The sequence below is a fragment of the Camponotus vicinus genome, unplaced genomic scaffold (genome assembly GCF_025532165.1).
Source record: "Camponotus vicinus isolate PSW18456_S1 unplaced genomic scaffold, iyCamVici1.0 SCAF_11, whole genome shotgun sequence".
Taxonomy (NCBI): Eukaryota; Metazoa; Arthropoda; class Insecta; order Hymenoptera; family Formicidae; genus Camponotus; species Camponotus vicinus.
The window spans coordinates 4,459,854-4,516,559 of NW_028141947.1; the positions used below are offsets into that span (position 1 = coordinate 4,459,854).

General features: G+C 30.2%; 3 protein-coding genes and 1 pseudogene across 3 annotated transcripts; 1 reads left to right on the forward strand and 3 right to left on the reverse strand.

Annotated features, from left to right (window-relative positions):
* Positions 1–5,116: 5,116 nt before the first annotated feature.
* Positions 5,117–10,430, reverse strand: LOC145961413 (uncharacterized). The gene is made up of 5 exons (XM_083081567.1): positions 10,185–10,430; positions 9,328–9,907; positions 8,993–9,207; positions 6,298–8,914; positions 5,117–5,922 (listed from the first exon to the last, which is right to left on the reverse strand). Exon 4 carries the CDS (start codon positions 8,391–8,393, stop codon positions 6,486–6,488), a length of 1,908 nt encoding a protein of 635 aa, XP_082937693.1. The 5' UTR covers positions 8,394–8,914; positions 8,993–9,207; positions 9,328–9,907; positions 10,185–10,430; the 3' UTR covers positions 5,117–5,922; positions 6,298–6,485.
* A 7,628-nt stretch (positions 10,431–18,058) lies between these two features.
* Positions 18,059–36,422, reverse strand: LOC145961817 (uncharacterized; annotated as a pseudogene).
* Positions 36,181–40,284, reverse strand: LOC145961818 (uncharacterized). The gene is made up of 7 exons (XM_083082277.1): positions 40,278–40,284; positions 40,060–40,183; positions 39,851–39,886; positions 39,684–39,764; positions 39,463–39,549; positions 38,842–39,062; positions 36,181–36,602 (listed from the first exon to the last, which is right to left on the reverse strand). Exons 1-7 carry the CDS (start codon positions 40,282–40,284, stop codon positions 36,571–36,573), a joined length of 588 nt encoding a protein of 195 aa, XP_082938403.1. The 3' UTR covers positions 36,181–36,570.
* A 9,409-nt stretch (positions 40,285–49,693) lies between these two features.
* Positions 49,694–52,225, forward strand: LOC145961819 (uncharacterized). The gene is made up of 2 exons (XM_083082278.1): positions 49,694–50,734; positions 50,909–52,225. Exons 1-2 carry the CDS (start codon positions 49,694–49,696, stop codon positions 52,223–52,225), a joined length of 2,358 nt encoding a protein of 785 aa, XP_082938404.1.
* The last annotated feature ends 4,481 nt before the right edge of the window (positions 52,226–56,706 follow it).

Consider the following 56,706-nt stretch of genomic DNA (forward strand, 5'->3'; position numbering starts at 1 on the left):
TATAACGATAGAAATTATCAGATTTAATTCACTTGATCTCATATAAAAGTCACAGCTTTCTATTAGAATGATATACGATATGATATTCGTGAACCGCTAATAATGTATGTGGCTATATACTATCCGATTTCAATCTGAGTTCAAGTTATAAATTATATTTATAAATTGTTAATTACAAATTTATTTAATAAATTTCTCTTTTCTGAAGCATTATAAAATATAAATAATTCACGACATTTAAAATATTTGTCAGCAAGGAATATTGTTTGTTTAATTCTCTTCGGTTTAAATTTAGTTCTACGTCATATATCGTATAGTAGTGTCATTTATATGGCAGTATTGAACCTATATCAAAATTAAAGAAAATTAATGAAAAGTGATGACATGACGACTTAAGTTAAGACAGATTGTTAGCACGTACTGTTGTAAAAAGTTCTGGGAGATCATGTAGAGTAATACGTGTAAACAATTATGCAATTTAAAATATTAAGTATCTATTTAGGAGACAAAGAAATTGATTGTGCGTAATAACTTTGCGATCAAGTATTTTAGATTTTATGTTTTATGAAAGATAGATAAGAATAAAATGTTGATTTTGCATGTATGACCATATCTTTTATTCGTTTGAACAACATTACATTATAATACAGTCAAGTAATTATCGTTGTCACATTTTCATCAAAGTAGAACCGCAAAAATCTATATAATCATAGATAAAATATATGTTCGAGCTATGATTTATATTCTCTCTATATTGTAACGTTATAACTATCGCTGCAAAAAATTGGATTTTCTGTTTTGATGATTGCATTATATCGTGAAATATATATGTAGAGATATTCTAGTTAATATATTTTCACGTAAATCTGCTATTTAAATAACTTTTGTAAAGTAATCATTTTTACAATGAAATTTAAATGAAGAGAATGCAAATTGTAAAATTATAATTGGAATTTCATTCATATTGGACAATTTTGAAAGACATTATTCACGAGTATTTTTTATTATTATAATTTTTTATTATTCTTATTATATTTTATAATATTTATATTATATTTTCTCATTATTTTTATTATGCACATATCTTGTGTACGAATTTCCAAGAAACCCGAATAGAGTAGTGTCAAATGGAATCAGACATGATCAATACATATACATAAGGAACAAAACTCATCGATATGTTAAAATTTATCTCGTGCCCATCTCCGCGCTAGCAGAAACCTTCGGTCCACCTGCTAGACTTCCAAGGACGAATCCATGATCTTGGGAAAACTGGTATGATTCTAGAAGAAATTATTTTCGACCCTTATCTTCCGCGGTACCGGCGACACTCAATGAATGTCAATGAAAAAAAAGATTGTCCGCACGGCAGAGATCAATTAGGAGAATATTGGAACGTTACGTACTTGAATAATTAATGGCGGAATCAATATATATTTTTTTTGCCTCGTCATGATATTTGTAAATTTCAGTTTCCTCATTTCGCGGCGAAAAGAAAAAGAATTCATTTGTCTGCTAAAGATAACGATGGAATAAAGATGTTCTAAACGCGCGTGGTAAAAAAATGTAAAATAGAGAACGGAGGAAAGCACTCTTCTGTAAGAACACTCCATATTATCAAATTCGAAAGATAAGCTCTGAAGAATTTGATGATCATATATAAAACATATTTAATAATTTTTTCAAGAGATTTTATATTGATGAATGAAAGATATTTTCTAAGCAAAATTATCTTATTAATTTCTTCCTATGTATTTTCGAATTCTCTCTGTTCGAATATTGGAGTGGAGAGAAAAAAATGCAGAGCAAATTAGTAATGTAATTGGTTCTAATAAGTGTCATTATTTAAGCACGAGCAATTGTGCTTAAAATACTTTTGATATTTTATATATATAAATCAGCAAAAAAGCATTTCTTCATATAAAGAGCTGTACCCTGTGGGTATACACGCGTCGCAAATGTTTGCTCGCGGAAATGCATGTGCGATCTATAGGCTGCGGAGACATGAAAGTGAAAATCCAGTATTACTCTATGTTCCAATAAGCTTGATCCACTCTTCGTCCCATGATCTGGCATATATAACGTTGCGTACCTTTGCAACCACCTTCTCCTTCATTGAAGTCCACCTACGTAGCCGATTATCATATGATATATGAGTTACCTGCACTTAGCATAGGTAACGTGACATATTCCTGCAGCTAGATAACTAGGTCAAGTTCGTTCCGGAGATAATATAGTAGACACACGGAAGTCTTATTTTATCACGATCTTGCTTACTAAGTCTTACTTTATCACAATCGTGCTGGAAAGTTATGTAACATTTCCGCTAAATTTATCAGGAGTTAATAATATTTATTGCTTCTAATTAGAATTTTTTGTATAACTTTATTAATAATTCTGGTAAATATTCACTTTTCTAAATATTCACTAAATATTCACTTCACCCTATGATGATTTTGATCTTGACATATGTTTCAAGATCATGTTCTTGAGTAATATACGAAAAGTTTTTGCTCATTGTTAATTAAAAAGTTATTAATAAAAGAACTTAAGTGAAAGGACCCCGCATACATTTTATATGAAAAAAGCAGCTTCGGTCAAATTGGCTGAAATTGAAATATGTTGTAGTTTAGATGGTGTTGATCAAAAGTTTCGTTGGGCAAAAAGTCCAGAAATCAAAAGTATAAAAGATACGATGATTTGAAGTGGATGCTATTGAAATTAAGAAAACGCCTGTTTTTGAATACATAAATTAAATTAACATATAAATATTTGAAAAAAAGCATTTATATACAGGGTGATTCAAAACAACCTGATGTCTTTGAAATATGATATTCTTGAACGAATTCTAAAACTATTTTTCCTCTTGAAAAATTTTGTCCAAAGCTTAATTTTTTCCCCAGACAGTCAATTTTATTGCACAATATTTGATCCTTTGAAGTGTATTAAATTATTATTGCAGTTTCTACACAATATTTAACAATATTATTACCGTCTATAGGAAGGTTATAACGTAACGCTTAAGAATAAAATATCAAAAAATATAAAAAAAAATTAAAAAATTAAAAAAATTAAAAAATTAAAAAATTAAAAAAAAAATTTTTTCAAGAGGAAAAATAGTCTTAGAATTCGTTCAAGAATATCATATTTCAAAGACATCAGGTTGTTTTGAATCACCCTGTATAATGTATGCCACTTCTACAGTATTTAATAATTCCAAACTATTTATGTTATATGTGTGTGCATGCGTGCATGAGTCCATGTATATGTGTGCGCGCGCGTGAGCTGTACCTGATCTCTGCGTAAAACACATTTGCTTGACAAACTTGGATACGATAAAGTTTCTAGCGAAGACGATTTTAAAAAGAGTTTAAGAATGGAGACTGCAAAATGGGCATGTTTTCTTAATTGTCGCATATGCATAGAAAGAGCCTTTGATAATTTAAATCGACATCTCGCAGATTCTGAAAAAAACACGTTCTTCTTGTATATTCTCGGTTATTTTAATTTAATTGTTTTGTAAATACATGTGCAATGTTTATTACATTATTTGCTCAAAATTTAAATTTATTAGATTATGTTATGAAATTATAATTTGTTAAATTATTTGATCAACATGTAAGATTAATATGTGCAAAACTTTTCTAACAGAATTTGTTTTTTGTTGAATCTCGTAGGCTTTTGCCATGGTGGAAAGAATGGACATACTGTCAAGGTTTAAAAGTACTGTACTAATCTCCTATCAATGAAAATTCTCCTTGGTGCGGAGTATATCATCTGGGAAAAGAAAAATTTAAACCTAAACTTTTAAAATTTTTGTCTTGCCTTGAGGATTCACAATTTATTAAAGACTATTTAAATATAATAAAAAATGATTGTACAACATCGATTATGTTTTCGAAAAATTTTTCCGATCAAGATTATATTAATTATTTCCTTTTTACTATCAGCATGCAAGGAATCCTGTAGTACTAACTTTCATATTACACAATCTTGAGAATATAAAACCTAAGTAATACAGTTTTCACCGTAGATATATGTATATCTATCATTCAACAATTTATGTGTGTATCAATAAATTTATTATTTTACTGTTATAGATAAGTCAGCTTGCATGCATTTATTGTTATTATTAATCATGTTTATTCTACATTTATTGTTATTATTGATCATGTTTATTCTACGGAACAACTCGAAAAGGTAAAATTTGCATGTGCTTATATGTATGTAAAATAAATAACCATAATGCGACATAAATTTATTATTTAATATTGTTGTTGAATATGAAAATAATCTATTTTAGATAGATGATGTCCTAACAGATAAACTTCATACTATAACGAAAGATAAATTAAATGAAGATAGAAGATATGATTTTCATACATTAAAGAGAGAAGTGCAAAAGTAAAGGTAAATTTTATGAACATCATTATATGTTTACTTATTAAGCAATGTTTTTTTTTGTTTTCATATAGAATATATTAATGTAGTCACAGTATTTCAAAGCGACAGGTAAAAATTAATATCATCTAATTTCTTTTACAAAATAAGCATATTTTTATTTCTAATTTCCGAAAATATACTATTTTCAAAATATATTTATAATTTTTAGTGAATGAGAGAGTGGGAACCCACTATACAAAGTAATGTATTTAATACGTTTCGATAATGTTCTTTGTAACGTGAATTGTTTTAGAGATGTATACAGAAACATTTTAGAGAGGTAACATAAACGGTTAATGTCCGCATTCAGATACTTACATAAGAAACATTATAAAAACATTTCTTGATATTGTATCATAAACATTTTGTGGAAATAGTATTTAAATGTTACTATGGTATATTACTATAATATATTTACAGCTACATACACAATAATATATTTATAGTCAATAGTAAAACTTTTAACTACATAATGTACCGATTTAAACTATTTTAACTATTTTAACTATTTTTTAAGTATAATATATATTGTTATGTTAATATGTTATACGTAAAAATAGATTAAAGTCAACAAAGTTATGTTGTTAAAAGTTCTTACTATTAACAATTATATTATATATAATCACCGACTATATATAAGCAAATTGGAATTGAAATGGACGTAATAACAACATTTCATGAAATAATACATTTATTTATTTAATTGCATAAGTATAACTCGCAATTTATTAAAATAATTATTATTTTAATTTAATATTTATACATAACATAAATTAATATAAATTGAAGATCGTAAACTCTCTATGAAAAATATTATATTTGAAACAAAACATAGATAAAGCAAAAAAAACTTCTTTCTTATTATCATAGCATAATATTAAAGTATTACGTAATATATAAATATTTATATCGTTAATACTAAAATAAAAAATAATTATTTTATATCTGTATATACAATTATATACATGTATAGTATTTTATAATAAAATATTTTAAAAACTTTATAACTTTTAACTAAACTTTCGTAAATTGCAACTGAAATTAAATAAATGTAAGAATTTAATCACTTAAATGCGTTTAAAAAAGAATAAGTATTTAAAATAATATAAATATTATATAAAATAATTATTGCCATTATATAAATATATTATTTTAATTTAAATTAATTATATAATTATTACAAAAATTAATAAATATAAGACTCGAAATATAAAATTAACAAAACAGTTATAATGGCAATACGAGTCTAGTGTCGATGTTATAACACATTTATTTATATTACAATCAAATAAATATTGATATTAAAGCATACAAAGAGAGGATAGCGAACGTTTCGACCCTATTTTTGGGTCATCTTCAGCGCGAAAGTATATAATAAAAGATAATATAATAACAATGTGTTTTATATCGGAGTCTGTTACAAAGGTTGCTGTTTAAAGCGATAATAAATGTCTCGGTATCTCATTATCTTGACGATGCCTACGTAAAAACAAAGGACAAAAGTAAAATAAGTTAAATAAATAATGTAATTAATATGAACAAAGAAAGAAAAAGTACTAAATTAAACATGAAATTATGAGATTGGAATGTTAATTTATTAAAAATGATCTAAATATAAACTGAACATAAAGTCAAAGAAATAAATAAATAAGTTATAAATAAGTTAAATAAATAATATGACTAATATGAACATAGAAAGAAAAAAGTACTAAGAATTACATGAAAATTACGAGATTGAAATTATTTTAATGTCAATTTATTAAAAATGATCTAAATAAACTGAACATATAGTCAAGAAATAAAAATTAAAAGGTTAAACAGATAAGAAGTTAAAACTACGGAAATAAGACTTACTTCCAGGCATCGAAGATAATGACGCGCCGAGGAGATGAATAAAGACAACTTAACATCTCCGAAGACAAAGATCGACTCGTCTTTAACGGATAAATGTGACTTATATATAAACGGTAAAGAGAGTCAAATAATGTATAAATGTACACATACGCAAAGTCGCAGACCTATTTGTTATGATAGAAACTGTGTTAAATTTTTGGCAAGTTGTTGACAATATTTAAATAAATTTCTGGTAAACGTTCAGTATCCGTTTGCAAATTGAGACCATTTTTTTGCCTCTTGATATATAGCATTTCGGAGATCAATCTTTTACTCAAATATGGTTCTCGATCCAAAACCTGAACGCCATCCCAATCAAAAGTATGATCAAAACCAACCCTGTGATTCGTGATGACTGATTGAGAATTAGTGTTATGTCTAATGTGGCTGCGATGTTCGTTGATTCTGGTATGCAGCTGTCTGCAAGTTTGTCCAACGTAGGACGCATCGCAATCCATGCAGTTCAATTTGTATATGACGTTCAAAGAATTGGAAGTAGGAAGAGGATCCTTATGAGCCCTGATGAAGTTTTTCATTTTATTGATACTGTAATATGAGAGTCGAACATCCAAATCCTTAACGATATGTTTAAAACGCCCGGAGATTGAAGGAACGTATGGTATCGTGAAATAAGTAATGTGATCATTTGTGTTTATGACCTGGGTATTATTCACTAAGGAATTTGGTTTGAAAAGGTGTTTCTTAAGGCGGTCAACACATGTGTGGAAAATAAAATTTAAAGGGTATCCATTGCTTAAAAGGATGTTGATAGCCAATTTAATATTCTTATAATGGAAAACAGGGTGAGACAAGCGGAAAACCTTGTCTATTAAACCAATTACTGTGCCTCTTTTTTGGCAAAGAGGATGTTGAGATAAGAAGTGTAGGTATCTACCGGAAAAGGTATCTTTACGGTACCAGTCAAAAATTATAAAATTATTGTCGGAAATTAAAGTCACATCTAAAAAGTTAATTTTATTGTCTACAGCAATTTCCATTGTGAATTGTAGACGAGGATGGAAAGAATTGAAAGTGTCCAGAGTATCTTTAAAAAAAGAAGGAGGAATGGCTAACAGAACATCATCAACATACCTTAAATAAAAGGGGGGAGTAAATTTTAAGGAAAGAAGTGCTTTGTTTTCCAAATCCTGCAACACTATGTCAGCTACAATAGGAGACAAGGGGGAGCCCATGGGCGTGCCAAAGGATTGCTTGTAAGTGATGTCGTTAAAGGTGAAAAAGGATGAATCCAACACAAACTTAACTGCTAAAAGGAATTCATTGCATGGTATGTCACAGTTTGGCGAGATATTACTCCATCTGGAAGAAACGCTGTCAATAATCAGATCTGTTGGCACGTTAGTAAAAAGAGAAATTACATCCAGCGAAACTAATCTGAATTTGTTGTCGAGGTATGTATTAGACAGTTTTTTAACCACATCACAACTGTTGGAGACATGGCTGTGAGAAGCCGGAAAACTCTTAATCATGATCTTATGCAAATATGTGGCTAAAAAGTACAAAGGACTGTTTATGGATGAAACAATTATTCTAAATGGACAGTTCGGTTTGTGGATTTTGGGCAAACCGTAAGCTCTCGGTAAATTACCATCACTGTAATAAAGTGACTTGTAAGTGGAAGCTGAGATGAAATTCGACTTCCTCCATCTCGTTAAAATTTCACGTAAACTATTTGTTAACTTCTTGACAGGGCTTCTTCCAACCACCATGTACGTGTCAGTGTCCATCAAAAGATTTTCGACTTCTCTAACATATTTGTCTTTGTCTAAAGCAACTGTGACATTACCTTTGTCTGCACGAGTCAAAATTAGGTTTTTGTTGCTGTTAAGAAACTTTTTTGTAGCTAATGTAAGTCTATTCAGAGTCTCATCAAGTTCGTCTCTTTTAACTGAGTAAGAAGGTAAATTGTTGATAGTGTTCAACGATCGACTCCGAATAGCTGATTGACTGACCGCAGGAAGTTTTCTTATGTTATTTTCAAAACTCTTGATGAACTCCATTGTTAGCATGTCATTGTTCTTGCATTGTTCTTTCATATATAATTATTAATTTCATATATTAAATGCTATAGAAAATAAACTCGTGGAATAAAAAATCAAATTTTTTGTTTAAAAATAAAAATGAAAACATTATATGTTTACGTCGTCTGTCGCAGTATCGTTTCTTGCAGTTTCATTCCTTGCATTTTCATTTCTTGCATTTTCACGATTTAATCGCAGAGTTGATTGTCTAAACCATGCTTTAAAAATCTCCTCAAATTGTGCTTCTGTTATAGTAGGACAGATATTTTTAATGGCATCTGAAGAAATGAATATTTATAAGATACAAAAATAAAATAAATATAAAATAAAATATGTGTAAGATATGGGGAAACAATATTTTGTATACAACTTATATTCTTCATGCACATAATTAGTTTCAAATCTTTTAATTTAAAATTATTTTTAGCTCCTGTCCAAGAACACTTTGAAGCCAAATTATTTGTGAATAATTTTTGCAATATCCTCTTCATTGCATTTTTCTCATTTGTTCCACCAATCATAGTTAACATATTAACCTAAAATATTATTATTTATTGATCATATTCCTAACGCATTAAATATCAATTTAAAAACAAAGATAAAATTGTACATACCAGCTGTGATTGTGCTTCCTCAGATACTAATATAATTTCAAAATTATTAATATTTTCAAGACAATCCATTGGTAATGGTGGAAGCAAGTTAATATTACGGTGAATATTTACATTATTGCCATTATTTTCTAAAATATGTAAACGCTCGTCTATTCGTCTACACATTAATTTTATTTCGAGTATATTTCCTAATATAGTATTTAGAGTTCTAGTAGCTGTAAAAAATAAATATGATTTGTATCTATGTTTTTATTTCTATTTCTATAATTATAGTGTGTATTTGTGTGTGTGTGTGTGCATATGTGTGTGTGTAAATGCTGAAAGCTAAAACTTACTACAATTGTCTACAGGAATATCATCTTTTGTAGGAATAACATTGTCCTCTGCTTCTAAATGTATTTTTCATCTTTTCAATTATGCCTTTTTCAATACCTAAATGTATATATGCACCAGGTGGCATATTTACAATATTACATAATGAAGGAGTTTTTAGCAATGTTCTACAATTTTTTGGAACAAGCAAGTTTTCTGATTTCATTATTGATAATAATTCATTTGCAGAATTATGCGAGATGTTATTTTTAATAATCCAATGAGCAATTTTATCTGCTAAGGCAATTTTATTCTGCGACTTAAATTTATATCTTTATCAACATTAAAATGTGTTGGTTTAATTTCAGAAGAATTGCTAACTAAGTTAATATTTTTATATCCATCGGTATTACTATTGTTTGTATTTAAAATATTTTCATTATAATTTTTTTCATTAAATTTTTCATTATTAGAAGAGTGCTGTATTTTATTATTAATAACATGCAGTAGTTGTTCTCTGGTCTTAGCATGTTCATTATGAACAATCCTACGGAAATGTCTATTTGTAACCTTTGATATTTCTTTTTTCTTCCATTGTGGTATCTAGAATAAAAATAGAATATAAATAAATATTGCACAATAAAAGTAATCTCTATTTCGTATATGCATTCTAACACATATATTGTAAACAAAAAAAGGTTATAAATTGAGATGTAATCGATTTTTAGGGTTAGGATCACTGATACAATTTTTGTAATTTCTTATTTACGGTATAAATAAGTGTTAGAAGATACATAACATATAAGAAATTTATTACATATAATACTTCTATAATAATTAAGTAATTTCTATATATATAATGTACAGATAAAATACATACTAAACTTGATGATTGACTCGAACTCTCACGTGTACTCATTTTGCACTATATATCACAAATTTTAGACGCGTACACAGAGAAAAGAACATATAAGAAGAAAATGTCAAAGATATAATAATAGTTTTTTATCACACGTAAATTACAAATGCACACCGCGAAACCACACTGCGAACTGCGAACGATACGCTGCCTCGAACACTCCGTACGTTGGGTCTGTTCTTTTCAGCTGCACTGTTGCACTAGTGCAATTAGTTAGAGTGAAAGAAAGACCCATTGTGCGAGCACATACATATTGAAATATACGCATGTGTGCATGTTCAAAATAATAGGCGCGTTTTCCGAAAAATGCTTTGACAGTATTATTAATAAGAATTTTAACATGAGGAGTAACTAAATATAATTTATTATAAACGTGTTGTATATGTAATTGAAAATATACATATATATGCAATAACCATTATACGTATTTTAAATAAAATTTTTACGAAATGTTAGTGTTTTTAAGTGTTACAATTGAAACATTTCATAATTATTTATATTGAGAACATTTCAAATATATTACAAATTATATGTATTTTAAATATTTCAAAATTATGTTTCGTAAATATTTATAAAATAATATAAAATAAATGTATCGAAATTAACAAATCATAAAACGCAACTTTGAATTGTTTAAAAGATGTATTAACTGTAACATTGCTTTAGAAACATTTATAATATAAGCAATTGTGAAATATTTCAATAGTAATGTTTATGAAATATGTCTAAAACATACAAATAGAATGTATCACTTGGAATCTATATGAAACAATTTGAAACATTACATGTACGTTTCATGTCTAGTGGGAAAGAGCAAGCGAAAGCAAAAGAGAAAGAGAATTTCTTTACTTGGAAATTTTAGTAAAAATTTTAATAAAAATCGATTTATAGATTTTAAAAAGAGAATTTATAAGCTTTAGATTTAAATCTTAGTTAGTCTAGATATTTAGCTCGTAGTTAAATAAATTTAATTTTTTTTCAATATGATTGAGAGAGTATTACGTAATGTGATTCACATACTTTAATATTATACGAATCATTTGTTTATCAAAAATTTAATAACGATGGATAGGTTAATGCAATGAATTAATGCAATAGTGTGCTAGATATACCAATTTTTATAATGATATTTTCTCTGTAATAGCCGTAACTCGTATAGATTTCTAATTTTATTTTTAAAATCACTAAAATCACTAAACTTTTAAATTCAATAGATTTTTATTTGTCATCACTTACAAAATTATTTGTAAACATTCCTTGAAGACAAAAGAATTGTTAAGTAAAATATAGTGCAACACTATGCACATAATATGATAGAACACATAGTACAATAAAAGTGATTTTATTTTTGTTTTAGCAATTTTGTCTCGATATTTTTTCGCTTTTTCACAGGGATCAGGAAATTATTGATTTATTTTAATAAAAATCTTGAATTGAGATTTACTTAGTTATTTAGTGTCGCGGAAAATAATATATTCCATGTACGATTCATTTTGAAAGAAAAATTAATTATTTCTGAAACTGAGGCACTATCATCCGTATTTGGCTCTCTCTTATTAATCCGAAAAATTTAAATTTATATTTCACATTTAGAACTTTACTAAAAAATTTTAAAATTTGTGTTACTTTATTCGATTACTGACAAATTTTTTATGAAGATGCGAAACTTATTTAAAAATCTACATTAATTGATTTTAAATGTTTATAAAATTTTAAACCGGTTTCTTACGGGATACTTAAAATTTTGACTCTGAGAAAAGAAAGTTGTAATTTTTATAATTTATAATTATTATTTATTCCTATTAAAATTTCCTATTTAAAATTATTTTATGTATTATATATATGTATTATATACAGGGTGAGCCATTTTAATTAACGCACGCAATTATTTCGGAAACAAAGCATTTTAGAGAAAAATGTTTCAGACAAAAGTTTTATGGTTTCGAGGGGGCCATAAGATGGTATCATTGGTTTGACCTTGAAGAGTTATTTAAAGGTCACATGAAGGTCACCTTCAATTTCTTAAATGGAACCTACTATTTGTCATTGCATATTCTTGTAGCTTATCTCGAGAGCTTTCCAAAACACTATAATTAAGTACATTTTCGTTAAGTACTTTTTGAGTTATGAGGCTTGAAATAATTTCTTAATTTTACATAAACCGTAAAATATCTTGTACAATATTCATTTTTCGATTATCTTACCTTAATACTTTTACGTACAAAATAATGAGAGGAATCAATTGGTGTAAAGAAAACACATAGTTATTTTTAAGAAAAAATGTGGAATTGTTAATTGCAAATTACATATTTTTTCTTCAAAACAACTATGTGTTTTCTTTAGACCAATTGATTCCTCTCATTATTTTGTACGTAAAAGTATTAAGGTAAGATAATCGAAAAATGAATATTTTACAAGATATTTTACGGTTTATGTAAAATTAAGAAATTATTTCAAGCCTCATAACTCAAAAAGTACTTAACGAAAAGGTACTTAATTATAGTGTTTTGGAAAGCTCTCGAGATAAGCTACAAGAATATGCAATGACAAATAGTAGGTTCCATTTAAGAAATTGAAGGTGACCTTCATGTGACCTTCAAATAACTCTTCAAGGTCAAACCAATGATACCATCTTATGGCCCCCTCGAAACCATAAAACTTTTGTCTGAAACATTTTTCTCTAAAATGCTTTGTTTCCGAAATAATCGCGTGCGTTAATTAGAATGACTCACCCTGTATATATATATATATATATATATATATATATATATATGTATATATAATTATTATGAAAACTATATTAATTTCTATTTACAAATATATGAATAAGATCACTAAGAATCAGTATTTCATTGATCTCTAGTAGAAACGCTTCTTTTTTGTTACTTTATCTTATATCTCATTAATTATAGTCAGTGGAGGTAAAGTTTCACCGCAAAATCAGTAATCGCTAGTTCGTTTGTTTACCGCTACGGTGCGCTATTTTTCTCGTACTTAAGTTTTAGTCATGAGGATTATATAAAGCTTGCAAAAGACGACAGATAAAATTAAAAGTATCACCTCGATTTAATTTCTGATACAATCTCAATACAGGAATTTCTGATATTAAATCGATTTTGTAAGTCGGACATGTCCGGCGAATAAACGAAAATGATCTGTTCATTATATATTAAAGATATAAAATAAATCATCATCTATTTAACATTCATGTTCTAATATGCATGTAAATATAAATAAAATTTTTAATTTTATACGAAGTAGATAAATTAATATTACTAATTAAAACAGTCAATATTAATTCTTTTAGTAAAATATTATTGATTTATAGTGCTATAATAACTTATAACTGCATATCAACTGTATATCAGTAACTCTGTTTACTGTTTTCAGTGATAATATACTGATTCATTTTTAGAGAGTGTGTATGAATGCATTCTTTATTAATTCCATAAAAACCAAACGTTTAACGAATAAAAGAAAAAAATGTATTTTAAACGTATTTTAAACATTTTTTAAACGTTTTTTTTATTAGAAAAGAAACGTATCTCTTAACGTTCTTCAAGTGGATATTTTAACCAATCCGAAACGTTTTCAAGAGTCGATTATAAAACGTTTCGAAGAAACATTTGTGAAACGTTTTTGAAACGAATATGTGCTACCTGGGTAATAATTAATTTATGTTCACATTTATTAAAATGTAAAGTTTAGTTGTTTGATTGTAAGTATTAAATAAATAATTATTATTCATAAGAATCGATAATTGAAGAACCATAATAAAAGTTGTTTCTATTCCTTTTGGTTCAATCTTTACTTGTAATAATAAATGATTGCTCTTCCATAAAGATTTATCGTCGTACAATTTTATGTCGTTTAACAAAAATTAATTAATTATTAATTAAAAGTCATCGCTAATTATGTTTAGATATTAGTTGCGATCACGTTTAGAAAAAGAATTTAATAATTATACAAAATGTTTCGCATTACTATTTCGTTGAGTGTCGCTATACGTATGATAGCAAGGGTTTGTACTACATAAACAATAGCTCGTTACTGTTTATACTGCCAAAATCGAATACCGTGTTAATGATAATTCGTTGCCAAAATATTTTATATACTATGATATGTATGTATTTGCGAAATATTAAATTATTTTAATTTAAAAGATTAATTAATGATTTTACTTATTAAACGATTAATGTTTAAATTAGGAGCCTTTCGTAATGTTAATTATTTGGATTTACAATTCGATTGTTTTATTGCGCGTCTTCAATTTAAATTATATTTAAATCTTAAAGAAAAAAAGCGATAAAGCGCATTATGGCAAAATATATTTGATTCTAAATATCATTAAAGAAATAATTATTGTCCGTAAAGATCGCAACGAAACAACGATTTATTATTTTAAACCCCTCCCCCCCTATCATTACGATTCTTGATTAAATGAATAAATTACACGGGGCGTATGTTTCGTTCATCGTTGAATTATTATCGAAATCATTGTTTTCAGAAAAACCAGGTTACCAGGAAAACCTGGGATTAGTTCCAATCTTACAATAAAAATCCCGAATTTTTAACAGAACACCGAACTAGACACCGCGAATTAATCTTATAAGAACCGATAAGAAATAATTTTTCATAATGAAAATCGTTTTTACTCTTCACCAGTACTTTGCTGTTCCTCGTGGTACTTTCATTCATTTGAATTCACTCGCGAAAATATTCGCGATCGCGTTAAAAAAGAAATTCAATAATATACAGCATTTTGCATCACTATTTTACTCAAGTGTCATCGTGTGAATAATAGCAAAACCGTAAGATATAAATATTAGCGCGTTACTGTTTATACAGTCAACGTAAAATATGATGTTATTTAGATAATTTGATGCTGAAACGTTTTACGTACTTTAACGTATACTCTTATACACGCAAAATATTAAATTAGAAAAAGTAGAAGTTTTTAAATTTATAGATTAATGAAATAATTATTTATTAAACAATTAATTAATATACGAAACGTTTCGTGTCATTACTTATTGCTTGAATATCACCGAACAAATGATAGCAAAACTGTATGTATAAACAACGCGCTACTGTTTACGTTGCCAATGTCATGATTTTATTGATAATTCGTTGCCGAAATATTTTATGTGCTATAAAATACACACGCGCAGAATATTAAATTATAGAAGTATTTTAATTTATTGATTAAAATTGATTATTTATTAAACAATTCATTCATTATGGAACCCTTTATGTACAAAATATTTTAATAATATATTATTGTGAAGCAGTTTATGAAATATTACTATCTATATAAAAGTATTAATTAATACGAGAGTATTTTATTATAAATATTTTAAGTATATTAAAATAAGATAATCCAGAATATTTTATATATATGTTATACTAATATAATTTAAAAGCTTAAATAATTTAGATAATTTACAATGAGAGAGAGAGAGAGAGAGAGAGAGAGAGAGAGAGAGAGAGAATCGTTATCGAGAAAATGGCAAGCAATATATAATATGATCTGAATATAAATGATATATATAAATCTAATATACAGAGTGTCCCATTTAACTTGAGACATCGAAGTAACTCGAAACCATAGCGGTTTCGGTGAGAATGTTTTAAACAAAAGTTGTATGGTTTTAAGGGGGCCATAAGATGGTGTCATTGGTTTTACCTTAAAAAGTTGTTTAAAGGTCACGTGAAGGTCACCTCCAACTTTTTAAATGGGACGTCATATATACTTTTGCATATTCTTATAGCTTGCCTCGAGAGCTTTCCAAAACACTATAATAAAGTATTTCTTCATTGAGTACTTTTCGAGTTATGAGGCTTGAAATAATTTCTTAATTTTACATAAACCATAAAATATCTAGTGAAATATTCATTTTTCGATTACCTTACTTTAACACTTTTATGTACAAAATGAGAGGAATTAATTGGTGTAAAAAAAACACATAGTTGTTTTGAAGAAAAAATATGTAATTTGCAATTAACAATTCCATATTTTTTCTTAAAAACAACTGTATGTTTTCTTTACTCCAATTGAGTCCTTTCATTATTTTGAACATAAAAGTATTAAGATAAGGTAATCGAAAAATGAATATTTTACTAGATATTTTATGGTTTATATAAAATTAAGAAATTATTTCAAGCCTCATAACTCGAAAAGTACTCAATGAAGAAATACTTTATTATAGTGTTTTGGAAAGCTCTCGAGGGAAGCTATAAGAATATGCAAGAGTATATAGGGTGTCCCATTTAAAAAGTTGGAGGACCTTCACGTGACCTTCAAATAACTTTTCAAGGTAAAACCAATGACACCATCTTATGGCCCCCTTAAAACCATATAACTTTTGTTTAAAACATTCTCACCGACATGGTTTCGAGTTGCTTCGATGTCTCAAGTTAAGTGGGACACCCTGTATAAATGATATACAGGGTGTTCTGAAAAGGTATGTCAAAAATTTAAGGAGATATTCCTCACACCTGAAGGATGAAAAAATGCTGTATGGACATAGGTGCGGAAATGCTTATTTCAGGAGTTATGTTGAAAATACTGTTAGCTGTATTACTTACACAAGGAAAAATTTAGGATTAATTATTGTAGACGACAATCGTTTAATTAAGCTTATTTACATTTGGTTTTAATGTGACCTTGAGTATGTTACAATAAATGTTGAAATTGTTCATCATTTTCCTAAATACAAGCAGTGACACGTCGACGCATCGATTCACGGACACGTTCAAAAATGCCTGACGTACAGCGGATTGTCTCGCAACCTGCAGTGATAGGGTCACGAAGATCTTGAATATCACGCACTGGTGGCATTTTTTAACGTATCCGTGAATCGATGCGTCGACGTGTCACTGCTTGTATTCAGGAAAATGGTGAACATTTTCAACATTTATTGTAACATACTCAAGGTCACATTAAAACCAAATGTAAATAAGCCTAATTAAACGATTGTCGTCTACAATAATTAATCCTAAATTTTTCCTTGTATAAGTAATACAGCTAATAGTATTTTCAACATAACTCCTGAAATAAGCATTTCCGCACCTATGTCCATATAACTTTTTTTATCCTTCAGGTGTGAGGAATATCTCCTTAAATTTTTGACATACCTTTTTAGAACACCCCGTATATGAATATATATATATATATCAGAGTTGGGAAAGTTACTTTATAAAAGTATTTAGTTACAATTACAGTTTTTTTACTAAAAAATGTAACTAGTTACAGTTACAAGTTACTAATTCTGAAAAGTAACGCGTTACAGTTACAGTTACTCAAAAAGTAACGAGTCGTTACTTTGCAGTTACTTTTTTCCAATGAAAATAAAAATATCCAATGAATATAAAAATAATCTGCACGCAGTAATAAAAATTTAATGACAATCTTATAAGGTATTAATTTAATTCTTGTAAATTATAGAGAATTTTAGAATGACATTCACTTTAAAGGAAGAAAAGTACATTTTATTTTAATTCAAAAATAGCTAAATATAAACAAAAACTTTTATTTAACGTAAAAAAAATTTATAAAAAAATATAATTTTATTGCATCTCGCTCTTATAATATTATTATTTTAAGGTAAACACAATATGTGTAGATATATATAATAAATCTTTACTTTTTTACTATATTTTTACTATATTTTTTATTATATATATATATGTATATATACATCGAATAATATTTATTACTATATTTTTTCTTAATATTTATAAGATACATGAAATAATAAGAAACATATCATGATGATTAATACATGAAATACTAAGTATTAGTATGTTAAATGATTTAATGTTTAAAATTTTGATTAATAAAAATTTTTATTTATTTTCAAAAGGATTTGGTATTCAATTATGACATCGTGAAGATGTCCTCTTTGTGGTGTTATTACGGAACCACCAACACTAAATATTCGTTCAATGGATGCACTACTCGGAAGTGCCGTATTATATTTAATAAAAAGGTTTTTAATTGCAGTGTAATCATTTAACATATATATATATACAGGGTGAGCCATTTTAATTAACGCACGCAATTATTTCGGAAACAAAGCATTTTAGAGAAAAATGTTTCAGACAAAGTACTATAAAAGTTTTATGGTTTCGAGGGGGCCATAAGATGGTATCATTGGTTTGACCTTGAAGAGTTATTTGAAGGTCACATGAAGGTCACCTTCAATTTCTTAAATGGAACCTACTATTTGTCATTGCATATTCTTGTAGCTTATCTCGAGAGCTTTCCAAAACACTATAATTAAGTACCTTTTCTTTAAGTACTTTTTGAGTTATGAGGCTTGAAATAATTTCTTAATTTTACATAAACCGTAAAATATCTTGTAAAATATTCATTTTTCGATTATCTTATCTTAATATTTTTATGTACAAAATAATGAGAAGAATCAATTGGTGTAAAGAAAACACATAGTTGTTTTTAAGAAAAAATATGGAATTGTTAATTGCAAATTATATATTTTTTCTTCAAAACAACTATGTGTTTTCTTTACACCAGTTGATTCCTCTCATTATTTTGTACGTAAAAGTATTAAGGTAAGATAATCGAAAAATGAATATTTTACAAGATATTTTACGGTTTACGTAAAATTAAGAAATTATTTCAAGCCTCATAACTCAAAAAGTACTTAACGAAAAGGTACTTAATTATAGTGTTTTGGAAAGCTCTCGAGATAAGCTACAAGAATATGCAATGACAAATAGTAGGTTCCATTTAAGAAATTGAAGGTGACCTTCATGTGACCTTCAAATAACTCTTCAAGGTCAAACCAATGATACCATCTTATGGCCCCCTCGAAACCATAAAACTTTTGTCTGAAACATTTTTCTCTGAAATGCTTTGTTTCCGAAATAATTGCGTGCGTTAATTAAAATGGCTCACCCTGTATATATATATATATATATATATATATATATATATATATATATATATATATTTATATATATATTAATATTGCAGTTATCCGATTTTAAAAATCGATACAATTCTTCTTGTGTGGATTCAACTTTTTTTACTTGCTGATCAAAAGCAAAGAAGTCATCGCGATCGTCGAGTTTCTCACTAAGATTAGGGGAACTCTCAGTAGAACGGATTCCTAATAAATCTTCTAAATAATTTTTAGCGAGTTTCCTTTCTTCTCCATTTATCCAATTTAATTTGAATTTAGGATGCAAACAACTTGCAATAATAAGCTCTTCTTTTTCAAATAATGCGGAAAATCTAGAATTATATATGTTCAGAATCAATGAATAAATATTCTTTATTTAAAAAATAACAAATTAATTTTAGCAAATTACCTTTTATTTAAACCTTGTTGTATAGCTGCGATTAGTGATTGGCAATATGTAAATCCATTTTTATTGAATTTTTCTAATTTTTCTTTTAAAGTTTTCAAGACCGGTAATAAGTATCCCATGTACATTCCTGTCTCGCTTTGCAATATATCTAAGGCTTGCGCTAAAGGTTTCATTACCTAAATCAAACAAAATAAGGAAAAGATACATTTTATTAAACATATACATATTACGACCTCTACATATATATATATATATATATATATATTACAATTACATATTAATACATATTGTAATTTATTTAGAGGTATGCCTGACAGTATTCTTCTAGGAATTTAATTTCATTTTCTGTCAGTCTTTGCAAATTACAATAATCAAACAAAATAAGGAAACGATACATTTTATTAAACATATACATATTACGACCTCTACATATATATATATTACAATTACATATTAATACATATTGTAATTTATTTAGAGGTATGCCTGACAGTATTCTTCTAGGAATTTAATTTCATTTTCTGTCAGTCTTTGCAAATTACAATAATCGAGGCATTGATTAATTTTTTTCGGAATCATTTTTTAAAAGAGTTACTAATTGCAATACAGAATGATAAGTAGAGTTCCATCTATCAAAATAGAAAAAGATGAAAAAAATATAGAAAATTATTACTTAATAAAATTATTTAATAACTATTTAATAAATTATTTATAAAAAAAATACTTATTATATATATACTTATATACAGAGTTGAATGAAAATATAATGAGAAATGAAAGTGAATATTTTGATTAACGTGATTAATATTGAAAAATAATAAATATGCAACTTATTTGATTATAGGATTGCTGACAGTTGTCAATGCTTTTTATTATTATGTCGAGAGAATAATATCTGAGATATTTATATATAAGTCACCAAGTGACTTGTATATAAATATTACAAATATACTTTCTAGATACTAAAATCGTTATGCTATCATTATGAAATCTAAGATCAAATAAATTTCATATTTACTACCTAATACAAGAAATCTTTTACCTGGTAATAACGGGAGTTTTCAAATAGACGCCACAAGTTTTCTTTATTTTGTCAGATATTTGTGTAGATTGATTATGCTTATTCCATAATTTGGTTAATTTGGCAAATGTCAATCTATATAGTTTTTTGTACAAAATATCACTATCTATAGCTTTCTCGGAATCTTTTACCGCGACTAGGTTTAAAGTGTGACTCGCACATCTATGATGTGGCGGAAGGGTAAGCGAATTTTCTGCATCCGTGTCTTCTATATCGTTTGTAATTAAGAGATTATTTATATCGTGAAATTCTACAGCATTAGATGTTTCATTTTCATCTTTTTCAAAATTCCTAAAAAATATTATTTATATTATATATATATATGACTCATTCCACATAAACCGGAACAGTCCTGTAGCCAAAATTTGCTTTGCTCGAAAAGAGTGTGTGAGGTCTCAAAAAATTCGTATTGATGTATACTTTCAAAAGCAACGTGGCCTTTTGAAAAATCCAACATGGCTGATTCAATATGGCGCCTGGAAGTTGTGGATGAGATGGAATACTGAATAAAATCATCAACAATAATTTCAAAAGCCCTTTAATTCATCTCTAAAATGTTTATAGTACTGTTTTGGGGGTCGCTGATTACGAATCTGACGTTAGAATTTCAAAATTCAAAATGGCGGACACAATATAGCGGTCATCCACCAGGCCAAACACGTCTTATAGCCGAAAAACGGTTGCAATTGATTTTAGAGTATCAGTAAGGGGGTTTTCGTGGTCGCTGACTACGAATCTGACGTTAGAAATTCAAAATTCAAAATGGCGGGCACAATATGGCGGTCATCCACCAGACCAAACGTCTTATAGCCGGAAAACAGTTGCAATTGATTTCAGAGTATCGATAAGGGGGTTTTCTTGGTCGCTGAATACAAATCTGATATCAAGATTTCAGAATCTAAAATGGCTAATCCAGTATGGTGTCCATATAACAGATGTGCATGATTAATCTCATGATAGCAAAACATTTATAATTTTTGTAAATTTCTGCTTTGAACTTTTTTTTGAAGTCTCTTAGGATTAACTGAACTATTAAAATATGAATTTCATTTCGGGAGCTATATTCATTATGTATAATCATGTAGTGTATGCAATAGCTTAATTATAAAGTGCTCAATGAGTATTATTAGCAATTAAGACCATCTAATCATAGTTCTTTGAATTTAAAAGAAGCTCTCTGCGTTAAACAGGGTTGAGACTGTCTTCATGTACAATTTTTTCTATTGTTTTCTATTTTTTCTATTTTTTTATTTGTTCTTATTCAAATTAAAAACTTTTCTTTCAATATTAGAATACATATCTTACATTTTATAGACTTAAATATTTTTTAATTAGTATTGCATAGTACTTAAAACTGTTTTAGCTCCTGAGTATCTCATAACTTTCAAAGTTTTATTACCTCCACAATGAAGGCGTGTCCATTTTGAATATTTTTAACAGGAGAAGCATTCGAAAATCTTTTATTAAGATGCCTTTTAGTTTTTTCATGAAGTACTGCGCTGTAATACATTATTTTCATGGTGTTAAATTTTTTTTAGCCCACATGAAAAGATCTTGCGATGATAACAGTGCTTCAGTGGCTTTTGCTTGCAGACTCGCGCCTGTAGCTTCACGTTTAAAAGTCGCACCTAGACCATCACAAGCCCCTTTGCCGTGAGCTGTTGCATGCATATGCTATTCTGCACTAATACCGAAATCTTCTTTGTGATGTATCAAATTGCATATTTGAAAGCGATTCTTATAATGCTGCTTGGCACCGTCAGTCACATAAATAATTTTCTTTACTTTTGGAACTATATTTTTTATTTCAGGTATCAATAACTGTTGTAGAACGTAAACAGCAGCAGTATCATGTGCAGTAGAATCTGATAGTACTATAAAACTTTGGTGTTTAAGTCACAGTGAACTAACACTTCATCTTTTTTTAAGTTATCTTTTCGCTCTGAAATGTAAGTTGCCTGATTATTAGCAATATAATGATGAGGTAACAATTTTTCCAAATGTTCACAAAGCTTATCTACGAAATTTTCAACGTCAAGACATTCTTTTTTCAATGTACATCGATCAGTTGATTGCCATGTACTATAAATTATTTCTTCAATATTATTATTCTCAAAAATATCGGTAACAAAAGATGAAAAGCGTTTGAAATCCGGACAATTTTTGCACTGACGGAAGTAGCACTCAGCACGTGAGTCTTCACATATTACAAATTGAAAGCAATCTTTGTAACTTTTTATTGGATATTCTGAATTATCAGTGAGTCTTTGCAAATTACAAGCATCTAGCATTGCCTTGAAATTTTCATGAATTGTGCATACACACACGCTATGTGTCCCCTTTGCTCCAGCAAGCACACACTATTTTGGTCTAAGTTCTGCAAACTTACTCAAACTTATTGAACATTCCGGATTAATTTTCTTAAATTGTGAATGTAAATAGCTTATATCACTAAGTAGTAAGCGTTTTTGCACTTTCTTCTTCTCTTCATCCACTACAATATTAACAACATCTTTTGTACTTGGCATTATTCGGCTGTTTATATCATTTTCGTAAAACTTTATTACCTTGTCGACTGTACAAGATGGTAATTTTTTTCCTAATTTAGAAACAGGCGATGTTAAAATACCTTTGGCTTTTTTTAAGTCTCTCGCTTTTTTAGCCATTCGTATGGAAGTGCCAAATTCATTGGCAATCTCGCGAAGAGACCAACAATCAGGAGCTATTATAAGAATACTCACACGGAGAGGATCATTAACAGCTAAGCTATTATATTTATTTTTTAGTCCGCGTAATAATTCTTCTAATTGGCATTCCCTAGAAAGATGTGATTTTTTCGGTGGAGAAACATCTAAATCTTCATCCGACATAACATTTTCTTCAGAAATGGTCTCGATTGTCCTATCTTGACTAGCATTCATAGATGACTTATTACATTTATAAAATTTAATACGACATTGCTTACATATTTTTGAATGCGTGTTCAAGTTCGGAAACTTTTCTAGCATTGATTTTGACGGATTTCGCAAATCTCGTCCCTTATGTCCATCAATGCCAAATGGATTGACGCATCTATCTATACGTAGCTTACTGTTTGAACTTTCTGACTGCATTAGTATTCTCCAAATATCACGTAATGTGCTTATGCAATGATTACCTACCCAATGCATATGCACTTTCACTATCTCGGAAATGACAGAAAAAGGAATAATTCACCCAATCAATGTAAATGTTCGTCAACTATCCCACAGAGGACCGTTAAAAAAGCAATTACAGCACCCAATGTGAACGACCTCCAACTATCCCGAAAAACGCAGCTGGAAAAACAAAAACTCATCTAATGTAAATGCTCCCAAATAAACCGAAAAAAATGAATAGAGAAAAAGTACAAACTCTATTTAAATGTACTTAAAGTAGTCTAAAAATAACTGCAGAAGAAACAATTCACAGCATCCGATGTTAATGTCTTCTAACTATTCCGAACACACTGTTAGAAAAGTAAATATTTACGCTATGTAAATTTTAGACATAGGTCAGACCAGATAGATGGCCGCCATATTCGGTCCGTAATTTTATATTCCGAAATTCTGATGTCAGATTTGCAATAAGCAACTACAAATACCCTCTTACCGATACTCTAAAATCAATTGCAACCGTTTTCCGGCTATAAGACGTGTTTGGCCTGGTGGATGACCGCTATATTGTGTCCGCCATTTTGAATTTTGAAATTCTAACGTCAGATTCGTAATCAACGACCCCCAAAACAGTACTATAAATATTTTAGAGATGAATTAAAGGGCTTTTGAAATTATTGTTGATGATTTTATTCAGTATTCCATCTCATCCACAACTTCCAGGCGCCATATTGAATTAGCCATGTTGGATTTTTCAAAAGGCCACGTTGTTTTTGAAAGTATACATCAATACGAATTTTTTGAGACTTCACACACTCTTGTCGAGCAAAGCAAATTTTGGCTACAGGACTGTTCCGGTTGACGTGGAATGAGTCATATATATATATATATATATATATATATATATATATATATATATAATACAAATTATTATATCCATATTTATATTGTATATCATTTGCACAGATAATTATTATTATATAATTATTTGTATTACATGATGAAAAGAAATGTATGTGAGCGAAAAAATACTGTATTCGTTTGCACATGTAAAAAAATTTAAATAATATACTAAATATATTTTTCTTAAAACAAACTCTTACCGAAAAGCTTTAACAAAATTGGTTCCATTGTCGGTAATTGCACACATTGTCGGTTAAAACACACTTTATTTTGGATATGATATTCGGGGAAGACTGAATTAATTGCTCGAGCTAAAACATCGTATGTATGTTTGCCTTTTATCCTATGGCAAGCCAATGCAGCCGACTCTCTTTCGAAAGTTACAGGATTCACCCAATGAATAGTAATTCCTAAATAACTCCTGCACAAATTTAGATTTTAATTTATAAAATATAAAAATACAATTCAACGAAAATATAAAAATATAAAATACTAGCTGTACCCTGCGCGCGCTGCTACGCCTACAAAAATCGAATTTAAAGAGAACTCGTTATAACAATTCTGTGCTCATTTTTTTTTATTGAAGTGCTCTTGGATATACAATCCCGAAAGTATGCAATCTCATTCAAAAAATGATAAAAACGCATCGTAACGGAACACTGCTTCACGTATCATTACGGAATGTTGACTAAAACCTTCCCAGGAGTTCATAGATCATTTCATCCGAAGCAACCTATATGATTAGAGCTAAACTGTGGCTTCCTATAAGACACAAACATTCATTTTTATATATAGAGATAAAATATAAAAATATAAAATAATATTACTAACCTTTTTGCTTTGCTCCACAAATCTGCTGTTGTCGCAATTAGTTCAATTTCTGTCAATTTTTTTTCCAGAGTAGCTTTCATTTTATGGTATGTTTCACAAACTTTGTCTCTTAATGTTTTTCTACACATATGTAAAGGATCTTATGTAAAGAATCTTATACGAATATGTAAAGGAAGTCCAATTCTAAGCAAATTAATGAATGCTGGACTGTCTACAATGGAAAGAGGTTGAATATCTTCAATAATAAAGCGTAGTATCGCTTTATCTAATGTTTTTTGAGTAACTGCTGTGCTCCCCGAGTCCCATCTCTCCAATATTTGACATTTGTTTGTAATATTATTCTGAGGATCTTCACTTGGACGTTTATTTGATAATTTCAGTTTTGCCTTATCTATGTTTTCCAATAGATGTGAACGTTTTGCCTATTAATTTTATTTTATCTATTAATTTTATATATATACACAACAAAAGGAAAAAGAAAGAGAAAAGGAGAGAAAGATAGAAATAACATATCAATATAATAGTCTTGATATTTGAAACATGTATATAAAATAATTTCATAATAAGTACAGAAATAATAACATAATAGAAATTTCTTTGAAAAGTAAAAAGCATTTACGAAAAATCTCATAAGAAAAGTTAAAATTTGTAAAGCTAATATTGTGTTAACATTTGTTTCCATTAAAAAAGAGAATTTTGCATATTTTTCTCAGTCTATAAATTTAAAAAAATAAAACAAATTATAATTTAGACAATTTCTAAATTGAAAAAACCGTAAATGTAATCAAGCTGTCATACTTTTGATACCTACTTTTTTGTACATTTTTTTTCAAGGTTGAATGTCATATAATTATGTATTGTTTCTTAAAAGTTTAAAATTAAAATTTGAAAAAATAAAAAGTTCAAAATTAAAAATTAAAAATATAATTTTATAATTATTTAATTTTATTATAATTTATAATAATATTGTAACGATTCGCCTGTCCCGAACGCCACGGACTGGCTCGCCGGTTCCCAGGATCCGGGAGTAGGAGGGAGAGCCAAACTTGCGAAACCTGTATTGTGGTTTAATCAGCGTTTATTCAAAACTTGTTAACAAATGAGTAGAACTTATAACTAAGACTTAGCTTAACAGAATATCTTACAAACTAACTAAGATGATGCACGCGGATCTACTAGCTAAGGCTTAATGCTATCGCATGCCGGTGATGCCCTGGCAGCGGAGAGGTTGTGCCCGTCTCCGTCGGTCGAACGCCGGTGATAACCTGGCTGCGGAGAGGTTGCGCCCGTCTCCGTCGGCAAGAACGGTCGGGAGCGTCGAACGCCGGTGATAACCTGGTTGCGGAGAGGTTGCGCCCGTCTCCGTCGACAGGAACGGTCAAGATTGCTCACTGGGAAGCGATTCAGGAGGTCCTCGGTTGTACCTGGAGGCTAGGAGTCAGTCAGACGCCGGCTGGGAAAAGGTAGCGAAGCATCGCTCCGGCCGACTTATATACCGCTCGCCGGGATCCCCACTCGCGCTCCGTGGCAGCGAAGTGGGGCGGAGTGGGATCGCCCACTGGCGGAAACGCTTGGGGAGCGCCCAAAGGCGCCGAAAGTGCCCGGACGGTTGGTCGGCCCGGCCGTTTAATTAGTACGGCACTGTGGTGTCGTTACAATATTATATTTTATTTAATATTTATTTATTTAACTATTTATTTAATATTAATTTTTATGTAAAAATTTTTTATGAAATAAATTATTCTTTTAATTTTATTTTAACATAAGAAATTTATGGACTATATCCATATTTATATTGTATATAATTTGTACAGTTTCGATTCATTAATTTAAATAAAAGAAAGATTTGAGTATACAAGTCTTTACGAAATCAACATTAAACAGATTATTATTTGCTTATTATTTATTATTTATTATTATTCATTATAATTTTCAATTCATATTTACTTTTTGAGACTACTTTTTTAAGAATAACAATTATATAAACAACTGAATTTGATAAGAATATAATAACCCATAAGTACCAAAAATAATTATTAAAAAAATAAAATTTTATTAAAAATATTTTTTAATAAAAATGTATTAATGTATTAATGTTTTCTTAAATTTGAAGTTGAAGTTTTACTTGCATGAATAATTTTCTTGCAAATTTTGCACAAAAATGCCCAGTTTTTTTCGTTTTTCAAAAGTTTTTGCTGTAATTCAAATACTTCTGCATATGCATGGCATTTTATAATTCTTCTTTGAAGATTGAGATGTCTCCGTTGCTTTCTAATTCTTCTTCATAGTCCTTTTGTTCGTGTCCGAACATAGTGATCTCTCTCTTTCATATACCTGTGTTGCGCACCAGATTATCACACGTATATGGGACCTACAGTTTAATGCCGATTCCGAACGGCTGAAAAATAGAGAGATTCTCTTGGCAAAATTTCTCGGTGGTTTGCCAGTGCCTTCCGAGAGAGGAGCGAGCGTATACAATTTTTCGGTTCTATCGGGAATCGAACCCGGGACCTTTGGCTTTGTAGACTAGTGCGCTATCTACTATGCCACGCTTCATTTATGACAGAGTTTTAAGAACAAATTCCTTGGTTTATTCTATGAAAGGGATTTTTTTTGCGAACTCCTTGGGTAGTCTTCAAGAGAAAGTTTTCTAGGAATACGTATTAACTGATTCTCTGAATGCATCGCTTGCAAGGTCGTGTCCTACATACATTACAGTAGTTATAATAAATTACAATAAATGACTTTTCCAAAGATTTACAATAATTGATTATTTAAAATATTGGTTATTTATCATGATTTTTACATAAATAGATTCTCTTTAATCTTTTTAGACACATTTTACATTATTTTTATATTATAGTTTGTATAATAAAAAAACGTATGTTTAAAAGGACTTCCTTATATCGATCCTTGTTTTTCTCAAGTGTTACGTATAAGTCTATCTCGCTCGTATAGATGATTCATATATGTCTCTCTTTCTCAGATTCGCATCTTATTATAGGTATAAGTGTATTATTATAGGTATAAGTGTGTCTCTCTTAGTTTCATGTTGGTCTGTGCTTGTAGCCTATTGGATGAAAGATAGTGAGAAAAGAAAAATTTCTGCTAGATCTAGGGGTCGCTGGACGTGACAATACATATAATGTTTCAAAAATATTTTATTATAAATATATTATAGAAATATATTATTATAATTTTAAATACTTAAGTAATAAAACATAAATATTTGTTTAATGTGTGCGTTACATCATACAATTATTTAGAATGAATCCTACAGAAAAAATATAAAAAAGACAAGCAATATGTAAAAATAATACATCTCATACACATATATACACAAATGATAAGTAATTTATAAATTGCTTATGTATTACTCTACATGATTTTTCAGATCTTTTTAGTACAACAGTACATGCTAACAATCTATCACTTAAGCCGACATGCTACCTCTTTTTCTCTTTAATTTTGATCTAGGATGATTTGAATTAGGATCTATAATGTCAATAGCATATAAATGACACTCCTATACGATATATGATATAGAACTAAACTTAAATCGAAGAGAACTAAAGACACGCAATATTCCTTAATGAAAAATAAATTAAAATGTTGTGAATTATTTGTATGATGCTTCAGAAAAGAGAAAAAATGTATAATTAACGCCGTTTTTTAAACGAACATCCGTAAATTGAACTCGGATTGAAATCGGATAGCATATAGCCACACACACTACTAGCGATTCACGAATATACATATATTAATCTAATATATCAATCTAATACAAAAGCAGTGATTTTTATATGACATCAAGTAAATTAACCCTTAACGGTCGTAAGTCACCTCTGACGTGACAACAATACGCTGCGGTAGCTAGCGTCCGATAAGGGTTAAATTTGAAAATTTCTATATTGTTATAAATTACAGAAAAAAATAATTCATGATTATAATTTACTTTTTATTAAAAAAAACGCTATTTACTCAGTAGTAGGCGCAAAATAATTTGTGTGCACTAGTGCGTGCATGCGCGCGTGCGTGTGTAAATATTCGCACGAATGCGCGCGAGTGTATATATGTTATATTTCTCTAAATATATGTAAGAAGAAGTATAGAAAAATAAATATGTAGATAAGAAAATTGTGCCACGTGATTTATTATAAAAATCAAAGATTATATGAAATTTACAAAGATCATGAGTTTCAAACAATTAATAATATATATTTAAAATATTAATAATACATATTAAATGTATAATAACAATTTATTATATATATATATATATATATATATATATATATATATAATTATTTTACATATATTATATATATATATATATATATATATATATAATATATGTATATATATACATATATCTATACATATATATTATATATATATGTATATATAAAGTTGTTATTATATATATAAATATTATAGAATTGTAATATGTTCTATAAATTTTTAATTTTAGATGTTACTTAAATATTAATAATATGCAATAATGTACCTATGTTATACCTATAATATAAATTTGATTCAAGATAATAAAATTACTTAATAAATATTAATAAATAAAGTTACAAATATATATAGAACAAATCAAATACAATTTAAAAAATAAATCAGAATGCAATTTAAATTACATAATACATTTTTAGTACATTAATAATATAACGTCAAATATTGCAGATACTTTCTCATTTAATATAATTACAATTATTCATACAATATAACATAATTTAATTATAATTATTTATATATATTATAATTATAAATATAATTTACACTTAATGTAATTATAATATAACATAATTTAATTATAATTATTTATATATTATAATTATGAATATAATTTACACTTTGCATTACTTCATGTTAATAAGAAAGTAAAAACATTAGTGATTTGCAAGGTAAAATGAATCCGTGTAAATGCATTTAATTATATATTATTAATGCACATAAGCATAAATAATAAATTGATAACTGTAAACATTATAAATAGCTATTTTAAAGAAAGATATATAGATATATTCGCATCATAATTATTACTTTCATTAAACGGACATTATTGATATTTTACAAAATTCTGAAAGTAATCCTTTTGACTTTCGATTTCGAAAACACGTGTTTGTATCTTGCTTCGAATATTTAAAATATCTTGTTTCATACGTCTGAACTCTTCGTTAATTCTATTCAATTCGCCTATCTGAAATTGATTATATAGATATTAATTATTAATGAATAGCAACTATCAATTATCGATAAATACTATATTAAATATTATCTCGTATATATATATATATATATATATATATATATATATATGATACTGCCTTCACCGCCACGCACTTCTAGCCACGCGCATTGGCCGATCTTTTTTAATAAATTTTTCGTTAATTATTGCGAATATCGCAAAATAGTATAGGACCTTCCTTCTTAATTTGAGCCACCTTCACACTTCGGGACTGCGAAAATGTTCCTGACATCCTGTATATATACAGGGTGATTCTAAATAACTTTATGCTTTTGCAAAAACATAATCTTGACCGAATTCTAAGACGATCTTTCCTTTGGCAAAATTTCGTCCGAAGCTTAGTTTTTGAATTATTAAAGGAAGTAGTTAACGTATGACGGGTCGAATACAAGAAGCAGGCAAGGGTGACACGATTCACCGTCAGACGCGGGTGCTTACGCGGGGCGCCTGCTGCGATCAGCTGGTCGCTATACACATACATACACACATGCGAACACATACATTCTCTCTCTGTCTGTCTGTCTGTCTGTCTCTCTCTTTCTCTCTCTCTCTCCCCCCTCTCTCGCTCATTCGCTCACTCACCTGTTTTTTTTTTTTTTTTTTTTTTTTTTACGAGAGAGGGGAAAATGCATTTTATGCATACCCACCGGTCGATCCAGTGAGTTATGTGGGACTCGAGTACCAAGTCGAATTACCAACTCGGTACTCCCTACCCACTAATAACCCCTCTCTTTTCACGAATTTCCTTTGACACACTGTCCCTCTGACTTCCCGAGATCTGTTTTCACATAACGTCAAAAAATAGTTATTATTACCTTGTTCGATGACTTTTGATGTATTGCTGTAATTGCTTGAAGGAGAAATGAATTTTCCGATAGATCGTACGTTCTCAAATTTAACGTAGATATCACGTTGCAAAAAACAAGAAATCCACACTAAATTATTAACTGAAAGTTTTTCTCCTTTCATGAACTGTATTCTTGTATAAACTTTAACGTAATCACATTTATTTACTCACTCGATGAGACGAGAAATTTACTAATGACTCTCACTAATCACTATTAATCACTGTCGAATAATAACTGTTGGCGATTAAAAATCACTCGATGAAAGAAACACGCGCGGGCACGTTACTACACGACGCGACGACGCGACAATGCGACGATAATTACTCGGCGACTGCAAGCAGTTTTTTGTCATGGTAGGTTGCGGTAGGTTAAGGTACTACTGGCGCAATCGAACGTAATCATGTGTTCGATTGAAGAATGCGGTAAACATAATAAACATTTAACATATTAATATTATTATTATCATGAATGTGTGTGATATCCATACGTCGTATATCTATTTAAAAATTAATTAGATTAAATAAGTGTTTTTAAAATATTTATTACTTTTACTATTATCATATAAAATATTAATATTAAATATTTATTTAAGATAATAGTAAAAGTAATAAATATTTTAAAAACACTTATTTAATCTAATTAATTTTTAAATAGATATCATACGATGTATGGATATCACACACATTCATGATAATAATAATATTAATATGTTAAATGTTTATTATGTTTACCGCATTCTTCAATCGAACATATGATCGCGTTCGATAGCGCCAGTAGTACATTAACCTACCGCAACCTACCATGACAAAAAACTGCTTGCAGTCGCCGAATAATTACCGTCGCATTGTCGCGTCGTCGCGTCGTGTAGTAACGTGTCCGCGCGTGTTTCTTTCATCGAGTGATTTTTAATCGCCAACAGTTATTATTCGACAGTGATTAATAGTGATTAGTGATAGAGTCATTAGTAAATTTCTCGTCTCATCGAGTGAGCAAATAAATGTGATTACGTTAAAGTTTATAAAAGAATACAGTTCATGAAAGAAGAAAAACTTTCAGTTAATAATTTAGTGTGGATTTCTTGTTTTTTGCAACGTGATATCTACGTTAAATTTGAGAACGTACGATCTATCGGAAAATTCATTTCTCCTTCAAGCAATTACAGCAATACATCAAAAGTCATCGAACAAGGTAATAATAACTATTTTTTGACGTTATGTGAAAACAGATCTCGGGAAGTCAGAGGGACAGTGTGTCAAAGGAAATTCGTGAAAAGAGAGGGGTTATTAGTGGGTAGGGAGTACCGAGTTGGTAATTCGACTTGGTACTCGAGTCCCACATAACTCACCGGACCGACCGGTGAGTATGCATAAAATGCATTTTCCCCTCGTAAAAAAAAAAAAAAAAACCACGGGTAAGTGAGCGAATGAGAGAGAGAGAGAGAGAGAGAGAGAGTGAGAGAGAATGTATGTATTCGCATGTATGTCCGTGCATAGTATAGCGACCAGCTGATCGCCGAAGGCGCCCCGGGTGAGCGCCCGCGTCTGACGGTGAATCACGCCACCCTTGCCTGCCTCTTGTATTCGACCCGTCATACGTTAACTACTTCCTTTAATAATTCAAAAACTATGCTTTGCACGAAATTTTGCCAAAGGAAAAATCGTCTTAGAATTCGGTCAAGATTATGTTTTTGCAAAAACATAAAGTTATTCAGAATCACCCTGTATATGTATATATATATATTTTATATATATACAGGGTGTCCCGAAACTAATACTTGATATTTTAAAGGCAGATTCTCTGGCCAATTTAAAAACGATATTTCCTCAGCAAAAATGTCGCGGCACTAATAGTTTTCGAGTTACAAACAATTGAAAATAAAGGGTTGTTCGCAAACTAAGGCTTATGGGAATAAAATATTAATAAAGTCACATTCTCTAGTTAATTTTAGGTAGAGTTTACTTTAATAGAATTTTAATTTAAGGCTTAGTTAGAAAGATCATTATGACAAAAATTGAGAATATGCAAAAAATAACAATCTCCCTCGATATTTTTGCTGAGGAAAAATCGTTTTTAAATTGGCCAGAGAATCTGCCTTTAAAATATCAAGCGTTAGTTTCGGGACACCCTGTATATACAGGGTGTCAGTGAAATTTTCGCCCTCACGAAGTAAGGAGGTAGATTGGCTCAAATTAAGAAGGAAGGACTTGTACTGTTTTGTGATATGCGCAATAATTAACGAAAAATTAAATAAAGAATATCGCCAATCTGCGTGAGTAGAAGCGCGCGGCGACGAGAGTCGTCCCACTGTAAACCTATACTAGGCGCGCGGCGAAGCGATGGGCGGATCGCTCTCCGAGACATGATGGTGGTGTGCGATATATCGCAATACCGCGCCGAAAAATGACCCGTCCTTTTAGTGGCGAGAAAATGATGCGCTATCATTTCCACACCACCTTGCGGTAAATAGCATGGTGCGCTTTTTTTATAGTGGTTTCCCCCATGGCCTATTCCACTCTCAATTTAATGTGAAAATTGTTCAAAATGCCGTAACAGTACACTGAATGTATCGTAAATGTAAAAAATTGATGATGACAGTACCTTCACAAAAATTGATCCGTGGTTGAAAATCCCTCGATAAAATATGTTGCACACGTTGGTAATGATACGGGCGTAATCCATTACACGTAATGCGTGATGTACCGCGTATCGCGAAAAACCAAATTCGTGTGCCACACGACGCACGCTAATTCCAGGATTTTCATAAAATGTTTCAAGAATCCTTTCTTCATCTCGTACACGAAGACACACTGCTGGACCGGTTATCCCGATATTATGCACGACACCCAGTTTCACATAATTATTGCACAACACGTAAAACTGTACGTCCACTTGGTTTTCGTGCACGCCCGGAAAATCATTCCACGTAAATTGCGGCCGCACGATAAGTATTTTCTCCCGCTAGCCCGTATGCCACAATCATATCCGTATATTTCTGCAGAGTATACTTCAATTTCACTGTTAATTTACTACGCGAACACAAGATTTTTACTAAAACCGTCTTAGCTCTCGCAGGCTGTTGCCAGAGTGCATACGCCAGCAGCACGCAACTACAGCTGAGCGGACATGCGAGTGTAATCATAGTGCGCAGGCGTCGAGCTCACACGTACGCTTACACAAGGTGTGGAAATGTGGTGTGGAAATGATAGCGCATTATTTTCTCGCCACTAAAAGGACTGGTCATTTTTCGGCGCAGTATTGCGATATATCGCACGCCACCATCATGTCTCGGAAAGCGATCCGCCCACCGCTTCGCCGCGCGCCTAGTATAAGATTACAATGGGACGACTTTCCTCGCCGCGCGCTTCTACTCACGCAGATTGGCTGATATTCTTTATTTAATTTTTCGTTAATTATTGCGAATATCATAAAACAGTAGAAGTCCTTCCTTCTTAATTTGAGCCAATCTACGTCCTTACTTCGAGGGCGAAAATTTCACTGACACCCTGTATATATTTTTTATAATGTGTGTGTGTGTGTGTGTGTGTGTGTACACACACGTACACGTACGTACACACACACACGCACACACGCACACACACACATATATAAAATGTGTATATATATATATATATATATATATATATATATATATATATATATATATATATATATATATATATACATATATACAGGATATCAGGAACGTTTTCGCAGTCCCGAAGTGTGAATCTACCCGAAGATAGATTGGCTCAAATTAAGAAGGAAGGTCCTATACTATTTTGCGATATTTGCAATAATTAATGAAAAATTATTTAAAAAAGATCGGCCAATGCGCGTGGCTAGAAGTGCGTGGCGGTGAAAGTAATCTCGCTGTAACATAATGGCGGCGCGCGGCGAAGCCACAGTATATCCAGTAGCGCAACTCTCTGTCGGCACCTTTGAAGTTAGTGTTGTCAAAAATGGAGTGCGCATGCGCGAAATAAGCGAGTTGCTCAGTAACGCCATCTAAACTTTTTTCTCACTTACTCTTTTTGTTGTCTGTTTGTTCTCTTTCTAATCATACTCATAATCATTACTCACACATCAGAATAATATCATTTAATAAAACTAATACAAAATAAGAATTATAAATTATTAAAATAATAGTTGTTACAATAATAAATTGTTATAAAATAAATAAAAATTTGTACAGCATATCATTAATAATGCTATATATAATATAAATGTAACGTTATAAATGTAATGTTACAATAGGCAAAAAAATATAAATTATTAATTATACATATTATTATAAAAAAATTAATTGTATTAATTATGTATTATTAATTATGTATTAAAATAATAAAATATTATATTATACAAAATATACATATATAAATAATAATTTAATTGCACGATAATAAAAATGACAAGGAAATTAATGCAATATTTTTATAAAATAAAATGAAATCATATTTATTAATATATTTTATTTAATAATGTTAATATAATGTGTAATAATGTTAATATAAGATATATGAATAAGGATTTAAAATTTGTGGAACAGTAAAAATATTACATATATAAAATATTTATTACAAATTTTATTAATAAAATTAAAAGTTGTACTTTTCCTAAAAATAACATGCTTATTTAATCTATAGATCTTCTAAAAATTACATTACATTACATATTTATGAACAAATATTTAAAAATTTTTTTTTTATAAATATGTATATATATATTCCTAATATCTCTATTTTTTCTTCCAAATTCTTTACCTATCCATACCTCAGCTACTCGATCCACTTCGGTACGAGCAAGAAAGAACATCAGAAGAGCAAAAGAGACTTTTCATATAATAATTAATAATATTATAATACATAGTAGAAATACATATGTAAGAATCTATATATAAAATATTTTTTATAAAAAATATGAGATAAAATTAATTGTAATTACCGCTTTGTATACTTACTAATTATTCCAAATTGACATGAGAATTGTCGCAATCTATATAAAAAAATTAAAAAAAATTAATACTTATTTTATTAAAGTATAAACTATACGCACACAAAAAATACATATATAATAAAAGTAAATGTATTGCAAACGTATTAATAAGAAAAGTTAGAAATTAGTAATAAAGATACACTCAACACACACAATATTAATAAGAAACTTAAACGCATAAGACATTAAAGAATTAGAAATGTAGAACACACGCAATAAAAAACAATACATATATTAGTAATAACACGCAATATATAAAAAAACGCAGAAACATCATGCATATAATATTTAAAACTATTAAAAACATTTATAAATGTAAAATATTTAAAAGTTTTCTGTTCTTTCTTGAACTTTTTTTACATGCTTTATTATGTTGTGATAATGTATAATAAATACGCATGCGTAAAAACAATTTTATAAGAAACTCAAGCGGAAAATCTGGACATGGTGGTTCAAAAAATATTTCTTGTGCAAGTTGGTATAAATAAGCCCCAAAATTTTTTTTATAACAATTAATTTCAAAGTTCTTTACAAAGATTTCTTCCAATTTATGAATATATTCACAAAAATTATCACTTGGAATATTTAAATTTTCAAAAACATTTTCTTCATTTGAGTAAAGAAAAGACACACGAAAAGAACAATATAATGTTGTGTTATCTATAATTCCTTCTTTTTCCTTTATATAAGCTGTGCATGTTTCGCATGAGTGCATTTCTGTACATTTTTTAATCAAAAATCCGCATACATATTTAAATGCATTTTCCTCTGGCAGATCCATTGTGTAATAATCATGAGTGGGAATATTTAAAATAACTTTATCTACTGATGAAGAAAGTGATGTAGATTCATTACACGATGATTCATATAAATTTAACATTTCATCTGTATCCTGTTCACAATTTAATGAATCTGAATGTTCTAAAAATTTTAAAGCAAAAAGTTTTTTAAAAGCACGTACAAACTGTATTGGCGTAGGATTTAAACAATTACCGCCTTGCTGCCGAATAGAACCGAAAAAATTTTCAATACAGTCTTGATTCAATCTACGTATTCGAAGATACGAGAACTCATAACATTTTAATATTTCCCATAATTATTGTACACTTTTAATCGTAATCTGCCAGCATTTCAAGCATTTAACGTTTACAGAAGAACCATTTTTATCAATAACTTTAATACTTTCTATAAAATATAACATATTTTTTAAAAATTGAATTTGTTTTTCGCTTCCGTCAAAAACTTTTCCATATTCTTTTGGATTAACTACAGACGATGAATTTAATATATCAAACAATTTATCAAAATGATCAATTACATCTATAGTTCCAATTGCTTCACTTGGAAGAAGACCGGAAGACACTTGCGTACACATACCCGCAGCTACATGATTGCTAAATACTTGGACTGCATATTTTACTTTCATTCTTACAAAATTATTTGGTTCGATATGATAACTAGATAATTTAGGGGCCGCTTTTATCCATTGTCTATTATCTCTGTTATAAAACTGTACAATATGCGTCCATGAAGCTATTTTATTGCTACCTACTTGAAAATTATGTTTCAATAAATTATTTCGTGTAGCTTTTATTAAATGCGGAGTATCAAATATATAAAATACTTTTTCATTTCCGACAAAAAATTTGGAATTATCCGAACTAATACCTAACTCGCAAGATAATTGTATAAAATTTGACCCCATGTCAGTAACCAACGCATGCACTTTAATATTATTATTTGTTAATTTTATTATTATATTAAAAATAAGTTCTTTCAAAAACTTGCTTGAACATGCATTTTCTACAAAACAAAAGCAAACGGGGACTTTCCAATTACCTGCAATGCTACGTGCCATTATTACTAAAACACTTTTTGCAGGTATTTTCATCTCGCGACACATTATAAAATAAATGAGATTTCAAACTCATTTCATCTCCACATAATATGCAGTGGCGTTCTATAAGCGGCAATGAATTTAATTTTATTGCTAAAGCATTAAATATTTTGTCATTAATTCCAGGCAAAATTTCCCACTTTTCTGTAAATGCATGTAAAGAACGAATTGAAGGCAACGTAACTGATTTTTTTAATTCCTTATAATTCCGCGGACTTAAAAAATATAATGACAACGCAAATCGTTTAAATTCGGGATCGTATCTTCTACCCCGTTTGCTTTTAATTTGAGCGTCAATCTGTGCCGATAATAATTTAGCAAAATTTGCTGGTAATAACTTACGGCCTAATTCTCGCAAAGTTGTATGTTCGTTGCCCTCTTTTTCTATTGGTGTAGTTTTTCTCTTCTTCTTTTCTTCTTTTTGTTTTCTTAATCTTCTTATAGTTTCTCTTAATGTTTTATTTTGCGCTTGCAATTTTAGAATTTTTGCGCGCAACTTCCTTTTTCGTGGACTGTTGTCCGATGATATGTGGGATGTGTTAGATATATTACTGGATACTTTCCTGCAATATTTTAATGCAAATATAGAATATATTAGTATTATAATATTATAAATATATTACGTGTGTGTGTTATAATTTCTCATTCAATGTTGTAACTGTTACATACATTCTTGTTATATTGTAATTACATATATTGCTTACTGATAAATTATTACATTGATATTATGTTACTTACGCTAATTGAAATTTTCCTGTTACAAATAATATTAAAATATTCTGATTAGCGTCAGCAATATAATCAACGATATAATTTTTAAGTAAACTATATAATTGCAATTTAACAGGAATATATGTGATAATTTTAATATTGAATGAGAAATTATAACATTAATGTTATATATATATATATATATATATATATATATATATATATATATATATACACTTTATTATTAAGTACCTGTTATCGTTTCCTTCTTGAATCGGTTGTTCTATTGTTTGTACAGATTTATTGTTATTTATCTGTACAACTGTGTCATCCGTATTTCTGTAACAAAATAATATATATGATTAAGCTATAATATAATAGTTATTTTTAAAATATAGATTCCAGTAAAAATATAAAGTAACAGTAACTTATTAATATCAGATTAAAGTTAAATTTATTAAAAGTTTTCTTACTTATTTATTTCGTGTTGTTGTTGGTTGTCCATTTCAATTTCTTCTTCTTCTTCCTTTTTATTATTTGTATGGGCAATATATCTGTAAAAAAATTAATATATGTATAATTTTTGTATTATGATATTTATGTATATATTTTATTGTAATATTATATAAAGATTACTTACATATTATCTTCTGATTGAGATGCCGTTACTGTATTTCTGTAAAATAATTTTTTTTTAAATATATTATTAAATGTCACAGTATTTCTATTAAAACCTGGATTACTTTAAGTACAGAATAACCTGAAATATTATATAAAAACATACCTTATATTAAAATCTGGTTCAAAAAATCTCGTGGGTACAGCATCTGGGTGCAGACGAGCTCTGACCTTATTAACATTATACCATCTCTCTTCAAAATGTAAATGGCACAAATAACAATTATTATATGCATATGCAGGTCCTTTTGACTGCAAATCAAGTCTTCCGCATGCTTGTATCCATGGTAACCACCTGTATATGTAGAAATTTATTAATATAAAAAGACGTAAAACATAATTTACAATTAAAAATGTTTTATTTAAAAATTAATTAATGCGTATCAAACCTATCATGATCCTTTAAAAATCTAAAAAGATGTTTCTTCATATTATCAAATCTTTGAGTGCAATCTGGCACTGCGCACCATCTTTTTGCACTCATTTTCTCCATATTAATTTTAATTCCTTTTCGCTTTTATTCTAATGATATATCTGAAACAGAGCTAAGATCAAAATGTTTCTCAAAGAGAATTGGAAACCTCTATATTTATACAGGTTAACAATTCTCTAAGGATAAATCACTTCACTCAGATCACTTTCACTGTATATATAAAATTCAGTTTCAATTTTCAACTTCCACTTTATCACTCTCACACTGTCACTCTGTCGCACTGTAAATATTCACTGCACTAAGAACAATAAATAAATTGTGCTAAGATGCAATCTATTGCCGCCAATTTCTGCCATCAAATGTACACATGACATTTAAAGAGGCATTTAAATGTGTTGAGGCATTTAAATAGGTCTGAGAGAGACCGAAATAAGTAAGAGTGAGTGAGACAAAAGTTTAGATGGCGTTACTGGGCAACTCGCTTATTTCGCGCATGCGCACTCCATTTTTGACAACACAAAATCGAGAGAGTTGCGCTACTGGATATACTGTGGCGAAGCGGTGATTGGGGAAGGGAAAAGCCTTCGCCGCGCACCTACACACTCATCGCTCCTGTTTCAAAGAAAAAATATGTAATTTGCAATTAACAATTACATATTTTTTCTTAAAAATAACTGTTTTTTTACACTAATTGATTCCTCTCATTATTTTGTACATAAAAATATTAAGGCAACATAATCGAAAAATGAATATTTTACAAAATATTTTACGGTTTATGTAAAATTAAGAAATGATTTTAAGCTTCATAACTCGGAAAGTACTCAATGAAAAAATACTTTATTATAGTGTTTTGGAAAGCTCTTGAGGCAAACTACAAGAATATGCAACAAAAAGTGGGCAGTTCCGTTTAAAAAATCAAAGTTGACCTTCGTAGCTCCTTCACCTACAAAAAAACCATTGATCTCAGGTTATAGTTCTCGTAAAACCAAGCAAATGTGGTCTGAAGCATTTTTTTTATCACTGAAAGCAACCGAGTTATTCAGGTGGCCTGTTTTAGATGTCCCACCCTGTATATATATTTTTTATAAACATTTTATTTATAATAATAATATTAAATATAATTGGAATAAATAATAATTATAGATTATGAAGATTATATTCTCTTCTCAGAATCAAAATTTTAGTTTCCCCCCCCCCGCAAAAACACGAGTTTATAAGTTTGTAAACATTTTAAATCAATTAATGTCGATTTTTATGTAGGTTACGTATCTTCGTAAAAAATTTGTCAGCAATCAAATAAAGCGAATTTTAAGAAATTAGTAAAGCTCTAAATATGAAATGTAAATTTAAATTTTTTTAACTAATAAGAGAAAACGAAATGCGGATGATAGTGCTTCAGTTTCAGAGAAAATATTTCTTTCAAAATAAATCGTTGTACATGGAATACATTTCTTTCCTCGATGCGATACTAAATAACGAAGTAAATCTCAATTTAAGATTTTTATTAAAATAAATAATTCATAATCCCTGTAAAAAAGCGTAGGCGAAAAAATATCGAGACAAAGTTGCTGAAACGAAAATGAAATCCTACTTCTGTTATACTATGTGTTCGATTATGTTATGTGCATAGTGTTGCACCATTATTTGCACATATTTTATTAAACAATTCTTTTGTCTGCAAGGAATGTTTATAAATAATATTTTGTAAGTAACTCTTGACAAATTAAAATTTACAGAATTTAGAATTAGCGATTTTAAAAATAAAATTAGAAATCTATAAGAGTTATGACTATCACAGAGAAAATATCATTATATTATAATAATCTATTATTATTAAATTTTGAGTTTAATAAATAGATAATATTGAAGTATGCTAATCACATTACTTAATTACCTTCTCAATCATATTGAAAAAATATTTAAATTTATTTAACTAAGAGTTATTTAAATATCTCAAAGCTATAAATTTTGCTATTAAAATTTATATAAATCCATTTTTATAAAGATCACTAAAATTTCCAAGTACAGAAATTCTCTTTCTCTTTTGCTTTCGCTTACTCGCACGCTCTTTCTCACTCTCTCATTCACTAAAAATTATAATACACTACTTAAAAAAAATAGGGAACACTTTTTTACCCTAAAAATTTGACTATTTTCACACTGAAATTCGTGGAAAAATTATTGTAATCAAAAAATTAAAAAAACATTTTGAAGCCTGAAGTTTCAACTTTAACGTGCAGTTGGTGATTTTAAAAAATTTTTTTATCTCCCTTATTCTGCGCTTTAAAAAGGAACACATTGTTTAGTACCCTAAAATTATATATTTTTAACACACCGAAACTTGATAAAAAAATTTTTTTCGAGCAATTCATCTAAAATTTCATAAACTACAACATTTTTCCTGAAACGCTTTTTACCAAAACGCTTTTTTTTTAATTTTCCTATGATTTTTTTGACCGAGTAATACAATTTTGAAAATAAACCAATATTTTTTATCGAACAGCAGAGTGTCAAAAATACTTAATTTTAAAGAATAAAACGATGTTATTTTTTAAAGCACAGAACAGGGAAAATAAAAAATTAAAAAAACGAGAGCGCGTTAAAGTTGAAATTTTAAGCTTCAAAATGCTTTCTTTATATTTTGTGTACGACAATATATCGCTGAATATCAACATCATATCTAAAAAATGCTGGTTTATTTTCAAAATCGTATTACTCGATCAAAAGACGCCGTAAGAAAATTTTTAAAAAAGTTTTTGCAGGGAAAATGTTGTAATTTATAGAACTTGAGTTGAATTTCTCGAGAAAAATTTTTTTATTAAGTTGCAGCATGTTAAAAATACATAATTTTAAAGAACTAAACAGTGTGTTCTATTTTAAAGCGCAGAATAAGAGAGATATAAACGTTTTTTAAAACCACCAACTGCGCGTTCAAGTTCAAACTTTAAGCTTCAAAATGCTTTTCTAATTTTTTATCTATGATGATCTTTCGACGAGTTTCAGCGGAAAATAGCTCAATTTTTAGAGTACAAAAAGTGTTCCCTATTTTTTTTTTTGAGTAGCGTATTTTAAAAACAGTATATTTTTGGAAATTAAAAACAAAAATATGATTATTTTCTAAAAGAAATTAGATAACATTAATTTCTGCTTGTCGCTTTGAGATACTATGACTAAATTAATATATTTTGTATGAAAACAAAAAATATCATCGATTAATAACGGACAATATATTGGTATAATGGTATTCATAAAATTTACCTTTTTTGCTTTCTTTTTCATATCTGACAACCATTTTATCCTCTCAAAAAATGTTAGGAAGTCGTTTATCTAAAACAGATTATTTTGATGATATTAAACAACAATATTTAATGATAAATTGATGTCACATCATGGTTATTTATTTTACATATATATAAGCACATGCAATTTTTACCTCATCGAGTTGATTCGTAGAATGCACATGATTAATAATTACAGTAAATGTTGCACGCTCACTGACTTGTCTATAACAGTAAAATAATAAATTTATTGATACACATAAATTGTTAAATGTTAGATATATATATATATATACAGGGTGTCCTATTTTAATCAATATCTTTTTTAATTTTGATTGTAGAAAAATACGTTTCGGACAAAAGTTATATGGTTTCAAGGGGGACATGAGACGGTGTCATTAGTTTGACCTTGAAGAGTCAGCTGAAAGTCACGTGAAGGTCACCTCCAACCTTTCAAATAGGATACCCTATATGCTTTTGCATATTCTTATAGCTCATCTCGAGAGCTTCCCAAAACACTATAATTAAGTTAGTTTTCATTAAGTACTTTCCGAGTTATGAGGTTTGAAATAATTTCTTAATTTTACATAAACTGTAAAATATCTTGTAAAATATTCATTTTTCGATTATCTTACCTTAATACTTTTATGTAGAAAATAATGAGAGGAATCAATTGGTGTAAAGAAAACATATAATTGTTTAGAAAAAAAAATGTAATTTACAATTAACAATTACATTTTTTTTCTTAAAAATAACTATGTGTTTTCTTTACACCAATTGATTCCTCTTATTATTTTGTACATAAAAGTATTAAGGTAAGATAATCGAAAAATGAACTCGAAAACCACTTTACAAGATATTTTACAGTTTATGTAAAATTAAGAAATTATTTCAAGCCTCATAACTCGGAAAGTACTTAATGAAAACTAACTTAATTATAGTGTTTTGGAAAGCTCTCGAGGTGAGCTACAAGAATATGCAAAAGCATATAGGGTGTCCCATTTAAAAAGTTGGAGGTGACCTTCACGTGACTTTCAGCTGACTCTTCAAGGTCAAACTAATGGCACCGTCTCATGTCCCCCTTGAAACCATATAAGTTTTGTCTGAAACTTTTTTTCTACAATCAAAATTAAAAGTTATTCGGGATGATCGATTAAAATGGGACACCCTGCATATACAGGGTGATTCTAAATAACTTTATGCTTTTGCAAAAACATAATCTTGACCGAATTCTAAGACGATTTTCCTTTGGCAAAATTTCGTCCGAAGCTTAGTTTTTGAATTATTAAAGGAAGTAGTTAACGTATGACGGGTCGAATACAAGAGGCAGGCAAGGGTGGCGCGATTCACCGTCAGACGCGGGTGCTTACGCGGGGCGCCGGCTGCGATCAGCTGGTCGCTATACACATACAGACACACATGCGAACACATACATTCTCTCTCTGTCTGTCTGTCTGTCTGTCTGTCTGTCTTTCTCTCTCTCTCTCTCTCATTCGCTCACTCACCTGTAATTTTTTTTTTTTTTTTAGGAGAGAGGGGAAAATGCATTTTATGCATACCCACCGGTCGATCCAGTGAGTTATGTGGGACTCCCTATCCATGTAAAATATTAATATTAAATATTTATTTAACTATTTTATCTATTTATTTATTTATTTATCTATTTCACCTATTTATTTTTAACTATTTATTATCAATGGTCGAAAATCGGACCGATTTGGTGGATTTCTTGTCTTTTGCAACGTGATATCTACGTTAAATTTGAGAACGTACGATCTATCGGAAAATTCATTTCTCCTTCAAGCAATTACAGCAATACATCAAAAGTCATCGAACAAGGTAATGATAACTATTTTTTGACGTTATGTGAAAACAGATCTCGGGAAGTCAGAGGGACAGTGTGTCAAAGGAAATTCGTGAAAAGAGAGGGGTTTTTAGTGGGTAGGGAGTACCGAGTTGATAATTCGACTTGGTACTCGAGTCCCACATAACTCACTGGATCGACCGGTGGGTATGCATAAAATGCATTTTCCCCTCTCTCGTAAAAAAAAAAAAAAAAATTACAGGTGAGTGAGCGAATGAGAGAGAGAGAGAGACAGACAGACAGACAGAGAGAGAATGTATGTGTTCGCATGTGTGTCTGTATGTGTATAGCGACCAGCTGATCGCAGCAGGCGCCCCGCGTAAGCACCCGCGCCTGACGGTGAATCGCGCCACCCTTGCCTGCCTCTTGTATTCGACCCGTCATACGTTAACTACTTCCTTTAATAATTCAAAAACTACGCTTCAAATCAAATTTTGGTAACGGAAAAATTGTCTTAGAATGGTGTCAGGAATACGTCATTTTACAGACATAACGTTTTTCAGGATCGCCCTGTATATATATATACAGGGTGAGCCATTTTAATAAACGCACGCAATTATTTCGGAAACAAAGCATTTTAGAGAAAAATGTATCAGACAAAAGTTTTATGGTTTCGAGGGGGCCATAAGATGGTATCATTGGTTTGACACTGAAGAGTCATTTGAAGGTCACGTGAAGGTCACTTCAATTTTTTTAAATGGAACACCCTATATATTTTTATACACTCTTGTAGCTTATCTCGAGAGCTTTCCAAAACACTATAATTAAGTACCTTTTCGTTAAGTACTTTTTGAGTTATGAGGCTTGAAATAATTTCTTAATTTTACATAAACCGTAAAATATCTTGTAAAATATTCATTTTTCGATTATCTTACCTTAATACTTTTACGTACAAAATAATGAGAGGAATCAATTGGTGTAAAGAAAACACATAGTTGTTTTTAAGAAAAAATATGGAATTGTTAATTGCAAATTACATATTTTTTCTTCAAAACAACTATGTGTTTTCTTTAGACCAATTGATTCCTCTCATTATTTTGTACGTAAAAGTATTAAGGTAAGATAATCGAAAAATGAATATTTTACAAGATATTTTACGGTTTATGTAAAATTAAGAAATTATTTCAAGCCTCATAACTCAAAAAGTACTTAACGAAAAGGTACTTAATTATAGTGTTTTGGAAAGCTCTCGAGATAAGCTACAAGAATATGCAATGACAAATAGTAGGTTCCATTTAAGAAATTTAAGGTGACCTTCATGTGACCTTCAAATAACTCTTCAAGGTCAAGCCAATGATACCATCTTATGGTCCCCTCGAAACCATAAAACTTTTGTCTGAAACATTTTTCTCTAAAATGCTTTGTTTCCGAAATAATTGCGTGTGTTAATTAAAATGACTCACCCTGTATATATACACAGGGTGTCTCAATATATATATATATTTACGGATAAAACTGTATTACTTAGATCCCTCTGTCCCTCTGACTTCCCGAGATCTGTTTTCACATAACGTCAAAAAATAGTTATCATTACCTTGTTCGATGACTTTTGATGTATTGCTGTAATTGCTTGAAGGAGAAATGAATTTTCCGATAGATCGTACGTTCTCAAATTTAACGTAGATATCACGTTGCAAAAGACAAGAAATCCACACTAAATTATTAACTGAAAGTTTTTCTTTTTTATATTCTCAAGATTGTGTAATATGAAATTGAGTACTGCAGAATTCCTTGCATGCTTCGCGATAGTAAAAAGAAAATAATTAATATAATCTTGATCGGAAAAATCTTTCGAAAACATAATCGATGTTGCACTATCATTTTTTATTAAACTTAAATAGTCTTTGATAAATTGTGAATCCTCAGGGCAAGAGAGAAATTTTAAAAGTTTAGGTTTAAATTTTTCTTTTCCCAGACGATATACTCCCCACCAAGGAGAATCTTCATTGCTAAGAGAATGGTACAATACTTTTAAACCTTGACAGTATGTCCATTCTTTCCACCATGGAAAAAGCCTATGAGATTCAACAAAAAACATATTCTGTTATAAAAGTTTTGCACAAATTATTCTTGCATTTTGGTCAAACGGTTTAACAAATTATAATTACATAACATAATCTAATAAAGTTAAATTTTGATCAAATAATGTAATAAACATTGTACATGTAACTACAAAACAATTAAATTAAAAAATAACCGAAAATATACAAGAAAAGTTACGTGTTCTTTTCTGGATCAGCGAGATGGCGATTTAAATTATGTCGGGCATTTCCTATGCATATGCGATTATCAAGATTACATGCCCATTTCGCAACCTCCACTCTTAAACTCTTTGTAAGATCGTGTTCATTAGAAACTTCATTGTATCCAAGTTTATCAAGCAAATCGTATAATAAGTTACTCATTTCCATCTAAATATATAAGTACATATATATTGTTAATTGATATAAATTTTATATTTTTCGATTCTTGCATTATATTTTGCTATATAGAAAGATACCTTGCGCAATTATATTTTACATGGTTTTATATATAAAGAACGTTCTGTGTTAGTAAAGAGCTCTGAATTTCTTTTTGTAAAGATATCTGTTATATAGCTATACTTATTATTATATACGTATTTATACTCAAATTTGTATTTTTCTTACGTGCACATTCACACATGCTTAACACATGTCCAAATCATAAAGTAAACATACAGAAGTGCATACATTCTATGCATATATTGTAGACATGTAGACATACATTTGGACATTATATGTATAATATAATGCAACAACTTTTTAACTGTTTGTGTATTAAACACACAGATAACTAATATATATGTTTCCTACTAATTTTGTATCTCAAAATTGATGATATTTAAATCGTCATTATGAATATCATGCTGTGATTAAAAATAATAATTTTCAAATTTTTCTCCCTTTTCCTCTCCAACTTCTTATAATTAGTATACATACTCTATTCGAATTTACAAATATACTTATCTTTCATCCAAAATATATTTAAAATACCTAATCTAACTTTTTTTAGCTACATGTATTTTATTGTATGTATCTTTTTGGAAAGGACTTAATAATTATTGTTATAAATGCACACAATATTAATATGTGTAATAAGTGATATGTTTTTAGTATGTTTAAGACATCACTATTGACATTGTTTAATATATATTATTACCTTGATTTTAAAATATATTGTTTCCCGAAATAGAAAGATACTGGACAGATATTCCAAAGCTTTGAACATAGGATACCATGCCACGTAGTCTGTTTCTCGTGATAGATATTTCGTAATACTCCAGAATACAGTGGAATTAAGTTGGTTTGTTATCATTAAGTGGAAAGCGTCATCGATAATTTGGGCACGGTTCAAAACATGTATCTTCATATAATTTTTAGAATTTAGATAACTTGTAATTCTTTGCCAGTTTTCGATATCGTAATTGACTCGATAATATCCTACCAATAACAAATGAATACATAACGATTATAATTCTTCTAAATGGATTTATATGGATATATATGCAAGTATCTGTGCTTTTGTACATTAACCCAGATAAAAAATGTATCAAAAATTGTAAATAAATGGAAAAACAGATTGTAAAATATTATATATATGAAGGAGAGTGAATCCGTAGGGCTGTCCAAGTGCTTGAGTATTTTCCTAGAAATAAACAGATAGACTACCCGAGCATTTGAGTTAGGTATAAACAGATAGGTCGCCCGAGCATTTTTTGGTCCGCGATACGAGTAGTCTCTGTGTCGTTGCGAGAGCGCGAAGACGTACGTTAGACGAGCGTATCTCTTTGTTCGTATTAATCCTGTAATCCAACGAATAAATAACAGTCATTTGCCCTAAAAAGTATTCTATTCCATTTTACATCCTTACACCAAAATATTCTACAATTTGGGGGCCCCTCCGGGATGATAACGGATAATAACGAGATAATAACGGTGCATAACGGGATAATAACGAGTCAATGGAATATTTGAACATTTAATCGGGCATTTTCGAGAAGTTTCCGCGAGCAGTGTTGTGAGTTGTGCGAAAGAGAGAGAGACAAAGGACGAGAGATCTTCGAATAGTGTGCGAGAGAGTTTTCGAACAAGAATATTCGAGCATTCGATCGTCTTCAAGAAGGTTCCGCAGTGTGTCCGCGGGATATCGCGTTGTATTGTGTGGAAGAGAGAGATATAGAGGACGAGAAAGTGTTCGAGTAGTGTAGAGATGAGAGATCTGAATAAACTCACGGTAGCTGCCTTAAAAGAGTTGCTGTCAGCGCGTGGTTTGTCCAGTTTCGGCACGAAAACCGAATTAATCTCGCGCATAATGGAAGCTGATCCATCGGGAGCGTGGTTGGACGATAGACGAGAAGATGATGAAGATGTCGGGGATTCTTTACAAGGAGCTGGCACGTCAAATGCGCAGCTAACGATTAATCCACAGCAACGAGAGATCGATTTATATAGAAGAGAGAGAGAGTTGTTAGAGCGTGAGTTAGCATTGGCACGTCTTGAAATAGAAGCAATGCGACGAGGAGTATATACCGAGCCAGTTGCAGAAGACGAAAGTCGACAACAATCGACGCATAGCATTGCTGCCGCGAACAACAATGTTTTGGCCGGTCAGCCGCGAGCAAATATTACGGCAATAGCGGATTTGCTCAGTAATTTCAGCGGTCAACCTAGTGATTATGAAATTTGGGAAAAGCAAGTCAAGCTACTCAAAGCGACATATAAATTGGAAGACGATACTGCGAAAATATTTGTGGGCATGCGGCTTAAAGGAAAAGCACTCGAGTGGCTACATTCCAAACCGGAATACATTGCGATGACATTTGATCGTCTTCTGGACGAGCTGAGAGCTATGTTTCATCGTCGACAGAGCAAGGTGGTAATTCGGAGAAAATTTGAAGAACGTATGTGGAAGAAAGACGAGACTTTCCACGAATATTTCCATGAGAAAATCATTATGGGCAACCGAGTACCGATCGACGACAGCGAGATACTTGAGTACGTGATTGAAGGCATTCCAGATGAGGCACTTCAAAACCAGGCGCGTATACAACGATTTACGACAACAGATGGATTGCTAGAAGCATTTGAGAAGGTAACTCTTCGGGACCGAGCAGGCACACCAGGATCATCGACATCGAACAAACGAAATGGTAATCAAAATAAAGGCGAGCGAAAAGAGACTGTTAACGGAGGAAACAAAAAGCATTCGACTAAAGTTGTACGTTGTTTTAATTGCGGCGAGCGCGATCAGGTAAGTGCAAGCTGTCCGACAAAAGAGCGAGGCGCTAAATGCTTTAAATGTGGCGAGCGTGGGCATATCGCGTCGAAATGCTCCGAGAAGACGAACGCGAATAAAGAAAGTTGCGCGGTGACGGGGGTTTCGCCTTGTAAATATTTTTAAAATGTTCTGCTTAACGGTTGCAAGATTGAGGCGGTGATAGATTCAGCAAGCGATGTTACCTTAATTCGCGCGGATGAACATGTTAAGCTTGGATCTCCTCGATTAAGTTTAGGCGAAATATATTTCGACGGCGTGGGTTCGAGCAATAATGTGACGTTAGGAGGGTTTCAAACAGAAATCATTGTAGACGGGCATTCATATCCGATTTGCGTACATGTAGTTTCAAATAATCTGCTCCGGTATAAGCTATTGATAGGAACGAGCTTTTTAAACATGACTAATGTTAATCTTAAAGACGTCGAAGAAGTAACTATTAGTCCGTTATCGGAAGCGACGTATGCAGATGCGGGATGCGAAGATAGCGTACCCGAGGTATTAAAGATTGACGTAGCTAACAATGAGGTGCATCGAGCGGATCTCATAGATGTTTCGCACGTTAAAAATTCCGATCAACGTTTAGCGATAGAAAATCTCGTAAGTAATTACAGGCCGAATAAGACGCGTGAGCCGGACATAACGATGAAACTTGTACTTAAAGATGAAGAACCCGTATATCAATCCGCGAGACGTTTATCCGCATCTGAAAAAGAGATAGTTAATACGCAGATTGATCAATGGATTACGGATGGAATTGTTCAGCCATCTACCTCTGACTATGCTAGTCCAGTGGTACTCGGTCGAAAAAAAGATGACTCTTATAGATTATGCGTTGACTATCGGATGATGAATAAGAAAATTGTTAAAGATAGATATCCGTTGCCGTTGATCGAGGACCAGTTAGATTTATTGCAGGACGCTCGTGTCTTTAGTACACTCGACCTCAAAAATGGATTTTTCCATGTGCGGATGGACAAGTCGAGTCAAAAATATACTGCGTTTATTGTACCAGACGGTCATTACGAATTCTTGCGAGTTCCTTTCGGTCTTTGCAATTCGCCGGCAGTATTTCAGCGATTCGTTAACACGATATTTAGAGATCTTATACGAGAAAAAATAGTTTTAGCTTATATGGATGACTTAATTGTTCCGTCTGACGACATTGAGAGCGGCATAAAGAATCTTAAAAAAGTTTTAGCGACAGCTAGTGAAGCGGGTCTTATAATTAATTGGAAAAAATGTTGCTTCATGCAAACTACAGTCGAGTTTTTGGGCCACGTAATTAGCAACGGTTGCGTCCGTCCTTCAGATCGTAAAACAGAAGCGGTTCGGCGATTTCCGAATCTTACGAATGCCAAACAGGTACAGAGTTTTCTTGGGTTAAGTGGGTACTTTCGTAAATTTATCCCTGGGTATTCTACTATTGCGCGACCCTTGACGAATCTGCTGCGAGCAAAACACTAAATTTTATTTTGGAGAGGCTGAGAAAAATGCGTTCGTGCGGCTTAAAAATATAATGAGTGAAAAACCGGTGTTATATTTGTATCGAAGTGGAGCGGAGACGGAGTTGCACACGGATGCTTCTGCGCTAGGGTACGGTGCGATTTTACTGCAACGAAGTAGTGAAGATCAGAACTTTCACCCCGTTTATTACTCTAGCGGTAAAACTACTCCTGCGGAGTCGAAATATGCTAGTTACGAACTGGAAGTTTTAATAAAGGCGTTGAAGAAGTTTCGCGTTTACTTATTAGGTATCGCTTTTACGATTGTTACTGATTGTCGCGCGTTCGCTCTCACTATGAATAAGAAAGATCTTTGCGTGCGTGTTGCTCGATGGGCGTTACTTTTGGAGGAGTTTAATTATTGTATAGAGCATCGGCCAGGAAAAAGAATGATACACGTCGACGCACTCAGTCGGAATCCACTTCCGGTCTGCTTTGTGATCGATGAGTCGGAAGCTGGTTTGACGGCTCGTTTGCGAAAGGCTCAAGAGGAGGACGACAGCGTGAGAAAGCTCCGAGATCTAATAATGCAGAACAAAACGAAAGATTACATAATACGAGGTGATCTAGTTTATAGAGAATCCGGCAGTGATGTCCAACTTGTAGTACCGAAGAGAATGCAGACATAGCTCATACGACGAGCTCACGAGCGCGGACATTTTTCAGCTGGAAAGACTGAAGCCCTTGTGCGTACTGATTACTGGATCCCGAATTTGCGACAACGAGTTGAAAAGGTTATACGAAATTGCGTTGCATGCATTCTGGCGGAGAGAAAACATGGAAAACAAGAAGGCTTGTTAAATCCGATCGAGAAAGGAATTGTTCCTTTAGATACGTTGCATATCGACCACTTAGGATCTCTACCCTCTACTAAGAAGTCACATCAATATATATTTGCTGTGATTGACGCTTTTTCAAAATTCACATGGCTGTATGCTACCAGATCTACAGGCACAGCTGAAGTTATTGTACGCCTTAAAAAACAAGCTGCAATTTTCTACAATCCACGACGGATTATTTCCGACAGAGGTACAGCATTCACGTCGAATGAATTTAGAGAGTATTGTCGTGACGAAAATATAGAGCATTCTTTAATAACGACGGGAGTTTTCAGAGCTAACGGACAAGTTGAGCGCCTCAACCGGACGCTCATACCATTATTGACAAAATTAACTGCACCAAAATCTGATGAGTGGTATAAATATTTGGATGCTGCTCAGCAATGTCTAAACGCAACTATACATCGAAGCATCGGCATGTCGCCGTTCAAACTTCTTTTGGGAATACGTCCACGGCTTAAAGATTTTCCAGATATCAAAGAGTGGCTCGAAAAGGAATGGGTTGAGTCATTCCAAGACAAGCGTGACGAACTGCGAGCCCAAGCGAGCGAGAATATAGCAAAAATCCAGCGTGAGAATAAACACACTTATAACAAGAAAAGGCGACAGGCTTCAAGTTATCGTGAAGGAGATTTGGTCGCCATCAAACGCACTCAACAAGGTCCGAGATTAAAGGTCGCTCACAAATATCTTGGCCCTTACGAGATCATTCGAGTTCTGCGTAATCAACGATTTGTGGTACAGAGAGTCGGCGTTGGAGAAGGTCCCCAACGAACGTCAACATCGGCCGACAATATAAAGCTATGGGTCAACACTAATTCATCGGAAAGTGAAGACAGTGATGACGGAGACATTCGGGACGAATGTATGAGCAGGACGGCCGAGTGAAGGAGAGTGAATCCGTAGGGCTGCCCAAGTGCTTGAGTATTTTCCTAGAAATAAACAGATAGACCACCCGAGCACTTGAGTTAGGTATAAACAGATAGGTTGCCCGAGCATTTTTCGGTCCGCGATACGAGTAGTCTCTGTGTCGTTGCGAGAGCGCGAAGACGTACGTTAGACGAGCGTATCTCTTTGTTCGTATTAATCCTGTAATCCAACGAATAAATAACAGTCATTTGCCCTAAAAAGTATTCTATTCCATTTTACATCCTTACACCAAAATATCCTACATATATGAAATTATATTTTGCACTAAAATTGAGTATATATAATAATTGTACAAAAAATTGTATATAAATTTAAACGAATTTTTTAATTGATCGAATGTAAATAATGATCAAATTCCATTATATAATACAATATTATTTGTTATTATCTATACATTCACATAAAAACATAATCTAAAACTGTAATAAAAAAACTTTTTTTTAATCATTAATTATATTTTGTGTTATACGATAGATTATAAATGGTTTAAAATCATGTAGCTTAAAATTTACACACACATGCACGCACGCACGCACGCACGCACAAAATGCTATTTAATACAAAATGTATGTATGACCAAAATAATAAAATTGATAATAAAATTGATCTGCAATAGTTTGTAACATGATAAATAAGTTGATTAAATTATCAAATAATAAATTTATTAATTAGATAAAAAAATTCTTATTTTTATATATACATTCATCTATATAAATTATATCTTACTTTAAAGAATTATATTGTACATTTAAAAAAGCTATTTAAGCAAAATGAAAAGAAAGCTTTTGTTGTAGTTAAACTAATTAAAATATCCATGACTAATAATATACAATATCAAAACAAACACAATTTTTTTGAAGATTTAAATGCATTACAGAAATTTAATGAAATTCTAAAATTACATATTTAAATTTAACACCGAAGATATATTGTTAAATTTACTATACATTTGTATGAATAAATTACTTTGTTATTCAATATTATACAAAAAGTAGTATTTATCTTTATTACAAATGATAGTGTACTCTCTAAAAGTGAATCAGTAAAAATATCACTAATTTTAAGTAAAATAAGATTTCACTGACAAGAGAAGCAAGTCAGCGAGTATTTCACTGCCCCCCTCCCCTTCAGTGGAAACGTTTATTTTTCGTTACTTCATCTTATATCTCACTGATTATGGTCAGTGGAAGCAAAATTCACAGTAAAATCAGTAAATTTCACTGTAAAACCAGTAAGCTAGTTCGTTCGTTTATCGCTGCGATGTGCTATATCTTTCATATTTAAATTTTAGTTATGAGAATTAAAGTTTGCAAAGGGCGATAGATAAAATTAAAAATATTACTTCAATTTAATTTCTGATACAATCTGAACAGAGGAACTTCAGATATTAAATTGATTTTATAAATCGGACACAAAAAAATGTCCGGCGAATAAACGAAAATGATCCATTCATTATCTATTTAATATAACAAGTTCAACATGCATGTAAATAATATAAATAGTAATATAAATAAGTAATATAAATAAGTAATATAAATGAAATAAAATTTTTAATATAATAAATATAAATAAAATATTATTGATACTGATTGAGACAGTTAAAATTATTAATTCTTTCAGTAAAATGATAGTGATTTATAATGCTCTATTTATAACTGCTATAATGAGTGACTATTTATTGTTTTTCAATTATAATACACTGATTTATTTTTAGAGAGTAACAGAATACTTATTATTATATTTTACAGTCAATCGTTTTAAATATATAACAAGTGAAAAAATGTTTAAATAATTTAGAAGATTATATATAATTAAAATAATATAAAATTTTCATTATGTTAAAATCATTATAAAGTGTGATAAATTTGTTACATATTTACCAGTTTGTTGTATGTTAAATAATATCCAGCCATCCTCTTTAAATTTCAAACGTAATCCAAAAGTCAGAAAATAGGACAATAAAGTATTATTTAAAGTACCAGTAAAATTATGATACGTCTGTGTAGTATACGTTACAGGTATTTCATAATTCGCCAATTTATTTAAATTGCGCATTGATACCTGTATCCGTTCTACAGGAGAACTATATTCTCGTGTTATTTTCAATACAGGATAATATTTTTGTGATAATATTTCTTTCAAACAATTAGTTATCATCCATATAAGTATTAAATTATTTACAGATATTTGTGGAGACGAAAAGTTCTTCAAAACTTTACCAAAATGGCCAGCAGGCTTGCTAAAGTTACAAAATTTGTGCAAAATTTATTGTTAAAGTGTCAAAAAGTATAAGCAACATGTACAATTACCACAATATTACCATAATATACAGGGTGAGCCATTTTAATTAACGCACGCAATTATTTCGGAAACAAAGCATTTTAGAGAAAAATGTTTCAGACAAAAGTTTTATGGTTTCGAGGGGGCCATAAGATGGTATCATTGGTTTGACCTTGAAGAGTTATTTGAAGGTCACATGAAGGTCACCTTCAATTTCTTAAATGGAACCTACTATTTGTCATTGCATATTCTTGTAGCTTATCTCGAGAGCTTTCAAAAACATTATAATTAAGTACCTTTTCGTTAAGTACTTTTTGAGTTATGAGGCTTGAAATAATTTCTTAATTTTACATAAACCATAAAAAATATCTTGTAAAATATTCATTTTTCGATT

What these genes read in the sequence shown, in the direction of transcription:
- LOC145961818 (XM_083082277.1), bottom strand. An exon ending in GATGGTATAATGTTAATAAG is followed by an intron (nt 39,887 to 40,059) that starts GTCAGAGCTCGT and finishes ATTATTTTACAG; the next exon opens with AAATACAGTAACGGCATCTC. An exon ending in CAAGAAGGAAACGATAACAG is followed by an intron (nt 39,063 to 39,462) that starts GTACTTAATAAT and finishes AAAATATTGCAG; the next exon opens with GAAAGTATCCAGTAATATAT.
- LOC145961413 (XM_083081567.1), bottom strand. Translation starts at nt 8,393, where the DNA reads ATGAAAGAACAATGCAAGAACAATGACATGCTAACAATGGAGTTCATC.
- LOC145961819 (XM_083082278.1), top strand. Translation starts at nt 49,694, where the DNA reads ATGAGAGATCTGAATAAACTCACGGTAGCTGCCTTAAAAGAGTTGCTG. An exon ending in ATTGCGGCGAGCGCGATCAG is followed by an intron (nt 50,735 to 50,908) that starts GTAAGTGCAAGC and finishes AACGGTTGCAAG; the next exon opens with ATTGAGGCGGTGATAGATTC.